This window comes from Barbatula barbatula (genome assembly GCF_947034865.1).
Source record: "Barbatula barbatula genome assembly, chromosome: 15".
In the NCBI taxonomy this organism is placed as follows: Eukaryota; Metazoa; Chordata; class Actinopteri; order Cypriniformes; family Nemacheilidae; genus Barbatula; species Barbatula barbatula.
This window is the reverse complement of record NC_136778.1, coordinates 14413218-14485306: the sequence shown is the minus strand read 5'-3', so window position 1 is coordinate 14485306 and position 72089 is coordinate 14413218. Positions and strand designations below refer to the sequence as shown.

The 72089-nt window shown below is 37.7% G+C and overlaps 3 protein-coding genes across 5 annotated transcripts; 2 read left to right on the top strand and 1 right to left on the bottom strand.

The window, feature by feature from the left end:
* The first annotated feature begins 38401 nt into the window (after positions 1–38401).
* Positions 38402–39757, top strand: c1ql1 (complement C1q like 1). Its single transcript, XM_079475681.1, has 2 exons — positions 38402–38929; positions 39471–39757. The coding sequence occupies exons 1-2, from the start codon at positions 38471–38473 to the stop codon at positions 39648–39650; spliced, it is 639 nt and encodes a 212-aa protein (XP_079331807.1). The 5' UTR covers positions 38402–38470; the 3' UTR covers positions 39651–39757.
* Positions 39758–40400: 643 nt separating this feature from the next.
* dsc2l (desmocollin 2 like) lies at positions 40401–52311 on the bottom strand. Its single transcript, XM_079474357.1, has 16 exons — positions 52008–52311; positions 49764–49866; positions 49207–49397; positions 48998–49111; positions 48756–48911; positions 48494–48638; positions 47806–47960; positions 47513–47647; positions 46609–46794; positions 45922–46169; positions 44759–44901; positions 44072–44293; positions 43261–43497; positions 42349–42464; positions 41955–42239; positions 40401–41800 (listed from the first exon to the last, which is right to left on the bottom strand). Exons 1-16 carry the CDS (start codon positions 52047–52049, stop codon positions 41588–41590), a joined length of 2691 nt encoding a protein of 896 aa, XP_079330483.1. The 5' UTR covers positions 52050–52311; the 3' UTR covers positions 40401–41587.
* Positions 52312–61109: 8798 nt separating this feature from the next.
* On the top strand, positions 61110–71191 carry dsg2.1 (desmoglein 2, tandem duplicate 1). 3 transcript variants are annotated; one of them, XM_079475041.1, is made up of 15 exons: positions 61110–61347; positions 62864–62992; positions 63345–63506; positions 63629–63770; positions 63930–64093; positions 64192–64323; positions 64412–64597; positions 64739–64970; positions 66616–66784; positions 66895–67037; positions 67413–67634; positions 67757–67996; positions 68487–68614; positions 68700–68981; positions 69080–71191. In XM_079475041.1, the coding sequence occupies exons 1-15, from the start codon at positions 61294–61296 to the stop codon at positions 70037–70039; spliced, it is 3345 nt and encodes a 1114-aa protein (XP_079331167.1). In that variant the 5' UTR covers positions 61110–61293; the 3' UTR covers positions 70040–71191. The 3 variants fall into 3 exon arrangements, with proteins under 3 accessions (XP_079331167.1, XP_079331166.1, XP_079331165.1); XM_079475040.1 differs by having other exon boundaries at positions 61147–61347; positions 64739–64988; XM_079475039.1 differs by having other exon boundaries at positions 61147–61347; positions 64739–65042.
* Positions 71192–72089: the final 898 nt, after the last annotated feature.

Sequence of the window (72089 nt, the reverse complement as noted above, 5' to 3'; positions counted from 1 at the left end):
TATTGTTAACCGCCACCCATTCACTTGCATTGGTTTTGTGTCCATACAATAGAAGTGAACGGGGCGCAATGCCGTTCGATTATCAACTTTCTCCAAAATGTATTTCTTTGTGTTCTGCAAGGTAATAAAGACTTGAAACGACAAGAGAGTGAGTAAATGATGACAACATTTTCATTTTGGGTGAAGTATCCCTTTAAGAGAAGCTGCTTCTAGTCTACATTTGGCTTTTTTATGTACAGTTTAAAACATAATTTCGTTCATTCTAAATTATAATGAACTTCATATTCCTGGGACTATTACCTCCAGATATGGTTACAAAAAGCTGTCACAGGGCATCATTTTCTGCAAAGGCACTTCACCAAGTGTAATTTAAAGTTAACAGAAACATTTAAGTGTTTCCCCCCAATCTAGTTGGAAATCTTGTGATTACACAGTCAGTTACGAGGATCTAATTGCATTGAAAGATGCCCGAGAGCGGCAAGAGAAAGAACGATTAGCATATTTGAAAAGTCCGCACATAACTATGCAAATTCCCTTTGAATTTTAGAGGCGACAGACAAGCGAACGTACTGTGCAATTATATCTCATTACCATACAGACCAGCATGCAATGCTCTCCATCCACCTGCCACCCACTATCCAACTCCCACACACACGTATACTCAAACACAACCATTAACACGGACACATGTGAAAGATAGTTTCATCCAAGGTTCCTTTACTTCACAATGAATGGTATTGTAAAATGAAATGCGGTACATTCATGAAATGATGAGAAATCAGTTTTTAAAAGACTGAGTCTGGACCTGCTTTGCATAGAAAAAAAACTGAAAATCCTTTCATGCAAGGTTACTAAAGAACTCCAACCTTGTAATCACCGCCATAGGGTTAAGGCGCACTGTCTTCTTTGCTTCTCTCTCTAGCATTCAAACACACACACACACGCTCTTACACTAACTCACTTCCCCTCGTAGTCGACATCTCAACTCCCAGCAGTCTTCGCTGCATTGACTCACTGTAATCTATTTCTCAGCGGGTCTCTGACACAGTCTGATCAGCTCCACTACTCCACACATCCAGGCTCAGTCCACGGCTCTCAGGAGAACATATGTCTTCTTAAATGACAACAGCACAGCATTGAAATGAAGTTGTTAGGCCAAGTTACTCTGGTCACGGGTACCACCGCTGCCTCAGTCGTTAATCTTAACTTGCAGTTTTTTGGAAGGAGGTGGTGAGAGTGTCATTTTGGTGTCGTACACGGTTCTTTACCACTTATTTTAAATATGATAGCGTACCATGCAAACACAGCTGAATAGCTGAACATAGCTTGCAATGTGTAATTCGGTCATCATTTATTCACCATGTTATCGAAAAAACTTTATACTGTGTTTCTCTTTTTTTTGCTCTGAAACATAAAATAAGATATTATGAGAAATGTCTGGTTGTGCTTGTATAAAACGGAAGTCAATCTTGTTTGGCTACCAACGTGCTTCAAAATATCTTCTTTCGTGTTCATACAGGTTTCAAGGTACTGTAAGTAAATGATGTAAGAATTTTCATTTTCGGTTGAACTATTTTGTTAAGTTTATATGTTCTGCAAAAAGCTACAGTGACATTCATTGACTTCTACTTTGGGACAATACAGTATAAGGGTGAGAAAATTATGACAGAATTGTAATTATTGTTCGTTCAAGGTTAACATTTACGGTTTCCTAAATATATTCTTGGAAAACCAAAACTAAGGACTTCAGTTGGGTCTTTCTCTGTCTCTTACAGTAACTTTTGTCCTCTTGAGCTTCAAAACATTTTATTTTCACAGCTCGGTAAAATGTAATCCTGCTCATTTTCCCGCTGCTGTTGAGAACCCAAAAAAGACTAAGAATAAAGAGGGTCTATTTTTATGACATGCATTTTTCCTCGTAACCCTAAACATGGCTCATTAAAAATTGTTATTTCCCTAGAAACCTTCTTAGAAAAATGTGCAAAAGATGCCTCAAATAAATCTCTCATTTCATAAGATAAATGCTTGCTTGTGCATCTCATTTCTTCCCTAATGTTTGTGTCCTCAATATGCTGCTTTTAAGCACATACCGTCTCTTGCACATTGACACATAACCTACACATAATTACTTCTTTTGTAACAGAGGCTTGTTGTTTACATGTCATTATGAGAGCAGTCAGTAAAAACACTTTATACAACTCTTTTAAAATACAAATAAATACATCATTTTGGACCAAGTCAAGCCATACAATTACAAATAACTCAAATTATATTTGCATGATAATTATGGGTGAAAAGTTAAAACACAGGATCATTGGCAATATGTGATTCTGTCTAAATTAGGCCTACTGCATAACCGGAAACACATTTCTCTATAGAAATCATTGCATCTTTCTGTTGGAATGTCCAGTTTTTCTCCTCAGGTTTATTAAAGGTCACCAAAAGACAAAACCAGCTCATATTTTTTCAGTATTTGTGCACTGTAAAACTTTTTTGCTGCCTTTGCTAACTTACATTTAAAAATGTTGTGGTGGTTGAGTTAGGGTGGCCATACGTCCGGCTTTTGGCCGGACAGTCCGGATTTTAAGCCCCCTGTCCGGCGTCCGGTGCAGCCTCAAGCCGGACACTCATTTGTCCTCCTTTTCGGAGTTGCGCTGAATCGGCCTTAAAAACGTGCTGTAAAACCTTTATTGGGACGCAGCAGCATAGCGTCTGACACCGTAAGATCTCCGGTCAAACAAATGATTGGCTGAAAGAGGTGTCAAATAAATATCTGATATATAATTGGTTAAAAACGTAAACAAGCCTCCAGGACGTGGAGGTGGAGTCCACGTACTGGATACTTCACATCATAACGTTAACATGCCGAAACGTCCGACATCATTTAATCCGGAATGGAAAAAAGACCACGAATTCATAGCAAAAAGCAGTAGAGATGCTTTCCATGGATTTTGCACACTATGTCGCTGTGAGTGGACGTTAGTTGTAAAGGGAAAGCCGCCATTGACAGACATGCCAGCACTGAAAAACATAAAGGTAACCGACGAGCTGCTGGTACGTCTTCCCTTAGGTCTTAATTTCGAGAGGCAACATCACCTCAGGATGACAAAATCTCCGCTGCAGAGCTTTGTAAAGTCTATCATGCAGTCAAGCATCACCAGTCATACAGGAGGGTCTTGAATAAATAAAAATACTGTGAACAAACACTTTTTTGCCTCTTCTGTTACACATAGGTCTACATCAAAATATGTTGTTGATCAAATTGTCTGGCAATGAATAGAGTAGGCTATTTCAGAATCACTGTATCATGAGACCATCGATATGATAGACAAAGTTGTATTATGTTTGCGAGTACACCAGATGCAGTTATTCTTGCCTCACTAAATGCCGCAAAGTGTCCTTTTTGGTGTTATGGAAATGGCCACACTAGGTTGAGTTGATGTAACTCATCAAAATAAGTTGAAATTTATTAACATATTTTGATGAGTTGACATAATGCTACTACATTTAAAAATCAAAATAGTAAGTTAAAGTGTTTTGTATAACCAATTTAATTGAATGTAATACTGTAAGGCATGAAAAAACATGATGTACATGGTATGACTATACACTGTCCTTACAGTTTAATTTTAATAAAACATACCTGACTATAACACAAAAGTATTTTTCTGTATTCATTGTTCCTTTTGCTGTAAACAAGTTGTTGTCTTCTGCCAAACATGCTCAGTTACTGAGAGTAACAACATCAGATTGGTATAATGTATAGTTTTATGTATACATTGCTTAACAAACCTGTCATGATAAATAGAAAAAATGAATATTTTAGGAATCTGACAAAAACTTTGAAGCTTCAAAGCCTTTAAAGTTGTCTGTCAAATAACAAACTTCCATTAAACCTCTCTCAGAAGTCAGAAATAATGTTCAACCATTAAAATTGATTTTCTTTTATGAACTGGAAGTAATTAACTGTACTTGGGCATCTGAATAAATATTTGCTTTACAATTTTTTTCTGTCTTTCTTAAAAATAGGTCAAATCCAAGGATGACAACATCCTATATGTTAGCATTAGAAATACTATTGTAATTTAAGAGCTTTATACTGCTGGGTTAACCATTTCAGAAATAGGCCTATAACAAATGATGTAATAGTTTAATATTAGTTTATGCCAGCTGTGGCGGTCTAACAAATGTCTGTGTACAGTAAATATAAAACCCAAGCACACAACAATATACGTCAGAACTTTTTTATGTGGTGACTTTGATTTACACACAGCATCTCCACAGTGCAACATCAGAAAATATCTTTTGCATGACAACTCAAGCTGTTAATCCAGCATAAAATAACAGGAGAGCCTTTCGATATCTGTATCTCACCGTTGCAACCGAAATGAGGCTGGTGACAAATCTATACAGAGGCAAAACACTGAAAGGCTCAGTTGGGCAGCACATCAGTCAACCGTAAAAGAGCATGCTGTCTTTTCTCTCACGCCTTTGTCTCTTATTCCCTTTGGTGGCGTAACTTTGTACTTGCTTTTTGTTCTCCCCGCTTGCAGTTGGAATAAAACTTTTATGACTTACGTCTGTCTGTTGGTGGATGCCTAAGAGAAGCTGGAGAGAAAGAACTAGGTCACAATTCGGATCAGTTTCGCATAAAACGTTAGAGACGGGACCGAGCGAACTTGCCAGTATTGATGGAGAGAAAAGGTGGAGATCGGGAATGTTGTGCGGTTCACCTGTTTGCAAACAACCTTTTTCCAACCACAATCCTTTTTGATTTAAATGAGCTCCATTAAACAGCCCAGTCATTAGTCAATGAAGGTTATCGACTCCACACGACACAGTTTAAGAGAGGAAGGAATGAAGCACCATGTTGAGTTTCCAAGACATGAAGATTCCAATATTAATATGGCCTTTTCATTAGGACGACAAACACACTTATCTCAGGAGACATCAGCTGGGTAGACATTTCCTTGCAGTCTACTCTATTAGCACCAGCGTGTCACCAGCTGGTCTTTCACAGTTTAAAGGGATCGAGCAGTGTCACAGTAAATTAGCCGCTTGTGGTCTTAATCTGTTCTAGCACGCTGGTGTAGGGTCTGTCTGTATGACCGGTGTGAGAAGATGTGGCCACGTTGGACAGCGTGCATGCTAGGATTGGTCTGGTGTTGCGGTGTAATTGTCCGTCTCTTTTTGTGTGTGATACGGCTAATGTAGCCTCTAGAGTGCCACACGGACGACACGGTTGTGAAGATCGTTGAGAGCGACTGGCAACTCCAATCCGATCGCAAAAAAACTGACTCCGGTACTTCTAGTGTTGCTGTTTTCATCTTTGTAATGCAGTATTTGTGTGTCGGCGTGTGCGTAACCGAGGGGCTTTTGGGAAGAAGGCATTGATGCATTAGCCTAAGGCCCTTTTGCTAATCAGGTTGTGGGTAATATCATTCTGTGACCTTTTCTCTTAATAACACATTTTTTGCACAGCTTAATCCCCAAACCCCCCCTTTCCAGTCGTACCGTATCTCATTCCCTCACGCTCTTTTCTCACCACCCTTCTCTTGCTTTACTTCAAACACAGCTTAATCTTTTGTCTCTGATTGCATTAGTTATGAGAGGAAAGCAGCTCTCTAATTCGAATCGGTATGGGGAGGAGGGGCGCCGATTAAAATTTATTTTGGCCTTGTCAGTGGCATTTAAAGAAGGAAAACTACAACTGCACAAAACATGCCAATGCCCTTAACCCTTAAATGCATAGAGGTCAAAACATTGACAAAGCTATAAACAGCATGTACTGTATGCATGGGTTTTGATGGCTAGTTACACATCAGCCACTCTGGGGAGTGAATCATACATGTCACCTTGAGTTGTTATATGTTAAAAATATGGCTAAAAATCTTGTTTTTCATTCTTGTTTTCCATTCATCACAGCAATAAAACACATAGAAAAAAGAAATGCTGACCAGGCTTGCCAAATCCACGCATTTCAATCCAATTTGACTACTTTTAAACTGGTACGCAGGTTGTTTGACAGATATTCCTTCCTTTGTATTTGGAGCACTTATTATCGATTATTGCTGTTTTCGCCCACATACGCGTCATTCAATGTTTTTACCCAGCACACCTTTACTCCTGCACTCCCAAACAACAACAACGGTCCAATTAAAACAACAAATGCCATATTCATGAGCCTATCGCGCATACCCATAATGGATTATTCAATAATTCATTAGCGATTAAAGTGAGTAATTAGTATTGAGAGGAGTATGATAAAGCAGCGTGTTGAAGGTCAGAGAGGACCTGATGGAAAGCAGCCTCACTCATTGGGAGGCAGTTTGGCATCCACTGAGTCAGTGCACCCGGCTAATGAGAACATAATGTAATCACAATGTGCCTGAAGGTCAACGTGGGGCTTTGAAAAATATTCCTGTTCCTCACTATGAGAAACTAAACTCAAATTCAATATGGCGTAATCTGGGGGCAGTTACACTTCTGTGTTAAAAACGAGGGGAAACGGGCTGAGACAGTCAACGAATTCAAGGGCAAAGATTAAATGTTCATATTTCACTTTGGGAACGTGTTTCCTTCCTTCAAAATTAAAGTTTGAATCGTGTGTTTCAATTTGTGACCCTGACTGTGACAACCAGATTAAAGTCTCATAATCATTTCAACATTTGATTTCAGCTATTCATTTCACTATGATTTCAATCTTTGACTTGGCTTCAATCAGTTCACATTAAAGTTATACAATATATGTGTAAATTATATTTTCATTTATTTACAATAGGCTTTAAGGATAGTTCTGTGTGGAAAATAGTAAAAACGAAAGGACTTTAGTTGAGTTTTCACAGTCAGTGTCGCATGGATTTATCTTTACCAGCTTAAGATGACATGAGACAGATGCAAGAAGCAATTTCTCAGTTCTTTGGACAGTTCAACCAAAAATAACAATTCTATCTTAATTTCCTCATCCTCAAGTTATACATTTCTTTCCTTTTTTTTGAGTGAAAAGTCTTTTTAACTTACCTTTTTTAATTAAATTACTTTTATTGAAGTTGATTTAAAAGGAAAGTTCACCTTAAAATGAAATAATACAAATAATAATACTAATGAAAAACTGTATTAAGATATTCATATTTAGGTAGTTGACTCACCCTCATGTCTTAAAATATGCCTTCCTTTCTTTCATAGAACACAAAATCTGATTTTTATGGAATGCCAAAGCTGCTGATTTCTATACACTAAAAGTGTTTGGTTGGATTACAAATTATAACAAACAAATCATAACAAATCGATCGAATGTTTTGGAATGCACATGTGTTTGTTAAGAAACATAATGGCTGTGACATACCACAATAGAAGAGGCAGTTTGATTTATTAGAATTTCAGTTTACAATGAAAGATAAGCATATAAAATGTGGTTTTACTCAAGAGACATTACCTCATTTCCTAGGAGTGTATTAAAATTGTTTTGTTAAACTGCCAGTCACCAATTTCTGAAGACATTATGGGATAAATGTGATAAACGGTATTTCATGAACAAATTCATCCAATAACACTACCTCTGCTACTATAGCAACCCCACAGATATGTTTGAATTTCCGAAGCTAATCATTGACCGCAAAACGCAATCGGAATGGAATTGTGCTTCAAAATGATATCTATAGGCTAAATATAGATGAATGATTGTGAGTCTACAGTGCATAGAGATGCATTAGAAGATGAGGATGGCAATTATGAGCTAAGAGAGGATTCTGGCTGCAGTTTCTTTCTCTCACAAATGCACGCACACACACACACACACACAAGTTCACAAAAAACATCCCAACACTCCCAGCCTAATTACAAGGCCATGCAATAGCTCTCCTCGGGGAAGATTATATAGCTCTATTTCTGACAGGTAAAAATTAGATACCTAATGGAATGGAAGCTTTCTACCAAGAAGAGGACAGTGGAAAAATGTACTTTTTAATTTAAAAGCCCCTTAAATTAGATTTTAATTTGGAGAGTAGCACGAAGGAGCTAATAGACTAAATCAGCTAGTTTTCACCTCAGTTTATTTCTCTGTGTGTGTGTACAATCATGTGTGGGTGGATGGATGTTTGTACGATTGGTTCGCTTTTCCTCCGTGCTAAAAAATTTATGAAGACTGTTCATTAACAGGCCTAATTACAAAACTTTGAAGTCTCCCTCATCAGCCCTGTCACAGTCTTGAACTTCTGATGGAAGATTTCAGAGGTCTTCTGGAGCAGTGATTCTCAGCTGGTGGGTTGTGACCAAGAAATGGGCGGCAGGTCTGTTCTGATAGGGTCACATTGGCCCTGGGTCTAAATAATGCTAAATGCAAATCATTAAATGCAACCAAACAAAAAGTAGCAAGAACTCCATAAAACAAATAATTGAAGTATACATTGTCACATAATCATTGCTGATGTGTGTGTCAATGGAGCCGGCTGTGTATCATTTAAGGCAACACATTGAAAAATGTTGCTGTGTATGTAATGCTTTGGCGGTAAAAACCCACATTCCACACAAAGAAACGTTTGTTATTGCTAGGAAAAATAAAGTCCATCTTCCATCTGCGTATGTCAATATCAAGACAAAACTCTGATCTTTTTTTATTTCAAAATGAATTTTCATTTATTTATTTTCATATCATTAATTACCCATGCTCAAGAAAAGTTTAATTCATATGCAACGATATAACACTGCTTTGGTTTTGAATCAGGATATACATTTAACTATTACAAGTGAGGCCATTTTTTATGTTCTTTCTTTTGGTCTTTTATCTTATTGTGTTTCAAATGGTCTAAGACTTTCTCTTTACTGTTATACAGTTTACAATAAACAACTGATAAACTATTCAAGCCATAATTCTGTCTAGGAAAAACTGATCCGTCTCGAAATACATACATTTTGTATTTTTAGTGCAGCCCAGCCCTACTTTTTACTTTGTTGAAGCTCAAATCAAATCTCAAATTATGCAGGTGCCAAACATGTTCAGGTTATTTAACATGCTTAGAAAACTATGTACTACAGGTACAAAATTATGGAAGGTAAAAAAGACCTAGACTACATTAAATATGAGTTGAATAAGTTTTGCGACAAAAAGCATGAAATTATTGACATTCAAGTTAAAACTAGAAAGTGAAATTGAGTTTATGGTAATATTAACAAAATGCTAGGCTTGACTTTAGGGACATTTTTTAATCTATTTTTGTGAAAAGTATTTAAAAAAAGTAAAATTATATTTCTTTCTGTAAGCTCATCACGTTGCAATGAGTTCTGAGTATATTTCTGTAACACTGCCCCCTAAGCCCAGCAATGTAAGGACCATGTAATGTATGTATGTTTTACTGAATTAGCCAGTGCGAAAGAAATCTCTTGCTTTCCATCGTGATGTACTCAGATTTAATCACCCTTAAAGGGGTGGTGCAACGGTGTGTCATGCATTCTGACTTCTTTACGATGTTAAACGTGTTGTCTTCTCTTGCTTAACATGGTCAACTTGTCAAAAATTGAGTTGTACGTATTACGTAGTATATCTGTGTTTGTACAGGTTTTGTAAAGTTTTTTTCAAACATGAAAAATCGTACGCAACAACTTTTCTTAGTCCCTTATTGGACAATTCTCCCAGAACAGCAAGCGGCACGTCCATACATCAACCATGGAGAGCAGGAGAAGGAGCATGCGCAAAAGTCACTTTCACTTGTGTTCAGGAGAAAGAAGTTCAGCTGTGTTGTTTGTTCACTGCATTTTGTTGATGACTGTTATACAAACGGTAGATATAACGCTGGATTTGGAGATCTTTTGAAACTGATAGATGGCGCGGCAGTCCCAGCGCTAAAAGATTCTGGACATGAACGGCACCCAGGAAGTGAAACTGATGTCTGTGTTTTCTTGGCAATTTGTGCAAATGTACTTTTGTGACGTCAGAACATCACCCCCCCACACGCATGTTTTCAGAAATAATCGTACAGCTGTAACTTTCTATGACGACATGTGTGAATGAGAGAAGTGTATACTCTGTAATGGTTTTGTGGGATGTGTGCATCCGTTTGCTCTAAGCTCTTGCAATACGCCAAACATTTGCATGGAGACACAAGGTCAATTATTGTACAGATGAAATATGAGAATGAGAAATGTAGCCAATTCTTCCCAAATCAAATAAACACAAACATGTAACCAATCCGTGATATACGGGCCGGCGTCCTGAGGCGCTCAAGAATAGAGCTTGAGAGATACAAAGGCAGTGATGGTGAAACACAAGAGGAGACAAAGACAGAAAGACATGGAGAGCTTGTTCACACAACGCCAAAAGCTGTAAGCCAGCGCAACAGACAGTGATATGGAGGATCTGAAACGATGGCAGCTAAAGCCGCAAAAATGCAAAGGTTAGACTGTGCCAGCAGGGTGTATGTTCACTTTCACAACCGAAACACAATTTCTGACTGTGAAATGGTCGCACGCAGAAACATGCACGTTGTGCAATTTGTGTGAGGAGTTTTACTAATGAAGAACTAAATTAACTAAATGAAGATTTAAAGCAGTTTCAGCTGGTTTGCTGTTCCTTATTGGTTTACTGCACTGACCATACTTTACACACAAATACAATGTAAGTCCATATACACAGTAGAATAAGCAGAGCGAGCGAGCAAGGGAGAGTGAGAAAGAGAAAGACAAACAAAGAGGTCATACTCTGTCCTCTTGTTTCATTAATGCAGTCAGTCAACTGCCGGTGTCATACCCAACCATATCTGAAGTTGTCTGCATTCATCAGACAGATGTGAATCGTGCAACGAAAGAGTTTTTGGCAAGGCGGGCTTCACTGCAGGTCAAACTTTGCGTGGCAAGCAACTCATTGGATCTGACTGCAATCAAGTGAATAATGTATATGGACTCTCTTCCCAATCACAACATCACATTGCATTTGTGAAGCAAACTAATACAACCATCAGACTAAACATATAAACAGTTGCGTACAGAAGTCCTAATGAGAACTGAAATGAACATGAGGTGAACCACCATATTAACCCCCATAAATGCTTTTATTGCTCTGCCGTGGAATATTATTTGTTGATTAGAGGGGAACTACAAATGCACGCCGCATTCATGCTTTCCATCTGGCGTCATAATTAGTCGATGATTCTGGGAGCAGAAAAGGTCTTCCAACCTGAAGTGGAGGTTTGATTAAAGATGCATTATGCAAAGCCAGAAACCATGCATACTTACTTGGGAATCTGATGTTACGTGACTGCCTTAGATGATTCTCGAGTTGAGTCTTGCCCTCCAATTATCTCCGAATGTGTTTTACTGATGGAGGAGGACGGAAACTAAAAGACCATCAGGAGATGACAAAGAACATCAGCCAGAGAATGCACACAAATAACTTTCAGTTTGTCTTTTTTAGACTTTGGCCTTTTGAAGCCACTGAGTCTATGATGGTGAGCGTTTCCAGAGTATCACACGGGTTACATTAAAAGTGTGAAAATGACTAAAAATACTCACTGCTCACAGTATGACAGAGGAGTTAGTTGTTATGTTCCCCCAATGCACAAGCATGCACACAACAACACCACACTGTGCAAGTTATATTAAGGGTTCTCGGTAAAGCTAGTTTCAAAACAGTTAAAGCTGCAGCTTTTAATTTTGCATTTTAGTGCTTTTTTATATTCCTTATGACAATACGTCTTTGCTTGGAACAAAGTTTTATGTTGCTGGAGAAAGAACGTTTTTGCATTCCCTGTGAATCGTAAACATTGGAATTAGTTGAGAAATGCAATCGTCTTTGTGTGTTTCATTCAAAGAAATGCAGCTCATGCCCTCATATGTATTTTAGGGCAGTTTTGACCTTTCCAATATGGCGGTTGGGTTGACGTATTGCAGCATTGGGCAAAAACGGTACATGCTGTGTTTATGATGTTAAAGGGATAGGTTTAGTGCAATACAATTTTGAACTTTTTCACTCTTTTATTATCACACTTCCAAATGTTGAGTCCATATGTGTTTATTGTAACAAAATGCCAATTACGATTTAAAAAATGAACAGCACTGTGTTTATTAATAAAGAGATAGATACTTTTAAGTAATGAAAATTATGTCATCATTTATTCCCTCCTACGTTGTTCCAAACCTGTATAAATGTATTTGTTCTACAGAACACAACTGACTGATATTTGCAAAAATGTTTGTGAACAAAGACTTTGGGGGCATCTCTTACTAATATAGTAGGGAAAAATTACCAGTCAATGGTGCCCCATAACGGTTTGGTTTCCCACATTCTTCAAAATATCTTGTTTTGTGTTTAACGGAACAAATACTTAAAAAATTCTGTCATCATTTACTCACCATCAAGTTTTGAGTAAGCTATCCCTTCAACTAGAATTTCAAGCTGCAAACTGTAACTGTTACTTTACGTGTGTTAACAAACACCTGACATTTCCTAAAAAACCTTACCCGACAACTCAAATTATGAATCATTATTGTCTATTGGGGTAAGGTGAGGTTTATGCTCAATCCTTGATTTTTGTTATATTTTTAACAAAGTTTTTGTTTAAAGAAGTTAGTTATTGCAGATTAAGTATTTCATTAAGAACAACATCGAATCTTTTTATTCATGTCAAACTTCAATCACACATTAGCTTACATTTGTTTATTAGGTTGAAAAACAAACAGGATCAGATTTGAGTCCTTGCCTTAATGCTCTTGTGTGCTCTTTAAGCGCTGACAGACAGAAATAGCTTGAGTATGCAGTCGGGTTAATTAAACTGATAACAACGTCTGCCTCATTACTGAAAAATGCTGTGTCATGCTCCCAATGTCCGCTATTGATCACCGCTACACCGCAACAGATGCGCTCGCACGCATGCACATACACATAGAGACTTTTTCTAAAACATTGATTCATTCTTTTTATCTCCTGCCTACCCTTTATATGCTCTCTCTCTCTCTTTCTTCGACTTCTCTAAAGTGTTTTTAACCTGTAGACCGTTTGCTTTCTGAACAAAGAAATTGGTAAAATATTGCAATATCTTTTTGGTTTGGCTTTCACGCGGCGACTTTTCAAATGTAATAATTTGTTATGCAAGTTGTGTGAGACTAAACTGTCTTTTTATTGTTCAGAATGCAACCATTTAGATTTCAGGATTCTGAGACCTGTAGTTGTTCACTTTTTTTCACTCCAGGTGAAACCACGAATCACGAAAAGATCTTGAACCCAAATGAGGGAGAAAACATAACAGATTCCATTTGAAACAAGCTTGGGTATGAAAACGTCTAAACACAAATTCTCACATTTCACCACTCTCACACTTTTCTTATACTCTCCTTTGTGTGCTCTCCCTCTCTCTTTCGTTTTGACAGCACATTCATCACCTTCTCTATTTTAGGTGCTTTAATTAGCTCTGCACTTAAAGCTGCTGTCATTGTGCCGCCGTGGCACACAGCGCTCGTGTCAAGAGGCGCTCATGCATAGGGCTATACGGAACGTGCGCAAGCGTGTGGAGGTGGCGGGGGGCTTCACCTTTGCCAGCGGGGAGGAGATGAAGTGAAACGTACTTATCAACTCATTCAATGGGCCTCAGTGAATTTGTTAACTTTTCTGCTTGAGAAGAATGAAAAGCAGTGGTTATCACGGTTCTTGAGATGTTCACCTGTTCTCTTTCTTTAACTGGGGCATCATCGATATCATCTTTCACGGAGGTGTCAAGTTGTATGGAGATCATTTGTTTATTTGGCCTAAACATGGTCACACGATCGAAGCTTAAGAATCCCCGCTGAGCCTTTGAGCAGATGAAAGCTTGAAATGTGTAGAATGGAGACAGAGAGAGAGAGAGAGAGAGAGAGAGAGAGAGAGAGAGAGAGAGTGGAGTAGTTTGGGGGGTAATGTTGTTTTGTGAATGGCACACATCCATTTTTGGATTTGTAGATTTTGTGAGGACAGAAACTGTTTACGTCTAAATTAAATACAATCCTTGGTGATTCGATTAAGGTAATCTATAATACCTCGAGAATCTGTTAACATTCCTATTCATCACAGTAGCAGTTGCTTGGCTGGCAAAAAACACCCACACACAGCCACTTGAAGTTTGTCGAAATGTTTACTATTCAGAGGAACCACAGAACTTTCTGAGCCAAGAAAATGATGTCATGAAGATACAGCCTCTACCAGCATGAATGAACAGAACCTGTCAAACCTTGACCACTGATCACAGGTGGTCAGGCCTAGTATAGATATAAATGAGTTTGTGATCAGATCACTAGAGTTGGGCTACTCGGACAGGCGTCCAATGTCTAATGAACTTGGACTTGTCACTGGCTTAGACATTCTGGACTCTTTTAGAATTTTTGCAAGTACAGTCGAGTTCAGACACTGGATAAGTAAAAACGATATCACTTCAATTAAATTGTGTTGTCACAGCCTCGAGCATAGGCAATTGCTGACATTTATGTTAAAAGGCATAGGCATTTCAATCTGATGTGGGTTGGCATCAGGTCGGCATGCACAGAATTTGCTCTAAGCAGGTATTCAGCCTCAGCAGATTAATTTCCCCTTGTAACCAACAAAGTCAAGACGCGATGTAAAAAGAGATTCACTGTGCAATGGAGACAGCTTGTAAAAGAAATAGTGCAAGAACACGTTAAGTGACGGGTTAAATGGGAGCGCATGTGTCTGGTTTTGACCAGCAAATTGTGTATTAATTACACCATAGGGCCATTTATTGCTGCTCAAAAGCAACATCCATTAAGTTTTAAAAAGGATGATAGGTGTAAATAGTTTGTATGTTGTTTAATGTATTAACAAGCATGGAGCTTCCTCTTTCTTAAAGTCTTCTAAAGTATCGGCAGCCGCAAACAATGGTGGACAAATGATTCACACAAGACTCAAATCAGTGATCAAATCTCCGGTTACTGATATCATGAACATGTAACCAATCACATAAACTCATTTGACCAGATAGATCAGCAGTTTGAGGCACAAATATGCAAAGAAAATCGTTGCACTGCTGTCAGCTCTCAGTTTCACTTTCAGGTTTAGCAGCTCTGGAACTGCAGAATACCATTGAGTGGAGGCGGGGCCAATTTGCATTTTAAATATGTCATTTTGATGGTCAATAATTAGTTTTAATTATCGACCACAGGGGACTTTAACTAATATCTAACCCAGAGAGTATTTAAGACATACTGATTAATGGTCTAGGAAACTAGGTAGCTGATTCAGACGCACCCAATGATGTCTCCTACCATCAATTGTGAGATGCATGTTAATACCAGTGTGAACAAGCCCAGAGCACAGATTTCTGTATATAAACAACTCCCCTTTGAGTATTAATGAAAACTACTTACAGTGACCTTTTCAAAATCTATACACACTGTAGTACAGATGACATAAAGCTGCAATTCACAACTTTAAAAAACAATCCATAATTTTCTATAAATCACAATCTATGAATCATAAAATTCCACCTCACTTGATGTACTTACATTACAGAAGTTGTAGTCAAATGACGTCTAACTCACATTTCTTTCAAAACACACATATGACAGAAGGCAGTTTTCAATACTTAATCAAAGAAAGGGGCTTTAAAGATCCACTGAAATCGAAATGAAAGTTTTTTTCCGTTTCTTAATTCCGTCAATTAATTTATATGCTCCTAAACTTTCATCTTGGCAACATAAACAAATGTTACTTCGCATGCACACTTTTCTGACCCCAACTTAACTTCCGATACACATTCACAAACAATAAAGTGCCGTAGATAGAACAAAGGAAAAATGCGCAATGACGTCAAATCGCTTTTTTGCACAGAGTTAATTTTTTTTCAACTTCGGGCACTCAGAGCACTCCGCCTAAAACGTGAGGCGCAGCAGCTGGCAGAAACGCGAGGCATCTAGCAATGCATAAGTATCACACAAAACGCTTCAAAAGAGGTGCGTCTCACAGCAAACACGTGTTCTGTCTGATCAGGCCCTTACTTGGCTAAACTTGCCACATCAATATTTTCAATTTAAACTGCGATACCAAGCTCCACCACTAAATGTCAACGTACCGTTAGGTTTCTTTAAATGCGACCAAACTACAGGACCCATTCAACAAATCGTTTATTTAGTACAATTATTTGACAGTAAATAAAAATACAAATGAATATTAACAAATTAAATAAAATATAAATAGTTATTTAGTTATATTTGTAGACATTAGCCAAACAAAAACACGGAAATTAATAATTTGATATTAATTAATATAAAATTCAAAACTGTGCTCAAATTCCATGACACATGCTAAACTTCAGCCTCTTGTCAAAATTCTAGTCTAATCAAATCCAATCCTGCACCCTTCACAACGAAAGCTGCTGAAACGGTGCCCCATATCAACCACATTTAAAAGCTGCTGAAACGGTGCCCCATATCAACCACATTTAAAAGGGGGCAGGGCCGCTCAATATGTAGTATGAAATTACGTCAACACATCAAAGAATGCTGCTCGTTCCAATGTGATTCACTGCATTTAAATAAGGATACAATCAATACAACAAATGTTTCGTTACACAAACGCTTGGAAACGTGTCTTGTTTTGTAGTGCTTCGATAAAATACACATTAGTAATGCTCCAAAACCTTCTAAAATGCATTTCAGGTTATTAACTCCATATATGGAATAACAAACCATTGAAATTCTATAGCTGTAATATGTTCTTCCATAACAAGCTTCTTGTGCCTCTGTTGTGGCAACTTAGCAAGCTAATTATTCTTGACACAAGAAAATATATTTTCACTACTAAGCAACAAGTACCACATTTACAGTGTGAAACTGTGTCTTTACACACACAAAAAACGTCCAATTGTAAAGCTCCCTCAGGTATTCATTAAAATATTAGGATTACCACGAACGCAGACTTTCATTCTCTATTTTGTTACACTAAATTGCAAACATTTTTCTGAATAACATTAATTTAGTGGCGCAGTTAGAGAAAGCTTTACACACGTGTCAGTTACGGTCTCTGGTGACTAGTGTAATTAGGTCACTGCAGATCGTATGTTAATCTAAACACTGTCGTGAATGTTTACGAGGAAGAGGACATAACATCAAAAGAATTGTGAGAGAGGGACTAATTCATCCAAATGTTGTACACGGGGCAAACAAGGCAAACTTTCCATGTAAGTTAAAGTGTCATATCCTGTGCCACAAGCATCACCGAAAGGCATTTCGACCCCATAAACCCCTGCCCATCATGTTTCAATAGATAAGATGTCAACACATGATAACAAAGATTGTTCATTAAACCATTTCAAGGTGTATTTAACATTGCAAATACCATTGATAATATCTAAAATGCTTATTAAGCTTACCTCTGTCAGACTGATAACAACAAATGATATGTGTTGGGATATGGGTCTGTAATGGTCCTATATTAAAAAAGCAGATAAGAGGTGCATTGTAAAACTCTGTAATTTTGCAGCAGGTTTGCCACTAACTATAGATTGATTAAAATATTATATTTTCAAATTAGTACCGTTTTTAATTTGAAGTTAACTTTACTTTAATCAAAATTAAAACACTTTGACTTTTGAGATTCAAAATGAGCAAGAAGAGACTGGTCTCATTACTGGCATCACAATGAAAAAAATGACATCCTTCCTAAGCCTTTTTGTGTTCTTTTCTGGTAAAAATATTTAAAACGTCTTATGACAAGAGAAGGTCATGACTGAAGTGGCCTTGAGCAAGGCACCTTACCCCTGATTGCTCTGCAGTAATGTGCCACTGTAAAAAACTACTTGAGTCACTTTGGATAAAAGCGTCTGCCAAATGAATAAATGTAAATGTATGCTGCTTAAACTTAGGCTCTTAACATTAAAGCACCACAAAACAATATTTATTGTTTGAATTTGTTACAAATAACCATCTTTGAAAGCTGAGACTTTTTTTCTTCTCTGTCGGTGCATTGTTTTCACTGTAAAAAAGTCTGTAAAAATAATTCAATTTCAAATCATATAAACCTTCTGGACTTGACTCTGACTTGGATGTTAAGGACTTGGACTTGACTCAGATTCGACAAAGGTAGACTTGGACAGATCACGCATGTGGACAACATGTTAAAACATTTCATTAGTTACCAATTGAATTGCTAATCAAAATGAATCACAGACTCAAATGCCAATCAACATGAAAAACTTTTGTCTTATGCTTCTTTGCAAGAAACAACCATCTGTTCTTCACAGTGATTTCAATATAGAGTGACACAGGTCATAGGTTCCATTCAGATTTAAAAAATGCTTTGCATTTTCGATGTCTGTGTTGGTGGAGCCAGGGAGCTGACGGCCTCCATGGCAGTGTCAGAGGGACCAGGAGAGCTGGTGGTGATGGCTGTAGTGGTGCTGGCATCCGCCGTGGAGAGGGAGGCAGTCTTCTTGGCCATGATGAGGAGGCTGGAGACAGCCAAAACGACCACAAAATGGACTTGTTTCTTATTCTCGAGGTCTGAACCTTGGGTACAAGACCTGCCACTTCAGGTCCCCAAAAATGTATGGGAAAATCTGCAACAATGCATGGCAGCGGCAACACAACAATGGCTACTGATAATCTGACGGGCTCATGAGAAGAGAACCCAACAGCCTTGTGAGCAGAGAATCCGACGGGCATCACAGCATGCATGCTTTCTGATGGAGATCGGATGACGATTAAAATAATCCGGAATGGCCTCGCTCACGCAGAAGTGAAAAACATATAATTCAAGGATAGGATTGAGTAACTCAACCAACGGTCTGTCCCGCAATGCCGGGAGCAAAGACTGATGGGAGTCATCATCCAATCCCATCAAAAAGCAAGCGTCAAGTGTGCGGCAAATGACCAAGAAGTCCTCCACGTACCTGTAGTGTATCTCGGGAAACTATGAATTTAACCACAGAACGATATGAATAATTAACAGTGATTAACCATAGTTTTCTTATACACTTTACCTGATGCAGCAGATTCAATAATAGCAACAACTAAATGCACTCGTCCAGCGGGTGATCAGCAGATCATATATTAACTCCAAGAAATATTACCTGACTGGCCTTGGAAAACAATACTCTTACTGTAGAACAGTACCACTTCAGATCTCGTAACGAAATCAAGCAGTTTAAGTGACGTTAAGATGTGATCAATAAACACAGAAACAATTTGCAACAAAAGCAGGTTTATTGACTACATAAAAGGGGATACAAACCAACTAACTAACAAATAACGAACACTAAGCAAACACATGAAGCAGTAAAGAATGAAAGAAATAGACAAAGTAAAGAGTGGCAGTATTACATCAGCTATTCACTTCTGCATAAATCATCAAGGACAATCTCCTTATTTAAAAGGGAAAAGGCTTAAACGCAGCTATTTAGAAATAGATAAAATACTTGCATTGGCTTTTGGGTGTGCTGGGACAAGTTCTGGTGTGGGATGAAAAAAGTCCTGATGGGTTTAAAGCAAGCGGGTGAGGCCGTTGGATTCTTCCTGAGAACTAGATTGGCTGACGAAGGTAGAACGAACTTAGCCGTAGCAAACTGCCAGAACGGCTGTCTCCAGGGGAGAGACAGGTCTCGAGAAGATGAACAAACACAAGCGAGCGAGCGCACTTTCCTCCGTGCACAAATGTTTTAACCCTGAAGGCGTCACGCCCCTCCAAGGTGGACGATCTAATGTAATGAGCTGATTTTGGGGGCGAAAACATGGTTCTTTTGTCTGGATCAATAGTCCATTTGCATTTACGGTCGCCTGGGGGTTAAGGGGCTGTAATAGTCTTAGACTAAGATAAAATGAGTATGGTATGAAATACATTACTGCGCTATACACCATCATTTAAGGAAGGAAAAGGGAAACATTTAGATATGAAACATGACATAGTTATAAGTAACTATAACTATAAATATAGATACGATGAAACATATAAATATAGATACGATGAAACACGTATGCCTTTGAGGTTATAGGTGAGATTGAATAACATGGGGACAAGCATACAATGTGGAGATACATGTATGTACACTTTAGGCCATTCTTTTGTGACTAGAGGAGAGAAAGAGACGTTCTTTGGAAGAATTTGAAGCTCTCTATCTCTGGCACCACATGGCTTTTCTCACCTAGGACACAGCCCAGTCCTCCACCCCAAGAATCCCTTTGAAGCCCAGGGGTGAGTATTGGAATGTGTCCTGGTCAGTGATGAAAGGGTGATAAGATAGGGCGTTGGACAGACTCGTTGATGTCTGTGGAGACCCTGGTGAGGGCTTGTGATGTTTTACGATCCCAGATGGTAACCTTTGTTCAGACCCGACTCTACATATCTAAAGTACCTAAAAGCCAAAGGAATCCACAGAGTCCACAGTCACAGAGAGATCCAAAATGTGTATATATATGCATTTGGATATAATAATACTTCCAAAACATGACAAAAGCTAAACAAATTACAAACCAGTAACAAGGCAGTACAACAGTCCAAACAGTGTGAGTTCTTATAGTTCCATGGTGATGGGGAGATTGATGGCAGGTGGCGTGATGGCGAACGAGAGACAGGTGAGGAAGCGTGTAGGATATCGGGAATTGAAGTCCATGGGAATCACACAGGACAAACAGATAGGGGAATAGACAGGGAGGCAGACAGGACCGTGACAGCAATATTTGTATACCATATTTGTGGTTATTTTACAATGTGTCAACTGCTGGCTTTCTTATAAACAAAATAGTAGGACATACAGTTTTATATGCAATTACCGGTATATATTTCGGCTTTGCAGATTCAGCAGTCTATCACTAAAAATGAATATCAACACTAACCAATCCTTGGTCAGACATACACACATCCTTGAGCTGTTGATGAGATGATTAGAAATAGATTAAAACAGGTTAATGACTATTAACAACTGACATACATCCACAGACCTCTAATTAATGGACAGAATCCTCTCAATGGACAGACATTTAAGCATGATTGACAGATATGTGGAGACTTCAATTTCCATAATTTCATCATTGTCATTTGATGGAAAACAGTGGGGCTTATTAATTTAGCTGCAAACATACATTTTCGTCTCTCAAACCAATTTGGGACACATCGCACATTAGCTGCATTCGGTATCAAATTCAACAACGTACTAGAGATCAATCAGAGAAGATTGAGATATCACACAAGCAGATGCAAACCCTCACATGTACACAAACAGTGATACTTTAGGGCAGAATGCTTGAATTAGTCTGTTGGTGTAATTAATCTCACTGCCATGCTAATTTGGCTGCTGTACTCATTAGCTCGAATAAAGAGCTTGGCTTTTATCAAACAACTCTGTGACATGCAAAAACACGTTTTTAGAGATTCTCTAATTGTTTCGGAAAAACATTGTCAGCATTCATTCCTTAATCTGCGATTTAAGTTCTGCGGACCGCGTCCAGAATGATCGATACATATAGCGATACATATAGAGATATAAAGAAGACTGTAACAATAACTATATTAGCGTCCACACCAACACACAATAATGTTTAGTCTAAGCATTCCTGCTGCAGTTTCTCGGTGGAGTCGCGCAGGTCGATGTCTTTACTCTCTTCGGTCTTCACGCGATGAGGTCTGCACGCGACCACTGCCGCGGTGGGTAGTCGCTTTTAAATACCCGTCTAATCACTTTAATTCAACAGGCCCCGCCCTCAGATGCGCACACAAAGCAAACCAATTTAAACTAGCCCGAGACCGAACTAACTATACTACACGCGGTTTCACCACGTGACAGAGCAGAAGTAAATACAAAGTAAATTTCTCAGTTTAACACAGTACTAAAACTCAACAAGACACACGATTTAAATACACTTACACAATTCTGTACGCTTCTGCTGCTAAATTGCTTCTCCATCACAGTGTTACGGAAAAATATGAAGGCCGTCCGTCATTTTGCCGGATTACAATAAGGGCAATTTGCAACTCCCCATTTTGTCTGTTCCCTTCATTAGACCGTGATCGTAAGCTACTACCATTGCCCTGAATACGACTGCGAAGGGACATGTTTCCCCATTAATTAGCTTACTTATATTGACATAAAAAGTGCACATTAAATAAATAAAATGTATTGAGTCCTCATTTCATAAAATCATCTCAAAAAATCTTTCACAACTTATTGTACTTACGATAAGCATGTATGCATGATCATACAGTGTGTAAAACCCTATAAATCAGTGACTTGTCTCATTGTAGCAGCAGGACTCAATCATGTTGTGGCAGATTCTGCATTTATTCACTGCACATTAATAATCCGTGCAGTGTGGAAGGAGCCAGCAGTTTTCTTGAGGCAGAAACGAGCTGTTTGATGGAACGCTTGGGACACACATGCTGACTACTGCATCTAGGGACTGGAGTGTCTTTGAGGGCAGATGTGCCTTGAGGCCACACAGACCGGGAAAGACAGACTGATTGAATGGAAACACAAATGAGGAAAAGGGCAGCTCTTTCTCCATCACGGAGCCGCTATGGACAGATGCCAAACCCAGAAACAAAGAGGAACTTGGCTTGTATTCGTTGGAAAAGTGAAGTCATTCTACAGTACAATCCTGCTTGTCTTACCAGAAACAGCATGTATAATGTTCACAGACAATAGCACAGGATGTGAAGGAGCTCTGTTCACAGTGCAGAGGTTACAGGGTTGACAGCTCTATGTCGACCGGTTTTATTGTGTTGTTTTTCTTTGCATTGTAATTTAACTGACTCACTCCTCAGAGATTGAAAAGTGATTGACAGGTGACAGAGAGTAAAGAAATTTGTTCTGCATAGCTGTCATTCTGCTCTAAATTAAAGTTATACGATGTCTGTTAGTAAAGACGGGTGGGGGAGCGTGATGACATGGGGCTGGACGGAAACAGACATAGAAAAAAGACACGAGTAGAGTGTGGGGTCAATTCTCTTTTGTGTGAAAACATCCAGCAGACATTTTGTATAAACACTAATTTTATATCCTGAAGAAATAATAGAATAGTTTCATGATTTAAAATTGTGCCCCCTCGTTCCGGGACTGTCACGGGAGAAATAACTGAAATATGGGAGTTTTAGGGGAGAAATATCACAACAGGAGGGTGGTGGGAGATGGGTGTGCAAAATAGGATACTCCGGGCCAAAACAGGAGTCTTGACAGGTATGCTCTGCATGTGCTTAGTTGGGCATTGAAATAATGTGATATATCTTCAAATGATATATCAGGCCACTTCTTACACTGTGTCTAAACTGGATGCGGTGCTATGTCTAACTGTGTCATTCATTGCAGGTGTGGAAAATATTTGTATTCGTGTTTTTAGCCTGCTCACATGACATTGTCCGGCTAATAAAATGGAAGCAGTATGTCACATTGTTTACTTAAAAAAGATCATTTGTGACACTAACCATGTCATCAGGTTTGCACAGGTTTTTAACGGCTTTTGTGAACCAGTGCTAGCTTGAGTGCATGCTATCAATAAGGCAATAATGTAAAATTGTTATTCTGATCAAATGTGACCCTGAACCACAAAGGGTATGGAAATGGAGATTTATATATCATCTGAAAGCTCAATAATATGCTTTCAATTGATGTTTGGTTTGTTAGAATTGGAAAATTTTGGGTTGAGATACAACTATTGGAATATCTGGAATCGGAGGGTGCAAAAAATCGAAATATTGAGAAAATTGCTTTTAAAGTTGTCTATCAGAGGCGCTGTAGCAGGCCGTTGCTAAGAAGCAAAGGTTTTTTTTATTCTGTCTATTGGCTGACTGCGGTAATGACGTTGTGGAGACATCACATACATACAGTGGATACTTGAGTGGGTAATTCCCAAAGGGCGAGCAGCAGCAAGTAACGTTTGTAGACATATTTACGTCCATTTTCGCTGCGGTTTTGATGCATCCACTCACAAAAATTGAATTGTATATATGTACGGTAGGAAACGTACAAAATATACTTAATAAATTGACTTAAATAAGTTTGTGCATAAAAGAAAAATCGATAATATATCCGCGCTACTTATGACATACTTTGTGGTCCAGGATCATATAAATAAATTGCATTCAGTTCCAAAAGTTATAAATAGGTCTTTCTGGACCCACAATATTAGTTAATTAACAAATAATAAAAAAAAGCAGATTTTTTTCTAAACTCCTTAAACACAATAAACTCCACTTGGAACATTTTCAACCTTCGTAAAATGAATTACTTATAAAAGAGGATTAAGCTCTGCCTCTGGGCCCTTTCTGAGTCACAGTGCTTCTCCATCTTGAATACACTGCAAATATAATTACAATCGCATTACAACAAAACTAAGTCACTCAAGTAAAGCAAAAAATGCTTTTAAGCATTGAAAAGCACAGTGTCAGATCACCTAATCAAAGCAGCCGATAAAAGCTGTGAAGCACCTTCATAAGGAATAACAAGTGTAATATGTGTATTAAGAGGTGCTGGCACAATAAAAGATACAATACACAAACATTTTGAATAAAGCTTATCAGAGAGAAATCTAAATATAATATCAAATGAAAAGATTTTCTTTGAAGTAAACAGAATTACAGTAGAGAGAGTTGGAGAACGTCATGATAGAAAGATGATTGATATCCGTATTAAGACGGACAACACAGCAAAGCGTGTATTTTTTTTTAAATGAAAGAGACAAAGCTCAAAAGCATTTATGGGTCTTAAAAAGTGTTTTTCATCTCGATAGATTACACTTTGCTTTGATTCAGCCATCCTGAGGAGAGCACTCTATCACAAACACACAAAAACTTGTGTGCAAAAATGTGTACACGTTCACAACAGGACTGTATTCATCTTTTCATATAAATCAATGGATTATGGGAAAAAGTCAAGACTGATGCATCTGGCCTCGGCAGGGCATCACATTGGCGGGACCAGTGTATTATCTAGTATTATCTAAGTGAGAATAAACAGTATATGGTGTCCGGGTAATGGGGTGCAGGTGCAAAAGTCAATAATGAGGGATCGTGGGAAAAGAACGTCCTGGGGCAAAAACTGGGAAAACCATACTAAGGGACTGACGGAGTCTTACAGTGTCACGATTGGTATTTTTGACTCCAAAGTAAAGTTGGTAATTTGACATCATCATCATTATTATTAGTTATTTATATTATAAATATTATTAACATGTAACTTTTGAAAATGTCTGTTTTACACTTGCGTCTTATACTGTCAGTTGCTTTATTTGCAGAAAATGAGGTGGCATGCGTAGAAAGGTAAACATTCAAGCAATATGCAAGGAAGAGCTAAAGAGAACAAGAATAAGGGACAAGACCAAAGAGATTTGTATAGTGTTCAAAAACCTAACAACTATCCTGAAGGGGCTTTAGGCTATACCAAAGAGAGTCAGAGATGAGAGAGCAAATGATTGACAGATAGCTGCACAGTGACAAGGATCGTGTCTCGGTGTTTGATTCTCCTGTGCTGATGGAGTCTTTACTGAGCAAGATTCCCCTTGTTGTGCCAAGTTTAGACACGAATGACATCAAAAACATCAGACTCCCCTCAGCCGGACTGCTCGACAGACTCAATGGGGCTCTCAGTGGGAGCACAACGTCACCAATTACACACACAAACACAGAGTTTATGCACTTCTAAAGCCCCTCAAAACCCTCTTAATGCTCTTTTTAGTAGGGCTGTGCAAAAATACAGCAAATTTTTGCAAAATAATTTCACAATCGTGTATCGATAGTCCAATCAATTGATAATATTTTTAAATCACGTTTTAACGTCATAAACAGTACACATGGCCATTGCCTCAAGCATGAGCGAGCATGGTGCTCCAGTTTCTAGAGCCAATGCGTGGGTTATAATGGGAATTGTATTGTTTTTAATTGAAACTATAATCGTGGCTGGTATAAGAGGGATTCTATTGTTGTGATGTAAAAAATAGCCTCAGTGGTCCACAGCAAGTTGTATTTTCAGCCTTATTTTCTTTTTACATTTTTATTTTTAAAAGTAGTGCAACATTTCTGTATTTCTTCTTTTATTGATTTGTTGATCATCTTCACCTATTGTGTGTTCAATGAGCCCAAAACATATTGGTTTGCATTAACATACCATTCGGCTCCACTTCAGTTAGATTTCTAGTTTTGTGTTTGGTATGAAAGGTTTTTTACAGACCTTGTATAAAAGGTGTTAGTGCAAATTAATAATAAGTGCTATTCAAACACATCTGACCTCACTGAAGCCTGAAATTGTCTCAATTAAAATCTATTTTACCACAAGTGTGTGTGTGTGTGTGTGTGTGTTTCATGTGTGTTTTCTGTGTATATACACACAGTGTTAAGTGGATAAGTGCTCTCCTTGAGGCAAGCACACAGAGAATGAAGCCATTTTGTTTTTTCTCAAGGCTCTTGTTTGAATAGGTTCCACATTCAAACCATCACATTTATCATTCAATGGACAGTCTGTACAAGGACAGCGCTGTTACTGAAAGTAAAAAAGAAGAGAACCACATATGTAAACACAAACGAAATGGGAGGAAATTCACAAAGTGAATAAGCTATAGAGAGCAAGGGAGACTGAGGTCTTCAGAAGCACTTGAGCCGCAGGTACAAATTACTTTGCTTAGTTGAAACAACACAATGTATTTTTATTATTATTTAGAGCTATGAGTTTTATATATCTTACGTCTTGGCTGAATATATGGCCTTCATTTCAATGGTTCACATGACCCTGTGATTCTTAGGTGCCCTGGTATTATGGTCAAAGCTACTATCTGGAATGTTGTTGTTTCAACCCTCACAGGATCGATGTCCTTGAGGGGGATTGTCATTGTAATAACTTTGTAATAACTTAACACCTATGTTGATTTAAATAAAAGCAACTAACTTACCTTGGGTGTATTGTATGCTTGAACACAAACTGTTTTGATGTGCTGTCCACTATAGAGAGGCGTCTACAGGATTGTTAGCAGCTAGCTGCATTGTTATCATATGTTATGCTGCATCTTCACCACATAAAATATATTGCTCAGTGCAGTGAATAAAGTGGTTTCTACATTTGCTACATAGTATTTGCTACTAAACTTATTAAAGGATTAGCAAGTGAACTAAGTATTAGTAACTTCTCAGTGTAAAAAAATAATCTGGATGAGTATCAAAATATGTTAAAATAACAAAAGTTCCTCAACAAGGAAGTAAACCTAAGGCCAAAGTGTAGCTATAAACTGTTTATATCTATAAAATCATTTAGTCAGGTTAACTCAATAGGAAAGGCTGTTTGTAAGACGTTTTTTGAACGGTGTTAAGTGAAAAATTGTGTCATCATTTTTCACTTTTCTGTCATCAAACTGTGTGTGCCTTGCTTTCATCTGTAAAAGACAAAATATATTTTGAAAAAAATCTGTGGTTTGGTGTCTGTAGCAATGTTCAATAAAAGGAAGGAAGGAGGCGGGAACTGGCGAACGTTAATCATACTTTTAATATAACAAGTAAACAACAAACTTAAAGTAAAATCTGGTTCCGTCCCTGCTGAAAAGACCAGCTCACAGAGTTCCTAACTGGCCCAGGCCGGTTAGTTCTGGTGTGTTTCTATTGTCTAATGAAGCCTTGGGATTTTCATTGCACCTTTGTCAGAACAAAAATATAATTGGAATGCCAGGGGAGCTTAAAGTACTTCTAATCATTGAAGGATAAAGAGACAGCATGCATAAAAAGCTGCAATACGTTTAATCATACATGCTCAGTTGGATAGTTCTGCTGTTCTACATTATTCAGGTTTTGCCCATCATTTAAATATTAAGCAATGATTCTTTCCTCTCTATTCATCTGACACGCTCTTTTATTTTCCGTGGCACTATGTAAATATACAGCCAGTTTCTGCAGAACCTCATGACCCTGCATGCAAATTAGATTGCAGGTGACATCATCACTGAGATAAGTGACCAATGTTTAAAGCAATAGGCATTTGCCGAAAAAAGGTCTCATCACATCCGCTTCAGGTCTATTCCATGCACTTGTAACATGTAGAACTTCCTTTTGGAAAATATATTAAAGATAAATGTAGTCTGTGTGCCTAATATATGCATATTGATACATAATACTTCTTTATTTTCTACATTGTTAAATTTAACAATAGAATAAAACTAGCTAATCACCTCACATTCAATAGATATCAGTGTTATTTCAAAATGCTGTTACTGTTTTCTACAACAAGCTGATGTAACAAGACGTCTTTTCTGTTTTGGTCATGTGACATTCAAAAAATACCCTATTGAACATTTTCGTAAAGTATTTATCTTGTTTGTGTAAGCAGTGTGGTTGCATAGACTGTTAACATGTGTTTCTGGCTGGTAATTGGTAGTAAAAAGCTGGTCTAGCTGTTTGGCAAGAAAGGGTTAGCTTTAAAAAAGTAAACTTTGAGTACTTTATAAACAACCACACTAATCAATAGTATTTGTATTTGTCAGAAATTGAGTGCACTCATTCAATCCCATAATGCATCGTAATAACGAGTGTACAACCAATGTACACTCACAGCTAGTTGCTAGCCATCTATCTTAAGGCTAAATGAATTTCCAAGTTTCGGCAGAAGATGGTGCCATTAGCGCTTCTGGTGCACTAAGTGTCCGAATTGACTCACTTGTTTTCATTCGCTTCTCCAAGTGGACTACATTAGTGAACTAATGTAGGGAATGGTGAATGTGTGTATAGGGGGCTATTTAGGACCAATGATTCTGTCATGATCCTGTCCTTCTTGTCAGCAGTTTCCTAGCTCTGTGGACAGGGTCGTTACAGTATCATGCCTTTTGTCTTTGTTATGTTTTGTGTGAAGACACGTGGCCTTTGCGCCACGTGTCCTCCGGTCGCGTCTCTTAGCCCTGCCCTCTTGTTCTCCGCTCATGCTTGTCCCATTAGTGTTTCCTCCCCCTCACCTGCCCCACATTATCTCCCTGTTAGTTTCTATTCCCTTCACCTGCCTGTCACCTGCCATGTATTATTCCCTTTGTTTATTGTCCCAGGTCGGTTCATTGCATTATCCATGCCTTACCATGTCTTCGTGTTTGGATTCCCTTGTTCCTGTTTGGTGTTTGATTTGGACTTATTATTTATAGTATCCTGGACCTTCATTGTTTTTTCCCCTTGGGGGAAGTTTTCTCTAAGTCTTGTTTTAGTTTGTTGTTTGCCCCATCGTGGGTTTATTATTGAATTAAACTCTGTTTTATTTAACTGCTGCCTGCGTTTGGGTTCTGCTTTCCTCATATCCTGACAGATTCGTACCAGAAGTGCAATGCAAGACATTGACTGAAAAAGGCAGTGACTTTAAAACTATGTCTGCAGTCAGGAAAAGCCGGATCGGATAATGCTTGTGCGTGCAGTGATCACTTTTAAGGTTTAGTTCAAACTCCATATGTTTATGTAACATTAGCTATTTGTAAAGGTAAAGTAATTGCTTTTAGTATTTTTTACTGTTAGTGAACAAAAACACACTAGCAAAGCTTATGACAATGTCACCGCTGACCATGAGGAGACAAAGGGTAACGTTCACATACAAGTTTATTCCATGGGTAACAATCCAAGCAAAGTAATCAACACACAGGTATCCAGAAAGTTGAGGTGAGTAATCCTAAACAGGTATCAAAACAGGTAGATAATCCACAAACAGCTAGACGGGCAGGTAAGTAATCCACAAACAGGTACAAGGGCAGGTACGTAATCCAAGAACAGGTAAACATACAAAAAAATGGTCAAACTACATCACCGGATACAACTACTAACATAAACATCAGCGTAAGATAAAGGAGACCTGACCAGTGGGTGCAGTGGGTGTTTAAAGAGTCCAGAGATGTGAATCAGGTGCGGGTGAAATAAAAGCTGGTTGATGGGTAGCAAACAATTGTGGGGTTTGAAGTCCGGATAATTTGAGCTGAGGCAGGGATGGTGATAAAGTGGGCGGATAAGGTATGACAGGCAGTGCAAGTGAGACTGGATGTTAGCGTTACTGTAGTTTTTGGCGCTGGATAATTCTGAATGTTTTCCAGAAGCCTAAAAGATATGTAATGATCCTTTTTATACAGTGACTGTCAGGAACGCGGAAAGAGAACCCAAGTGCAGGCAGCGAAACAGGGTTTAAACAGGATTTTAATAAATAATAAACAGGAACAAAACAAAAACCCACGAGGAGGTAAACAGGGAACACAATAAACTGAAGACTAACACTTGACAAGAACTACAACTACAAAAACACCTAGACTAACAAAACAAAACACTCACACTGACTTGACTTGACTTGACTTGACTAGATTATCAATGACAAAGACTCCATGGCATGGCAAAAAGCATGAAACATGTACAACGAACGAGCACAAGACAATAGACAAGAGGGTATTATATAGGGAGACTAACAAAGGGGATAACGATAGGCAGGTGTGGGTAATACGACACAGGAGGAGAGCAATACTAGAAACGAGAGGGGCAGGGCCAAATGACGAGACAGGAGAGAACGCATATTATGTCCTGATTGACCATAATATGATCCTCTCCACATAAAACACGTGGGTCTGTCATGATTCTGCCCCTAGACCAGAAAATCAAGACAAGAGCAGGCAGAATCATGACAGTGACACTTATGATTTGCAAGGTACATTTGCAAATGATTAATGGAGTCATTCCTCCGCAATTCTTGGATCGATTGTGTTTTGGAACTGTGCGCTAACTCTGCCGACTAGTCCTCTGCCGAGATTGTCTATGTCACGCCCTCTACATGCTGGAGGCTTTTACACAGCTACTTCCAGAATGCTCTTGCGGCAAGGTGGCAACTTCTCCACAGCCACGACCCGGGGGTTGGGGACCTCTGCTTTAAACATGTTAAGTCTGTCCAACAAATGTTATGATTTTGTCCTAAAATTTTCTATTTTAATAGTGTCTAAACAGTACAGAACAGACTTTCCTTCATTTTGTCCACTGTGCATTTCACTTCCGGCCATCCATCTAAATTTCAGGTGTTCAGGCAGACTGTGACTACTGCATTTCTGCTGTGGCCTCTGTCCCTGGTAACTTCTGAATGATATATCCACACTGCTATGTCATTATAAAGTCTAAAGCTCCTGCCATATCAACCGGCCAAGTGCTCTGATGACGGCTCTATGTAAAGATGTAATGGTGCATAAAAATCTGTAATAAAATGTGTCTCCCCGTCTAATATCAGAAGCAACTCACCACTCTCCATTAGAATAAACTCTTCACATGACACCGTCTGTGAAGACTTTTGGGTATTTTGATTAATCAACTGTGTCCACCACGTTCATTGCTAACACACTGGCCTGAATCTAAGCAATTTTCATCTTATTCATTATGGTATAAAAGTGTAAAAAATCTCACAAATTTGTCACCTTGAAAAAAAGTTATTGTATGATCTCATACTTTTTAGTATGATCTGCTTTGGTGCCAGTGACTGTTATTGTAGGATTGGCAGCGGGGCTTCAAACGTTTTTTTTTGTATAATCTTTTTCTTATGATTCACATTGTACACAATAATTCAAATTATGCCCGTTCCCCCCGCCAGAAGGACACAATCTTATTCATTGCAATCGGAGCTTAGTGACTACCGGCCACACTAGCAAAAGGGACGACAGGGAGTGGTTGTGTCTAGCAACATGACAAAGTTGAAAGCTGTTCAATTTTATGCACACCATCGCTGGCGGTATAAACGGGGCAATAGCTACCTCGTGAAATTGTTACAAAGACTTGTGAGATGAACATTACATTGCTGACTGATTACATATCAGAGGCCGTTTACACAAGACTGTTTTTAACTGAAAACTCAAAACAATTTATGCATTTTGGCTGTCCATTTACACGGAAACAGCGTTTTAGGAGACTTAAAATGCTACTTTTTGAAAACGTATAATTGTGCATGTGTATGTGCCAAGGTACGTCCTGTTTCTTTACACAACAACATCGCCATTCACTGGCCTGGCGTGCATACTACAGTGTTTTATCAGTTTTCCTGGATCCGTGTTAATCCAGACCGTTTTGATAACGCTGTCATGTGTATGCGGAACTTTTCAAAAACACAAAAGAAACCTTTTCAGTTTTTCGTCATGTAATCGTTGCCTCGCAGTAGCAACCTGTGACGTTTGAACTTAAGCCCTTTGACACCAACAAAATTAAGTCTCTCTGCAAAATGACCGCTAAACATAAACAAAACATAGGCTACACAGGAATACATTTATTACATTGACATTTAGTCGTTTAGCAGACTCTTTTATCCAAAGCGACTCACAGAGAGTTCAGGAAGCGACATGTCATACAGGAGCAATAATACAATAGGTGCTAATACAAAGTTACTAGTTTCAACAAAAGCCAGACCAATACCTGTGGAGAGAAAGAGTTAGTGGTTTTCTTTTTGTTCTGTTTATGGTGGTTCTTAGTTGAATACATTTGCTCTTTTTAATGTTTGCTGTATTACAAATCTCTCATTGTGACCATTCAGAACTGCCTTTATTTGACTAATTAATATCACATTAATTTGTGATTTGTGTGGGTTGTTGTAGACTTTGCCTCAGTGAGGTAGGGTAGCGGCCATGGCATTAGCAACGCTGTTACCAGAAACGTAATGGATGTAGTGCTTTGCTAATGGGAGAAAATATTGCACGGCGTAATTCATTTGCAAAAATTTAATTATTGTATTAAGGATGCGTGGTCCCCAACGGCTAGGGCATTGGCCCTGATAAGAGATTTTTCATTAAATTCACTTGTTTACAATGCATTCAATTTGGTCAGGCTATTGTCATGTGGGTGTGGGAGGTGAAGAGCAAATTCTGTCAGAGATGTGGAGGTCACTTATTACAATAACAAATTGTGGAATGATAAACTAAAGTGTTTTTTTTATATTTGGGCTCTGATTCTATGGATGCGTGCATCAAAAAGCAAAGTTGAAGTTATTGGTCTGTGTTTGATGAATTGCTAAAAGCGTACATTTGTCTCTTTGTGTGCACAGTGGTCCTGTATGCATGCAGTCTGAGACCACTTGTGAAATCATACAATTCCGTACTTCTAATTAATTACAAAGTTACGCAATGTTGTATCCAAAAATAAATATCAGTTTTAGATTTTCTCAGTATGTGCTGTTTGTGCTGGCATGGACTCCACAAGCAAACCTTCATGATCCATGTTATCCCAGCATGCTTTGAGAATGTGCCAAACAGCATCTCATTCTATGAAAGCAAGAAACTCAGACTAAGAATGGCGTCCACCCAAAATTTTAAACATTAAAAAGCATTTACTCACCCTCATGTAATTCTAAACATGACTTTCTTTCTTCTGCAGAACACAAAGAAGGTATTTTGAAGAAAGCTGAAAGCCAAACAACATTGGTTCCCGTTGATTTCCATTGTATGAACACAAAACCACAGAAACATTTCTCAATATGTCTTCTTTTTTGTTCTACATAGGAAAGAGTCACATACTGGGTCTGACAGACCTGAGGGTAAATAAATGTCAGAATTTGGAAATGTGGGTTAACCATCCCTTTAACATTACAAATTACAATTACAAATTAGCTAACATTTGATCATCTTACATTTGATTACACAAGTTGGTTACTATATATAATATTGATCAATTTTCTTCTGTTTATATTATATAGGCTTTCCAACGTGACTTGGGCTTCTGGACTCAAACTGTATGTGTGATTGTGTGTGGTCTTTTTAAAGACCAACTGTTCCGTGACGATGTTTGACATTTTTCACTCGCTGATTTTCTGAGCGATGAAATCCGTTCATCTGCTGATTTGTGCTGTCATTTGTCGCTCGAACGAATCTATCAGACACATGCTACAAAATAGAGACAGATTGAGATGGTTTCCCATTTACATGCACACGTGCGTAGAGCAATGCATACACATTTCCAAAGTAGCCCGAGCCAGAGATTTCCCACTGAATCTCCAAGTTCAAGTGTTCATCGGTATTAGTGTTTTGAGTCTTTAATAGAATCTGTTGAAGGCCTGTCCTGGTGCCACTTTTTACAGGAATGTGTGTTTGCGTGTGTTGTTGCCAGTTTAACAGGCATGGGCTGAAGATGGTCCCTCCATCTCTATTTCTCTTTCTGTTGGTGTCTATGGAATGGTGCCATTGACTGTCATTGTGAAAACACACATTCAAGTAAACAGATTCTGCGCTGTGACTTCAAGCTCTTGCGCGCTCTCGCTCTGTCACACACACAAACAAAAGAACAGCCAGGGCGAGTCATACACTCCATGAGATTCTCGAGCAGTGGGGAAGCATCTGATGTAAAGCGGTGTGTGAACAGACGCAGTGGTCCGGCTTCTGCCAACAGTCTGTCCTGATGCCGCACGGAGAGATCCTGCTGCGGTCCTGATGGGACATCAGAGGAAAGCCTCAGCCCTACCTGGGTTTCAGACTGATGTCACATTGATTGATGCCACTTAATAACACATTCAGTCTGTTTGATTTTAATAAATCGCTGTGTTTAAACAGACATCTTAAGTACAGAGTCATTCCAGACTTTTTTAATGCGAGCACTCGATCAAATCAAGTCGAGAGAGAGAGAGAGAGAGAGAGAGAGAGAGAGAGAGCCGGAGGGGGAGGGTTGGGACAAAGGACTAGTGAATAAGCTCAAGTGTGAGAGGAAGAGGACAGATACACAGATACAGCGTGCTTAGTGATTGCAAAAAGTAGGTCTATCTATTGAGTACGCCTCGCAACTTTATCAGGATGTTGGTATAATAATATGACCAAAACATTTATGATAGCTTTATGTTGCATTCAGAGCATTTCAGTTGCATCACTGGTGGTATCTCAGCCTCACTCACAATCAAGTAAATATACCATAGCACGAAGGCAACACAAAACACCAAACGTACTGTTTGTGAAGATAATCTTTACCATTACACCATTGATCTCTCTTTTCCACAGTGGCTCTCTTCAAACGTCAATGTGTTCACAAATGGTTCAGGTCCAGGATGAAATAGGAACAACAGTGCCACCTCGTGGTTGCAGGATAGAAAATACATCTGTACAAATACACACCGGGCTTGATTGAATTTTTAAAAGCAAAGATGGTATGGACATCATTTCTGAGAAACTGGATATTAAGGACATTAGATAACATTTATGCATTTGGGAGATGAAAATAATGCATTCAAGGTAAATCAGTGTTTCTGACACCATAAATTGTAATTTAGTAATACTAAAAAGTTTGTTATAGGCCTATTACTCTTTCCTATTATTTATATCATCCAGATCGAAACATTAAGCTTATGCTTAAACAATGTGTGTTTAATATATGTTTTATGCATATTACCCTTAAAGTCCCAATGAAATAAAAGATTACAATGCCTGTTTTCTTATGAAATAATGCAGAGATTATTGTAAATAGTTTATCAATGTGGGTCATTCTCTTTTTTTTCTCTAAAATCTGTGTACCTGTGTACCATAATCTTTAGTTAAAATCTGAAAATGCACTTCCTTCCTTTAATGATTATCTATCTTAGAGGAAGTTTGTTAGACGGCTTGGGCGGAGCATCCGTTACTCCTCCCCTTCAACTGTCAGCCTGCTGCCATTTAAAAATGCAACGGCTGTTTTTATACATACAATCAAAACACAGAGAAAGATGTAAGCCACACCCACTATTTTTCTCTCCTATTCGAAGTTCCATTTCACTCGGAAATTTGCGTCAAAATACAGAAGAAAAAAACTTCACCGGAAGTTATGTAATTATAAATATATTAAGTTAATATATAGGAAAACATGTTTTCTTTATATTTTAATATATTTTATTTGTATAAGGCTGGCAACATTGTGTCTTGAATAGACATCAACACACAAACCTCAATGAAGGTGACGACCAACAAACATCATTCCTTAAAAATAACTCTAAATACAACAGACAGTGATAACAACAAGCCAACAAAAAGGAAAACAGTAATCTCTTGCAATGCATGCTGGGAATGTTTACATTGCTTGGTCAGATTGGAAAGTTGGGACAACGTTTGACCGTGTTTGTTGGCAATTAATTTGGACTAATCTCTTATTCAGTATACAAAACAATAAATTAACCCTTCTAACTAAAAATTATTTGTTTAAGTTACCATTGTCGAGGAAGTTACATTTTGCAATATGGAGAAACGTGTCGTAATGGTATGGTAATTATGGTATGGCCTATTATATGAGATCCTAGGATCCCATGTGCAGTTTAGGCAAACAGTAGTGTGCAATATATAGAATGGGATTTATGAGGTTATACATATTCTCCTAACACCTGCTCCTTGATGTTGTGTTACACATTAGGATGTATTTAAAAGCTTGGAGCGTATAGCAGCTCAATGTGCTTTGGCCTTCAGGCTGGCTGATACACACACTGCACAAACCAGCAGAGATATAATCTCATTTTGAGCACAACTGATGATGTGCCTTACTGCTGTAACCCAAAAAGGCCTCTCTCACTGTCTTTAACAGAGAGCAACATCTCTCACGGTCTCAAAGCAATAAAGATTTCTGGTAGCATTTCTGTTTTAACAAGGCACATCGCTGCTGCAAAGATGCTTTAGACTTTAGGGGCGGAAAGCACTCATTAAATAAGGCCTTTCATCGATTGAGTTGTTCTTTATTATATAGTCTAAAATGATCTTCTTTTGAGAATAAAATGCTATTTAGCGCGACTCGCAAAAGCTTTATTCCCTTGCTTTCGTAAATCACCAGGATGAAGCCAATATTTCTTTGGTGTGAGGAGCAGCCATTGGAGACATTTTGAATGTTTGCATATGGCAGTAAAAAGAAAATGTTTCTAAATGACGTGTCTCGCTGTGCTAAGCGGAGATAGAGAGGAACGTGATTAAATCAGATTTATAGACAAATCAACACATCCTACTGTGAGATATTAAAGGATCCTCCCGGGAGACTTTTCTATGGATGTATGCATTGGTAAGGTTTATTCTACAATGCAAAACTGGGAAATGTAACATGTACGCAATATATAATATATACACAGCATGTTTATCTGATGCAACACGAGTCAGACAAATGTTTCTTTTAGTAAACGTGGCCACAAATTCTGAGCAAACAGACCTTTTAGCAATCGCTCTACGTTCCCACTGGATGCTATAGTGAATGTTAAAACTACCTTCTTCAAGCTCCTAATGAGATCCTTTGGGACTCCAAAATAGCAGAAAACTTTTCTTCACTAAAGATCTGTTTTGTTAAAGTGATCATGTTTAATTCTTTATTCCTAAAGCACTCTTTAAAGGAACCACTTGAATCGATGGTGTCTAATTAAATCTTTCAGTTGAAAAGAATAGTTATGTATAGGTACAAAGAGGTGGTTTTGTGGTGGGTATTTGTGCCAATGTTTACACATGTGCACACTTCCAAACAATACTGTTTCTCCACCAAATATATAATAGGCAAATATGAGAACTGAAAGGAAATGACCTTGATGATATTCATGTCAGTAGCCTACTGTGTACGGCATTCAGACAGAGCTGAAAAGCTAGATGTTCTCTCATGTTGTGTCTCAAACCTTGTCCAGATAGTTGAAGAATGCAACCTAAAAATCTGAGGTACTATTGACTACCATAAAAGAAAAAAATGGGTTCTGTTGAACACAGAATGTAGGAAAGCAAACCGTTCTTCTGGGTGGTGCCTCAGAAATATCTGAGGTTGCATTCTTCCATAAATTTCTTTGTGTTCAACCAAACTGAAATGTATACAGGTTTGGAACAAGTCATGGGTGAGTAATTCATGATAGAACTTTCATTTTGGGTGAACCATCCCTTTAAAACTTTAAATGAAACCCGGTGATCAGAAGTGAAGCAAGTGAGACCTCTGGTGGTTACGTCTGACTCTGCTGGCCTCTTATTAAAAAAGTCTGAGACCTCATTCATTTATATACAGTACATAATCCAGTTACAGCTATATTGATGTGAGTCGATGTGATTGTTAGATGTGAGTGTGTGTTGGTATATGTGTGTGAATACCTTCACTATAGATCTTGACATTCAAACGCTGTGTGACATTTGGAGAAATTTTATTTTCGGTGACATTTGATGAAAAACGTGGCGAGGGTGCTTATTACGAAGCTGTACGTTTGAGCGCATAGCATTTGCATCCCTAACAAAGTTTTGACGGAATCAGCCTAGGGCACGTGAAACTTCTCTAGCTCTGAACACCTAAAATTATATATTTAGTATTACTTTGTGCTTTAAAAAAGGTACTTTGATAGCTGTAGGTGGCAAAAATGACAATTTTCATTCGATTTATAACAAACCCTGTGAGAACAAGGACATTTTTTTTAAAGAAAGATCCACGGTCTTAGCTTTGTTGCATAACAGTATTTAGACAGGAAGTTATTGTAGTTTTTTGCTGATGGCAATGAAAATTGAATCATGTGAAAGACAATTTCTCAACTTCATCACATGACCTCCTAACTCCACCAATCACAAACTAGAATCTGTGCCTCATAGAAACCCTCTTCCATGTGTGCTGGAACCTCTTCGTTGTTATTTCACCATGACCAAACACTGGTTAGTAGCTCTCTTTGCAGTTTTGTGCTTGACTAAAGCAGGTCTCTTTGGGTCCAGTATTGAAAACCGACTGGGATCCTGCAGGATTGTGTGTGACCCCTCAACTGACCGTAACAATGGCTTGGTGATCCCTCTTGCCTCTTCTGGAGTTGGACCTCCGGGTCCAGCTGGGGCTCCAGGTAAAGCAGGCCCTCCCGGCTTACCTGGACCTATGGGTAAGAGTGCCATAACAAATGGAGGTGTAGCATTTTACGCTTCACTGAAGGATGAATTCGAAAACAATGCAGTGCTGAAATTTACGGATGTGATGACTAATCTGGGAGGTGGTTATGATTCCTCTATTGGGACGTTCACCTGTAAAACACCAGGAGCATACTACTTCATCTTTCACATTGTGAAGTGTGGGCAAAGTCTACGGGTGGACTTGGTTCTTAATGAACAAACGGTAAGTTTGACGCATTAACCGGATTGATTTAACATTGTGTATTCTGCAGCGGAACAAATAAAGAAGAAATACAAAATATTATACGGCAGTATTTTTCAATATGATGTAGTTTGCTATTGGTTTAATTATATAAACATGGATAATTAACATTCAATAATTATTTATTTTGAATTCATAATTACCTTGAGTGAGTTTCTCATGACAACAAAATTTCTGCCAACATGTTTGTTTTTTAAATCTTTATTTATATAAGTTTGTTTTTAAATAAATATTATTCTTCTATTTATTTCTCTTTTACATTCTATTTAAGATAATTTTTTAAAGCTACACTTTAAAAAAAAACTTTAAAAGTTTAATTCACATTTTGTATATATATATAAAACACAACACACCTTCACAACACAACGTTACTTCTCCAGCTGATAAAAATCGTATTCAAAGCATAACATGAAACAGCAACAACTGAACTGAAATTCGTAAATGAGCTGAAATTATTTAAAAAGCAAAAAAACTGAAAATTTGTATTGTTGTTGTATGTTAGGTTGTGGCAACTGCGATAGCTGTGGACATCCTTCGTACTGACACGGCAAGCAACAGTGCAGTCGTGCAGCTGAAAGCTGGAGACCGGGTCTATGTACGTCTGAACAGCAGTGACCTAAGCAAGAAACAATCAACAGACCACTTAAGTACTTTTTCTGGTTACCTGCTGTACGAGACCTGAGAAAGATGAGGTTTTTCCTTATTCAAACTTTATCCTTCCCTTTGAATGAGACTTCTCTGCATTCAGACTGTAGGTCTGTTATTGAATAAAGAATACATTTTCTGGCAGTCTGCCTGACTGAATTTTTTCAGTGAATGTAGAATAATTTCTCCATTCTGTAGAAGGCCAAGACCTTGATCAGATACTTCACAAGGGTTTAACTATAAAAGTGAAGATGGAACACAAAGACATACGCATGCACTCACAAAAGCATGGTCTCACTAAATCAAAACACTGCTGATCAAAAACAAACCCTGAATTACTGATCTTACTTAACCCCTGTGCAAAATATTCAATTGTAAATAAAAGGTCATCTATTTCTACAGCTTTCAAACCTCTCTCTAGAGATCATGCTCCGAACATTCTACCATGCATGTGGTATATCTTGGTTAAAGATGAGGTGTTCTCTGTTTAGATGTTAAGCTGGGATATTCATGAAGGCCGTGGAACCAGTACGGCCTGTATTTATGCGTTTAGCTCCCTGTTGATTTATTTACCTCACATCACGTCGTGTTACGCAAAACCAACAAATATAGTCAGAAGTATTTCATCTCACCCGGGGATGTGGTTAAGCGTGGGGGAAAACAAATAAAGGTTACCACAGTTTCTCTGGGGAGACATTTTCAACAGATTGAGCATGTCAAAAATCCCAAACTACAATTTTTTTTCTCACCAGGCAATTCATATTAACATATACTAGAAGACACATTATCGCTACCTTACTTTTTACTGACTAAACATAAACGTGATTTCATGTCCTGCATTTATAAATCAGTGGGATGAATTTACATCACATTTAAATCCGTATTTTACATTTTACCGTTAACATTCACACCATTTGGATCACAATACATTAAGGTCTGTAAAGAATTTTATTAAAATATTTACAAAACACATCCCTTACTAACTCTGATATCAGAAGTACCCACTACGTGAACGAATAATGTTATTGATACCGTTACAAAAATATCCAACTAAACCAAAATGAAAACAGCAAAAAACAAATATATTCGTATGTTGTTTTTCCCGATTCTTTAACCTTTCTCTACATTAAAAGCATTGTATTCGTGTCCAGGGGTTTACATTTTACATACAAATGATTTGGTTTTGAGAACTGAAATAAACCCATCGCAACTACACAGAATTAAAGTTACAAACAAAACATTAAAAAAGCTACAGTAATACCGCACAGAATAGGAATGAATTCTGAGTCTTTATATCAGTGCCTTCTGAGCTGAAAAATGTTCTGAATTCCACATGTTGGCCATGTGTTTGCATTCATTCGCATCATGTAAATACAGACTCAGTTAATACTTCACACAACTGAGAATTTCATTTGAACAGGGAAGGACTAATGTTTCTTCTCAGCACTGTGAGGAAAGATGTGCAAAGCAGATCCACAGCAAATAATTATAAGCCTTGTTTGCAACATTTTGGTTGTAACACAGTTACACACTCATTCGAAAGGCAACACACACACACACCCTCACTCACTTACTCACTCACTCACTCGCATTTTCATCCAGCATTCCTAAAACTAGCCCATTGGTTTTGACTATCTATATAAAGATAGAAACAAAATATCTAAACAGTACAGGTGACCTTGAAAAGCAACAATGTTAAGATAATATATATTGTTTCCAGATCTTAATTACAGTATAATTATGATTATACAAATATTTTTTTCTCATTTAAAGCATCAATCTAATACTGTTTATTGAAATGTACTGAAAACAATAACAAAATATATTATCTTGCTATATAATCTCAATTTTGCTTCTCAAGTGACATTATCTTTTTGAACAATGTTAAGATATCACGGCAAATAAGCAAACAACATTTTGCATTGGAGTTCAAAGGTCAAGGACATCCAGCATAAAGTACTTCCCCTATCCCAATCATATCTTGGATTTAGTTGTAGTGTAGCAGACGTCAGCCAGTGGTCTAAACTTGGGTCCGAGAGTGTTCAAAAAGTCCATGGTTTCATGGTCACCCAGGTTGCTACAGCATCCTACAGAACCTGCAGGAGAGCCCATCCCTTCATTCCCATAAGTCTTCAGTAGATCCTCTGCATACCGCCCGTCCTCCTCCTCTCCAAAGTAAGCCAGTTTCTGTCACAAAGCAAAGGTCAAAGGTAAGTTCAAATGACGATAACATCAGAACAAAGATAACCGAACCTGTTTACATCCGGTATTGGCATCACAAGTAAACAGAGCTCAATACAGGTATAAACGGTTTGCGTCAAAACATGTCGGTTTTTATCACCTTGTCCAGGTAGATTTTATTCGATTTCCAAGTGTCGAGAGTGTTTACGTTTCCTTGCTTCTGGAACATGGTGTTGGCACCATAGAGACTGCCATTTTGATGTCCAGATAAGTAAAACTTCTCATTCCCAAGCTCCTGAGTGGTGTTGTTGTAGATGCCTCCGCCCCAACCCCGCTGGCTAAAGCGACTCCCAGCCGAACCCACATTCTTAATGTCCGAAGTCAGGCCATTGACCGACCCGTCAAATCTGTCCGCCCCGGTCAGCGTCATGAAAGCTGCCTCTTTCTATAGAGACAAAAGCATTCCGGTGAACTAGGGTCAAATATCTTCACGGTACTGTGCACACTCAGCGATTTACTTAAACATACAGTACTAAAAAACGGATTTCTCTTACCACTTCTTCACCACGAGCCTCAGTGTTGGATTTAAGCAGCATTCCCCCAGTTCCTGTATCATCATTTATGTCAACCTTATCTTTCTTAGTTTTGCACATGAAGATTAGCAACAAACCTGATGGAGCGAGAAAGACAGCAACTTTGTAGAAAGCCATTTTAATATGACATATCTTATATAAATTAACATGTCATTTTTGAATATACACTTCTGTTTAAAAGTTTAGGTTCACTTCAGTGAAGTGTTTCTGTTGTCTGCATAATGTGTGTCTGTATTTGTTTTTGTAAACATTTGCAACAATTTTATTTGATAAAAGAAGAGAAAAGGCAGCAATAAGAGTCCGGCAAAAATGGCATTCCCTCAAAAAGCTGTTTCACGAGTTCGCCCTCGCCCGTAAACAGCTCCTTGTTGGGATAGATGGTAAAGCATGGGAATGAAGGTAATGCGTATTTGGCGTGTTGTGCAGGGAGTGGGCTCCGAGCTCGCCGGATCTATCCGAACCCGGAGCACTCTACCCTGCTCAGGGCAAGTGCTCCGGGCTAGGAACCAGCTCGAGCCCAGAACACAGCAAGGATTTTGCTTTTTATTATTTTTTCTAAGTTACCCTAAACCTTTGTAGTGTAGTGTATATACAAACATCTGAGACCTCATTTAAAATAAATGGTTATATTTTCATTTAAATGTAGTTTTTGCATTTGGTGCCTTAACCTCTCTACAATGTTTGTACAATCATTTGGAATCAATGCCAGCTCGAGAGCAGAAGTTCTGAAATTCTGAATAAAGTTTTCACTAGATTTGCTATTCTATTATTATTATTATTATTATTATTTGTGTTTTAAAATAGAAAAGCGCAGAATAAAGTATTACAACATATATCTGTGTAAACATTAAATATATAAAAGGAGAAACTCACACAACAGCAGCAGCAGCAGGCCAGAGAGGACTAAAGCGAGGATGCCCCAGCTGCCCAGAGAGGATGAGGCACTTCGAGCTCTGCACATTTCCATCCCATCTTCCGCCCTCCCACAGGAACAAACTCGCACATTCACAGTCTGCTCCTTGCCAAGTCCCTGCAGATCTTTTACTAACAGGGGTACAGTGTACAGACCATTGGGCATGTGTACAGCCTGTTCCAGCACCACAGAGGAACCTGCCAACAGAGAAGAGGAAAGGAATGTCAGGAAAAGTAGGCCGCTTAACACTTATCTCTTAAAGGAACAGTACCCCAGAAATAATGCAGAATTTTTTTTTAAAGGAGTAATTCTCCATCAAAATGAACATTCTGTCTTCATTTACTCAACCTCTTGTCATTTCCAACCTGTATGACTTTCTTTTTTTGTGCAGAACACAGCACAGCTTCTATTGTTCACTTCTATTGTAACCAATGAAAGTAAATAGGGGGCTGTTAAAAACTTTCTCTCTTTCTTTTGTAATGACAAGAGGGTGAGTAAATGATGACAGAATAGTCATTTTGAAGGCGAAAGTACTCCTAAAAAAACACTTAAAAATACTTTAATGGTAATAATGCTTGCCTTAAAAGTGTATCTTTGCATTCAAAACCAACACAAGATTTCACCCTTGGTGAAACTAAGAAACTCTAAATTATTTAAAATGGCATGAGTGTGAGTAAATAAGACAGAATGTTTTTTGACTATTCCTTTAAATTTTAAAAAGCTGTTCCTTTTTAAGCTGTTCTAAGAGGCAGCCCCGTCCTCCAGCCTTACTTGTGACATCCTTCAGTTTCCATTTCCCATCATGCTTTTCTCCGAGTTCAAAAATGAAGGGAGTCGAGTAAGGAGACTGATCTTTGTCCACAGCCTCGACTAGAACCGAGCTCAGCGTATCGCTCTGACTGCACATGATCAGCTCCGAACCCGGAATAACAGGCTCGTTGTCATTCACGTCTTCGATCTGGAGTATAACCATTCCCTTTCCGATCTTCTTACCTGAGAAAAGAAACATTACAGTGAGTCTCGTGCGGTTGAATGCCATCGGGTTGGGTGTTACAGACACAACAAAATATCTACACTTCTGAGAAATGTCTTTAACCTGTGAAAGCTCAAGAGAGACAACTGTTTTCCATCTCTTTCTGGAATGTCATTCAACAACATACTGTACTTAAAACATGTAGGATCAAGTAGGGCACGTTGAACATCATCTGATTGATCATCAGCGTTACATCACACTAGACACAAAACCTACATCTACTTCACAGAGACTTTGAGCAAGTTCTAACCAACCACACCCTGTTACAGAGACAAATGGTTCTGGAACACGCACACACCCATTATTAGAACGTAAGCAGGGTGTACTCACAGATACGCAAGCCTTTTTGTGCTTCATAATATTCTAGATATGTGTTGAATGTCTACACTACATCAGGTTTACTGTAATTATGCAGAACTGCTTACTTTCATCCACTGCTTTGATGCTTATGTTGTAAAGATCGTTGGAGACCAAAGGTGATTCGCGGTCTATAGTATTGGCGACTTTCAGTTCTCCAGTGTTCTCAACCACTGTGATCCAGTTTCCAGGGTCGGTCAACTTATAGTACCTAAAACATACAGTGGGCAGAACAGTTAGGATGTTGGAAATGGTTATTAAAATACTCTTTATAGAATTCATGTACTACGGAGAATTTTTTAGGTATTCAAAAAAGCCCCCAAAAATATGATCTCCTATGGCCCATATAGCCAAGCCAATACAGCGATACTAACAGTTTGAAGATTTATAAAATGAGTATTAAATAAAATTAGTTTATTCGTACCTCTATAAAAACTAGTCTAAATTGTACACATCATATATGCTGCCAAGTCATGTGCAGGTGTAACACTACCTTACGTTATCATTTACAATAAAAACTGCACTATTTAAAATAAATAAATACATAAATAGATACAAACATAAAATAAAATCTTAAGATCTCATATGGCCCATATAGCCAAGCCAAAACAGCGGTAATACTAACGGTTTGAAGATTTATTAAATATTAGTTTATTCGTAACTCTATAAAATAGTCTAAATTGTACCCATCATATATGCTGCCAAGTCATGTGCAGGAGTTACACTATCTTAAGGCACTTTTTCTGTTTTTCTGATTCCTAATAACCTTTGTTTGTACAGCATAATGCAAGACTCTTTAATTTCGTGAGGTTAATTCAACCATATCCATTTTGACGTAAAACTAGTCAATTTTATATAATAATTTTTTGGATTTTTATGTACATCCGAGTAAAACGGCTTCTAGAATGTCAAATTTAGGGCGGAGCTCGATTTTGTCTTTCGGGAATTGATGCGAAGTTGGAAGTCACTGGACAGTCAATATAGCCCCACCCATACAGGTATTTTAATCATTGAAAAGATATTAATGATTGATTATAGATTATGAAGGAATCAAAATTAAAAGAATAAATATATAATGACCTGAAATAAATAATCGTTTACAATTATCACTGCACTTTTTAAAATAATAAAATAAATAATAAACCAAGGTGGGAAGTTGGTCTCCTGAAACCTGGTCTAGTTTGACCAAACAGCTTAAACGGCTTTATAACCACATTAAAACAGAACTCACTTTATTCCATTGCTGCTTTTGGTCTCTGGGTCCAAAGCTGTATACGATCCAATAACGGTTCCATTTGGAACGTTCTCCTTGACCTTGAGATGTAGAATGGGGGCGATGAACTCCGGACCCTCATCCTCATCTCCTACAGTGAGCTCCACCGGCACAGACCTCCAGGGAACTGTAGTCCCAACCAATGGAGCTTCATTACGGGCAGTTATCTCAAGCTTCACCACAGGAGTTTTTTCATAATCCAATGGCTTAGAGAATAGAAGGGAACAAAATATGTCAGAACAACGCGAAAAGTAAATCACAAAACTTCATTAGAAGTGACAAAAGCACCAATATATTTAATAGAAATTGTGAAGAGCTGTTAAAATGAAAGTTCTGCATAATATGTGCTCTTTTCCTTGAAGAGGAGATCCAATATTTGCCCTAGTTTTGTAACCGGGTGTGTCTGGTATCAAACTGACAAGCCTTTTCACACACAGCTCTAAGATGGTGAGCTACCTCTGCAATGCAGCTATAAATAATATCAACACAACGGTGTCAAAGTTTTAACAACAGCTCTGCAAACCACTACTCCTCGCAACATGAACACAGCCTACAAGTAAAAAGCAAAATGTGATAATAAAATTGATTTATTTAGCAGAAAAACAGATTAAGTTATAAAAGTTATGAATGTTTTTTATCTTTTACCTTTATGACATACAGAAGCCCTTCGTTGGTTTTAGGGTCTGTCTCCATCCTGAAGTTTCCGCTCTCGTTTCCCTTGGTGACCTCATACAGGGCCTTCCAGCTGGGGGTGTTTATCATGTCCTTATCTTCCACAGGGATCCTAAGAACTAGCACATTTTGCTGGTTCTCTGTCACCTGGCCCTTATACTGTTACAAGAAAGCAAACATTTTATGCTTTAATATGATTCCTGCATCCAAAAGAATGTTGTGGGTTGAGATAAGTACTGTATATATACACTTTTACATTATCCCTAAAACACTGCAAATCGTTGTTTCGTAATCAGGATTATTGCTTTGTTTTTTAGGAACATTTTGTAAACACCTTTCATAAAACGTAAAACGTATTAGACTAAATATTACATTACTAAGGTTTAAAAGAAAGAAAGCTTCTCTAGTGGGTAAAGGGTTTTTTGTTTTAAGCATTATCTTTTAATTTACTTTTCATGGGACCTGCTAAATGTACACTACTATTCAAAAGTTAAATGTCACTTGCTTATTCTTTGTAATATTTTACGGCATCTTAGAAAATTGTTGAGCTCTTTCATGGGTTTTTCTACCTTTTTTCCATAAAGAATTGTTTTTATTTCTAAGAAACCTCCACGTTATGAAAAAAATATGTTGGTTATATTTTTTGTCTGTAAAAATTATTTTATGGTTCTTCTTAACCCTAAACGTTTGACCAGTATTGTATCTTGAAATCAGTCATTTTTGTGTTTTAAAAATAAAAAACTTTCTGTCTAATCTGACAAATTAAAATATGATCAATACAACACAGATCAGAAGATCTAGTTTGAATAAATAAAGTAGATGACTATTTCTGTGTTTCATTTGTTATATTGCTGTAGAGACAATAAACAGATCCTACCAACTTCTCTTTAAAAGTGGGAGGGTTATCATTTATATCTGTGAGAGTAACCACAGCAGTTCCCTTGTTGGAGAGTCCACCTGAAGCGCCGCCCATATCTTTTATCTCAATGCCAACATAGATTTTCTCCTGAGCCTGGAAAAGAGGAACAAACCTTCTGATTTAAAAACATAGCAGAATACAATTCCCACGCTATATACATCTGATCATAAGGTTCAGCAATATGAAAGACATAACAGCCACAACACTAAACACCTGAAAAAATGTACTAGATGTTCTAAAAAAATCTGTACCTCTCTGTCTAGGTTGTTGGATTTAGCAGATAATGCTCCAGTAAAACCATCAATGGTGAACATGTCGGTAGCGTTGAGAAGGGCGTACTTTACTAAGGTATGAGAGGTTTTGGGCTGATCTCTGTCTGTTGTATTTACTCTCCCTATGAAAGTACCTGGAAAACAGAATCAACATTTTTCAACTGTTCATTGAAGTTAAATAAAATAGCAGCCTAAATATTATTTGGAAAAATTGAACTATACAGTAATAAGAAATATTGTCTTAGCAATAAACTGAAAAAGGTTGAGGCACTTAAGTAAAAACTGAAATAAAAATAATTCTAATTTATATTAACAATAACAATAATAAACAAACAAATAATTAAATGAATAAAGCACATAAACTGCCAGAAAATTTAATACAAAAATATGAATAAAACTACAATAAAGCCGGAAACAAAACATTAATATATTAACCTTTAAATATGCTTTAAATAAAAGGTATGTTTTTAAGAAATCAAAAATCTGTGAAAAAAGTCCATTGGTTTAGCCAATTGAACCATGAGGTCAATCTGCTCAACAATAATTAGTTCTTCAGATATTGCTAAAAGCCAAAGGTTAAAGAAAGCATAAAATAAGAAGACAGATTTAAACATAAAAAGTATGTACTTTTCCTTTAAATTTACAGTTTAATTCATTTTTTCTTTACCTGCACTGCAGTGTTCTTGCACGGTGAAGAACAGACTTCCGACAAACTGAGGTGCGTTGTCATTCTTGTCCTCTACATTAACAGTGATGGGGAGAAATAGATCTGTTTCCTGGTGGGTCCGTCTGTCAAACACTTGAGCCTTAAACTACAAAAAAGGGACAAGAGAAAGATTTAGTTGTGTGACGCTTTATATTTCAAACCATTAACTGTTCTATCTCCTTTCCATTGTTCTCTATATAAGGACTGGAATGTAGAGACTCACAATAAACTGTGGATACTGTTCACGGTCAACGGTCCTGGTCACACGGATCATACCAGTTTCCTTGTCCAACGTAAAGAGACCAACAGGGTCAGTAGTAACACCTGGCCCACTGATCTCGTAATACACAGTGTAATTTACTGAAGAGTCAGACATAATCTGGGCAAAGACAAACGGAATCTAGTAAGTAAAAGAGCCAGGCAAAAGAGGAGAAACAGTATTTCCAAAGGATGTTTTAGTCTCACCGTCTCCACATCCTTTGGGAAAGGAGGACTGTCATTTTCAGTAATAACAAAAGGCAAAGGACTCCATCTTCTCTTGGAACGCCTGAGAACCACATCGCCAGATTTCTGTGAGGCCTGCAACCAAAACATATAGAGAGACAATCCTTGAGCTGCTGCTGCAAATCCAACTGGATGAATCTGGGGTTTAGAATCACAGACTACGGTTTTACCTTATCTTTACATTTTAGGATAACATCCACCCTCCAATCAAAACCACTCTCATCTTCCACATGTACAGCAAAGCGCTTTGTGGTGATCACCATAGCACGGAGTGTGATGATGGCGCCATCTGTGTTTACAACGAAGTCAGGGTCGCTCGAAGTGAAGGCCACAGGTCTGAGCACACAACCTTGGAGATTTACTGAGAAGAAAATACAGCGACTTTAAACCCAAGTAAGAAAAATACTGAAATCAGGAATATAACTTTAACTTTGTAAATTAAGTGTTACCCAGGGTATTACAATTCCATAACATCAGGCTAAAGTTAATTATTAACAAGAAATATTAGATAATAATGTTTAAATAGAAAGCTCGTGGACTGACATTGCCATCCACAAGATCTACTTTCTTCAAGTTTATTGGCTGCTGTTAACCATTATCTAACCAAAGTTGCAAGTGTCATTTCATTTTCATTAACCATACCTGGAAAACCTTTCTCTCGATACAAAAAGAAAATGTCAATTTGAGTCACTTAGATAAAATGATTTTGTGAAAGTGCAAATCATACATTGTTCTGTTCCTTTCAAGATATTATAACCGGCAGGTATTCTCTTTGGCACAATAGCATGGACAGGCCTCAGCTCACACGACTCACTGCATGGAAACAGCACCTGAGGGAGAGATTGCAAGTGAAAGTGAATTTATACGAATAGAGAAAGATTTTAAACTAAAATAAAATGTGTCAACAAAATCTGAGGAACTTTTTATCAGAGACGAAGAAGATCTTTGCTGTAAATTAATTTTAAAGTCACCATGCAATCAAATTCTAAGCGTTTTACACAGTGTTGCATTTATCCGGGCACACCAAAACCGCTCAACAATAGCTCTTCACCACATGACGTCAGCAACAAAAAAGAGGTTGGATCATACTGACTGTCCAATGGCCAGGCATTTTTAGCCCTGCCCTGCAGGCCCAACTTACACCAAACCAATCAAAAAGGGATGAGCAAAATAAGACACCGCCCTACATTTTATTCTCATTTCAGAAGCCATTTTTACATCATTTCACATACACGTCATATGGAAAAGAATCTCAACCTCATAATAAGACATTTTCAACGAATTACATTTCTTCCTTAAGTCCAACAGAATTTAGTGGAACAAATATGTCGTGATTACCGAATCTTTAGATACTTGGCATTGAAAAACAAGCAAAACAAATTCTGATGATTAAGACAATGTTTCAGTCAGAACTGATTTATATAACCAGACTTTTTGTTACTGTCTGTATCTATCAACATATTGGCTACAAGCATTTCATCAGTTTACTTGTGGCAAACAACCAGACTATACCTCAACAATAAAAATAAATCATAAAATCATGAATCATAAACTAAATAAATCAATAATATACTAACACAAGCATGAAAAACCCAACTGAATACAAAACCTTTGTTCACTTTCAGGAAAGCTTTGAAAGATTCATATTGTGATATATGAGAATGCTATGCAACAGCATGGTATTGTTAAATATGATGGGTTTCGGTCAACATGAACCTGTTCTTAATCTTATCTCCTAACTAACTGTTTTATTCTGACCAGTGGAGCCCAGACCTAAAAACACAATATCAATAAGTAGAACATGCAAGTCAAATAAAGTTGCCAGGTTTGTGTCCTTAGGTGTCCTTTACTGAAGCTGACCCTGTGGTCTTTAATATTTTTTCAAAACATTACAAGTGCAGGTCCTAAAGTTTAGAAAAATACTCAGGTTTCGGTGGATTCTTAAAAAAACTAAATTCAAATAATGGATCCACTAAAAATGATCAAAAGCATACCAACTTTTATGTGATGTGAGTATTGTGGGCATTATTTATCAATTGTACTCTAAAACAAATATTAGAACAAATATATCGCACTAAAAGTGGTTCTTGTCTCGTAAGCTCTTTTAGTGCTATATAGAACCATATTTCGGTGCTGTAGCGATTCTTCAGCGGTTCTTTGGGATGACTGAGATGCTATATATAAAAAAAATGAGATGAGATTGAGATTTATAGAACCGCTGAATAGCCAAACAGGGTCTTAACACGTTTTTTGTTAAAGGTGTTATATAGCACATTGGTCACCCGGAAGAACCTCTGAAAAACCCCTGAAGCCCCAAGACACGTTCCTATATAGCTCTAAAAGTGGTTCTACTATGACTACGAGCAAAGTATATTACATATTGATATCTTACTTGTCAATCTGTCATCAAAATAAATTCATGAATTCATGCAATTTATTTTCTTTTACATGTGTAACCTCTCTTGTCTGGATGATTTAAAATGTATCTCTGGTAACAACAATAACAAAATGGAAAACACAGCAGACCATTCAAAAGGCCTGAAAAAAAGCTGGAGAATAAAGCAGCTCATCTTCAAATAAACCAAGCATCAGTGTTTCTGATGAACGTGTTCACAACACCCAAACAAATTTTATAATTACACAAATTATAATATACAAATGAATAATATTATTATTAACAAAGAAAATAATAAGCCATTCATAATGTAAGTTCTCATTCATGGCACAGTTAAAAAGTGACCATATAGTGGCCTATATACTAAAGATTATCAATAGAAATCCTTACATGAATCCTTATTTATGAAAATAAACAAATTAACGAATAAATAAACAAATAAAATAATATCATAACAATAACGTAAATAACTGACCAGTGTATCTGAAAGGCAAGATTTTGATCGACAACAAAAAACACAAACATGATTTGCTATTATCATAAAAAAGCATAACAAATGTAACGCAGAAAACTTACCAGAACAGTCAAGCAGACGCAGATAGCAGCGTGTCGATACATCCTAACGTTACTCTGCTTTGGTGAATTAAGAACCTGTAGATTCCAGCACACTGTTTAATCTGGCAGACGTGCTCAAAGTCCTCTGGGTGGTGGCTGGGTGCGGTGGCTTTACTCGAGACCCATTCAACGTTTTAAATAAGGTGGGGCAGATAATAGCGGTTCAGCTTGCTAGTTTATATATATATCAATAGAGCAAAACGCAGAGCTTCGCTTCACCCAAAAGGTTTAACTTTGCTCTCGCTTGCTTTAGCTTTTGGAAGCTTTAGACTCCGCCCCTAACTGCCCCTTAGACTTGTGTCCGTGTGTGTGTCAGAGAAAAAGAGAGAGACGGGAGGAGTTCTAAGCGTGTCATCAATACTTTGCTCTTTTATTGAGATGTCATTTTAATTTGATCATAATCTGTATTTGTGCATGTGTATATTTAATATTCCTGTGCTTTGGCAATATCAAATGTGTTTCATCATGCCAAAAAAGCTCCTTTTATTCTTGAGAGAGAGAGAGAGAGAGAGAGAGACATTTTTTCAGAGCAGACTTTCACCAGGCACCACCTGACTTACTAGACATGATTAATGCATGACACTTTTAATCTCCATCTGTTTGGGTGGAGTGCAGGAGGTATTCATAGGTGTTACACAGACAGTCATCATCAAATTCACACATTCAGAAAATAATAGAGATCTTTTCATGCATTTAATTACCCGTTCAGCCCATTCACACGAGGCAAGAGACAATCAAGAACGTCCCAGCTTGAAAGCACTGGCAGAGTTCTTCATAAGCATGTCTTGAAAACCGACTTTATTCACATGGGATTTTAAGAGATTGCCAGGTCAAGTGATTGTGTGGTTGTGTTCGTCCCAGGCTTTTGGGTTGCACTGCCTGTTACCTGGTGCATTATAGGACTTTAGAGAAAATATGTGACCTTTTGACCTAATGATTCACAGAATTGCAGCTTGGGCAGAAGGAATCGAGGAGGAAGGGGCTTAACAATTAGAAAACCAGGAAGACAGGAAATGTTACCGTTCAACCAGACTCTTACAACAATAAAACCAAACAATGTTAACTGAGTGACTCTCTAGTGAAAAAACACGGACAGAAATAATGTTTATAGAAAAGGGAAAGTCTTAAAAAACACTACAGGTACTTTATGCATTAGCAGAACTAAATGTACTTAACATGTTTGTGTTTTTAATATAACAATTTTATAAAACATTTTGGAGCAACGGTTATAATAGCTCGCATTAGCATGTTATAGCTTTAATAAGCTATGTTTGTTTAAGTAAAAATAATTTAAAATAATATTTTAAGGTATATGTTTCATAGAAATGGACATTATAATTATAACGTTTCTGTCTTGGGGGGATTATCCATTTGTAATTGTTCCTTTATGGTAGTTTTCAGACCGAAAAGCTGATAAGAAAAGAGCTAGAGAGAGAGTGTGAGAGAGATATGGTGAGTAAAAACAATGGACAAAACACATGCAGTGTTTATTCACATAAAAGTTGCATTTCTTGTTGGATTTTTGAGTAAATTATCAGTTTTTAGGGCTCATTTGCTGACACGTGTTGGAATTTAAGAACACGAGGAGCATGTTGCAATATGTTGGTGTTTGTGTGTGTGGAGGAGAGTTGTGGAGGGGTTTGTAGGAATGGAATTTGGCAGAGGGATGTTAGGCTTGAATGTGATTTTGCACGCACCAATTCAGCTTTAAGAACAGCAGATGATCTCTTTAATAAACCTATAGAGACATAAAGTTTTGAGGCTCCAACATGCATTCATGTAAAGTAATTGAAGGGCATATTTACGTAAAAAAAGGTCATTGCTGTTAATAAATGGGCTGTTTTGGGGTATACAATTATTTTTAGTCATCGACTATTATCTATTAATAACAAGTCAATTGCTATAATATTTAATTTTGTTGACAAACTATTGGCACAAGAGAACATTGGCTAATAGTATGCATCCTCCAATAGACCGGTATCACGGTTTCAAGAAACAACTCCATTGAAACAACATTAAAGGAATGCTAGCACATGCAGTCCAGTACTGTACTGTACTTTTTAAACAGAGCTCATGGCCTGAGGGTGTCCTTTCACCAAGGAAACAACTTGAACACAGTTCTTATGACACATGTCCTGAACAGCAGCTGCACCCATCCTCAGGTGAACTATAGGATGTCTTACCTCCTCTAGACACCCCCAACCACATTTCCCCCATTTTTTCTAAGAAGTGTTTCACTTTTTGCCGTAATGCGTCATCTGTACCTTTGTTTATGCCAAGACGTAGCTACAATGTCCTGACACAACACTGCATTATTATGTTGTGTGTCAACCAAGCCCATGTTGTCATATTCGGATTAGCCAGATAAACTAAAATAAGCATGAATATTCATAGGTTTATAGTCACCCAAAAAGCCTTTTGCTATAGTCATCCTCACTGACTATCACTTTAAACACCAATATAATCACATACAATTTAAAGGTCATCATTGACACTCCAAATGTGTTATTCAGAATAAAAAACAACCCCGATTGATCATGACATTTGCTTTATAATGTTGGAAACCCTATGGGTGTGTACCTGCCACACCTGGTCTTGCCTGTGTGATCAATACAAATCACATAAAGGCCTGTCATTATATTAAGACTGAATCATGAGAAATATCTAAGTGTGGAACAGGGTTGGGTAAGACTCTGAATTTTGGATTTGGCACGCTTTCAATTTGGGGGTTAGGTATAGCTCTACAGTTCAATCCGCAATTCTACTTTTTACTACATGCAATGCAGTCGCTGAAATGTAAAGGCGTTCTCAATTTACTTCTAATCAGCACATGAACAAGAGGGAGGTACGCGGAAAGATATACCACTTAAGCGAGTGTGAGATGGGATGTAATAACAAGTACTTGTTGTACATCTGTTATTAATATATGTCCACCACAAACATTCCCGTTGTCTTCTAACCCCCAAAATGAACCACACACCACCAAATCACACCACTCCCAAATAGATCTATAAATCTTCAATGTCACTGCATTATGTGTCCCTCTTTTATTTTATTTGTTCTAATGTTTGTACAAGCACTGATGCACGCATGTAATACTACGCTTGAGAGGTATAGAACTTCATCTGTTCCGCCTTTGTTCAGTTTGTAAACTCAGGTATGTGACTCTCTCTCTCTCCGTCTCATGTTCTTTGCTCCATTTTGGAAACCTCTGTGTGCATGGAATGAAACATAAAAATGAGCTGCATAAGATGCAAAGCAAATGTATTAATATGGCACATTGCATATACAGCATTATTCAAAGAAAGAAGTTCAAGTGATAGTTTACCCAAACATTAAAATTCTGTCATCATTTATTCACATTCATGTCATTTCAAAGCTGTATGACTTTCGAAGATATTTCGAAGAATGTTGTTATCTGGCTACCATTCACTTGTGTGCTGCGGAAGAAAGAAAGCCATAAAGGTTTGAAATGACAAGAGGGTGAGTGAATGATGACAGCATTTTCCTTTTTGGGTGAACTATCACCTCAAGATGCAAAAAAAATATATTTTAGATTAGACACAATTCTGTTTTAAACATTGTGCCTTAGTATTTGCTGGCATTGTTTTAGACGTTACATTAGGATATATCATTATTGAAGTCACATGCCCTCTAGGGGTTACAATTTAGATAGATGACAGGTATGTGACCGATGACGAACGGGTACACGATGCACAATGTCACAATACAAACGTTCATTGTTCTCCTGTCTGCACATCAAACACGTTAACATTTTTTAGTACTCTCTGAGTTTCCGTTCACAGAGTACTTTAAAAACACTTTTACTTTTTTTACTTTTATACTAATAGGCTACAATGTTTTCGGAGACACACTGTTTTGTGCATTTTAGGCTATATCTCTCCCAAGTAGTGACCCAAGAGCACTGATATTTTTTACAACAATGGTACTGTTTGTATCACTCTTCCTGTGTTCAGGGCATTCCAGGAAGTCGGGGTTTGTAACTCAGCACCACACTTTGTTTGTTCCTGTGTTAGATTCTTTATCCATATTCTTTATGCCAAAATAATGGTGGTGGACAGACAAGTCGTAGAGATAGGGATGGACAGTGATGAGAATGATGAGAACGATGAGAATGATGAGGATTATGAGTAATTAAGAAGGGAAGGAAGTGATTATTTCTTATTTTTATGATTGCTTTTTATCTCCTATTTCAATTTCTTTTCTAATTTCCAATTTTCAATTTCTTTTCTTTTATTAGAAGTGATTTTAAGTGATGCTATGTTAAACAGCTTGCACGTGAAAACAAAATAAAAATACGCTAATTGCAAATGATATATCACTAACACATTTGAATATATGTTTAGATTTTTGTAGGGACACATGGTTATTTGTAAGACTGTTGGTCTTAAAGTGGCCATTGTGAGATTCTAGAATCTAGGTTTCTGATCAAACACATTGAGTCTGGGTTCCATTGTGCACCGGCTATAAGTGACCTACAAGGATGATATATGTTTCCTTATAAGGAGGTATTTTATTGTGAGGAAAAGATGGCCTTGACGTGTTCCGAGACTAAGTTACAAAGGACTAATAAATTGTATTAGACAGGAATACTAACAAAGGTGGATTTGAGCCCGGTCTCACGTCCTCTTTTGCATATATATAAACTGAACCCATTTGTAATAAACTTTGACTTTGAGTGAACTGTCCTTCAGTGTCTGTTTCATTCTTGGTCCCCGGGCTCGGTTCTTCTGATTGCTCCATCGACTAGACTCATCAACTCGTAAAAGCTTTATATCTAGACAAAGTAATAATCTTACAAGACTGTTTTGCTGGAAAAGCCTAAACTAAGAAACTGGAACACGTGTCTCCAATTTAAACTTCAATACATGATATTGACTGTAAAATGTATATGTCCTATGCTACTAACAGCACCAAGCGAAATTGAAGTCTGTTTATAGCCCAAATGGGCCGGACAAAACAGCATGGCCCAAACAATGACTGGAGTCTCGTAAAACCTCTAAAACATGCAGTACAATCTGTGAACATGACAGATTGTATTTACAGTAGGCCATGCACTGTATGTTTGCATTGGATCTTATAGAAACCAGGTGAGAGGGCGTAAAATAATAGCAAGTATAATTGCCTGTCTCTAATCATAAAATTCCTCTGTATGAGGAATTTACATGGACAAAATATGAATAAATGCATATGTTAAATGCATTTAATAAATCTATTTTTATGAGTAATAGTCAAACCACATGTATTGAGAAAGTGTGAAACTCAGTTGCCACAACCGTTGACGTCTATGTGCTGGGAAACATTGTTTACGTGGGACTGTCTAGACACGCCTCCCGATCGCCTCGCCTTATCTCACAGCTCAAGTTTCAGTTCGTTGCCATGGAGCTGTTTTCCTTGCAACTGAGCTCTAAAAGAGACACAAAGAGCCAAAGAGACAGTAAAATAAAGTTCTGTCGTTGAATTGAAAGAGGGGAGTCATGTGGAGCAGGAGAAAGAGAATGTGTAAGACTGAGAAAGAATATTAAAGTTTTAAGAATGAGAACAGAATGCAGCTATGAGACTAACTGAGAGAGAAACAGGACAACAGAATCGAGAAAAGCGAAAGATTGTAATTACAGGGATGAAAAGAGAAAGTCATACGTTTGTAGTGAAACACAACTCTGGACGCATGGGTGTGTCAAAGGGCAAATGGTCACACAGAGACAAATAAGCACACCCAGCACAGTAGTATCGGGTCTTCCTTTGATTGTTAAAGTACAACAGGATATTTATTTTTGTTTGCTTAAGTGCTGAGAGTCTATTGTTCTTCTAATATGACATATTTATATAGATATCTAGCATTATTTCTAGCACCAGCAGGTGGCACTGATGTGTATGTATGCATATATGTACGGCAAAGCACTGACTCCGCATTCACTTCCTGCTGTTACCATAAACCAATGTCCTTTAACTCTTTCAATCCCAATGCCGTAACCAAATAAACTAATTGTGACCTGACAGAACCTTAACCTAAACATAAGAAACAACGTCTAGTACACTAACTAGGTGCAATTATTGCAATACTTTCTTATCCGCATTAACCCTAAGCATATACACAAAGAAATAATAATAATGATGTTTAAATAATAATGGTCAGATTTCTAGAGCCAAGCTAAAAGCCTAACGCCAAGTCTAGCCCAAAACCAACCCTAGACCACATTACGCAACCACTTGATGTCATTCCAGTTTCTCTTCCCGAGAATATTGCTTCTGTCCGAAATAGCGCAGTCACACCCACAATTTAGGTGTAATACATTTGTGCCTCTGCGGACCCAAGATTTCAAATGTGCACTTGTATAGCCTCTCTTCGCTGGGGGTTGGACATAAAAAAAAGGGATTCTATAGGACGGGCCGATTGCCAGGTGAGAGTTGCTGACTAGGGCGTTGGCTTGCGACACACCCTGCATGAGCCAGGCAACACTCCTAAATGTTGGTGTGAGTCATACGTCTATTGTTCTTGGGTGACAAGCATAGGCAGGCAACAGCTACAGATACAGACATGTTAGTGTTTATCGTCCAAACGCCAGGGAGTTTCCTGCACGACTGGTTTTTAGTTCATTTTAATTTCTCTCTTAATTCGAAAACAAAATCACCAGGATTCCTAGCATGACCTGGTGAATAAATGTTTGCGCAGAGTTTGCTGTAACTAGTTGGAGGTGTTTACTAATGTTATTCCTGTAATGAGTGTGGAAGCTTTCTACATTCTCTCTTTCACTCTCTCTCTCTCCCCCTCCCTCCCTCCCTTGTTGTTTAGCAGTTCTGTCTGAAACTGAATTTATGGTGGCTCAGACAGTGGAGTGTTCATCTGAATGGAGGTCACATTCAGGATATTCTCTTAATTTATGCAAGCAGTTTGCTTTTAAGGTCGTCTCTATAGGGTCCCTGTAACCATTCTTGAAGAACTTTTAAAGTCTATTGTTCCACTCTATACGCACAGGCTTTTCTTGATAAAAATACACCTGCCTTATTTACATTACAACTTTTTTAGTATTTTGGGAGAACAACACACGCAGCGTATTCACAGTAACAAAAATGTTAAAATAAGAGATTGGCATTTGTATACAAATATACAAACAAAGATATAAAATTGAGATACTAAATAAAATGCTGTACATTTCTACTCACTGTATATCTGTTTCAGAGACATATCACTAAATGAAGTGGGGTTCCAAGGGGTAAATATGTTTAATCCTATTGGCAAATAATAGTCAAAGTCAAAAGTAGATTTGATATAAAAATTATAAAGTTTTTCATTTTCTTAAATAAATAGACATTTATATTTAGATTTATTTATACATGTTTTTATATTACATCAACTTAATGTGTATTTTTAACTGAATTATCATTGATTTGTTTAAAACAATACTTAAGTTGTTGTAACAATGTAATTGGTTTGTGAATGTAATTTAAACGTAAATATTTGTTTTTCTAAAATCTCGATCTAATAGAGTTTGTGCAACATTAAGGATGCCCATTTGACATATACCCTACCATGTGTCCAATGGTGTGACGGCAAAAAATTCCAAAACAGTACAAGGTTTATATTTTATAATAAATATTTATAGCATACGATATATTTATCTTAGTTATCCTATATGAAGTTATTTTTCAAACTGTTTGCTATGTCACAGGACGTGTTTTGTTTGTCAGCAACCCATTTTAGAAACTGGACTGAGGATCTCACTATGAGAACAGCTGGAGACGTATTCATTAATTTAGTTATTATTCATTTAATGTTCTGTTCTTTTGGTTTTTAAAAACGTTTCCGGAACGTTGGGGGGTTTTAAGAAGTTCCCATTGTGCGGAAGAGTATAGCTTTTGCTTAGGATGATGGGAGGTTCATTGAGAGATGTTTTGGGTGTTGCTTTAATCAGAATTTCATTGGAACTGCTGGAGGCAAGATCAGTTCTTGCTTATTATCTGAATACAATGAGTGGAATGTTTTTTTTGTTGGTGTTTTTATTTAACTAGTGTCCATGATTGAGTCGAATTTGAAAGATATAGTCAAAAACTATATTGAACAACTTAATTTGTATTCAACTCAACTGTAATTTGTAGCATTAACGTGATTTTTTACGTATTTGTTGAATAATCATACACTTGATAGAAGATGAGAAGTCATCTGTAGTTTGTTAGTTGAAATAAATTCAAGGTAGGAAGTTGTCATAACTCAAAAATATTGATGCACTCTTTTTCGAGTTATTCGAAAAGGAAAACATGATCGCATGCCCTATTTGTATAGTCACACACCTATCAATTTTTTTTTACAATAGATAGCCAGCCTTAATATTTTATTAGTCATTTAGCTGGGCAAACCTCAAACACTTGTTAAGCTGTCTTAAGTATGACCATCTTTTAGTAATCACATGCTTTTAGGCGCGTGACCTTGATTATGCCATTCATACTAGTATCGTCGATAATAAAATCAGAGAGCATTTACCTTTGACCTTTAATAAACATTAATGCAGCAAATCCAGGATCAGTTCAATATGGTTTCATCACAATTACACATGTACGTCTTTAAGTAAAAGCTCTGATCTTTATTTTGTAGCCTTTAAAATTTCAAAAAGCTCTAGTGTTATTCGTGGGGCTTGAAAATATCAGTATAACAATAATCCTCAAAGTGTGCTTTTACCAGCAGGGCAATACGTATTATCAACACGATGTATAAAAACATACCTTATATCCTTTATAATAATGTTGAACTTGTGATTTGAAACTTTACCCTTACAGATTTTGTTCATAAACGTAGGGCTATGTGTAAATGTGTGCAATGTGCATATTAGAAGAATGCTGTTCATAGACAGAATTGGTCTGCTTACTACTTCGAATGTATCAATAAATCCATTGCCGTTCATTATGATACATATTGTAATTTGCAAATGACTTATTTATCTCTCTCTCTCACACACACACACAACCTCTCACACAAACACACACACACAACACACACAAGCACACCCATCGGGATTTAGATCCTCCTTAAGCCCGCAAGGTAAGGGCGTGGGAGAAATGATGAGGAAGGAGTTAGTCTAAAGCTTTCCGCATCGATCTCATTCTCACTATCGTTTATCATAAAGGATCGCAAACACATCTCGGCTCTTCTGGAAATTATAAAGATTGTATACGCAGGTGGCGAAAGCAGCGGATCTCAGGTGAACAGGAAATACCACGATCTCCTCCGGCCATGGCCCGGCGTACGTCGCCCGCTTTCACTTTCCTGTTTTGCTTCGCATTATCGGTAAGTTTTCATGTTTAATCTTTTCAAGTATCATTTTACTTTATGTAGATCGTTTCTAATGTTAACATTGAACTTTTTGGATTGCTTGATGTGTCTTTTTTTGACATCGCTTTTGTTATGGGTCTGTTGAAATACTGTTGAAACTGCTTATTCGGACACTTGTTCGACACTTGTCTTGTTCAGGAGATAATATCGTTGATTTATTTATTAGTTCGTAAGTTTAACGCGAGTCAAATGTCCGAGGGGAGTCGCCTCAACTGTCCAGCCATCGGTCAGTGCGTTCATTAAAAATCCCTTTTGGTGGCTCACGACATTTTACTGGAAATTTACCGTGGTAACGTTTTGTAAGGGGCATTTCAGAACACAGACTCGGAGAGACAACAGCCGTCAAGCTGGATCTGCATGTTGACTCTATTCTGTACAGAAGTGTTAAAATCCCCACCCCCTGGCATCGCAAGCTCACATTTGTTTATTCACTCGATAATATAAGCTTTCTATCATTTACTCACTCATGTTGCGGTTTGCAAGGAAATTATGTTTGATACGATTTTGTTTTATTCATTTGACTCCACTCGCTGTCATTGTATAAACGCAGTGTCTATATTTCTGCTCTTGTGTTGTATTGAACACACGTCATATAGCCCACTAGAATGCGTGTAGGATGCTGTACGTTGAAGTTTGCATTTAAATAACGATGGAAAATAATTGTAAATCATCTTAGTAAAGAATATAGGCTAATACTTTACTGGATAAAGATTGTGTTCCGGGTACAAAATTTATTCTGCCTTGTGTATTCTTGTTTTGAACGGCATCATATTTGATTTCTTGATTTCATTGTTTTGGTTTTGTTTGTTTATATTCAGTAGATGTTATGTCTGCGTATTTTCATTTCTTTGCTCTCCATTTGACATTGCTCCTGTAAAAGAGAACGGTGTAGCTAAATGTTATAATCTTCACTTCGGTCCAAGTATCTCTAAACCTGTTTGCTGTTTTTTAGTGAGGTTGAATTGGCATTGGTCATAAACTATTTATGTGTGATGTTTGCACTTTAAAAGCAGGTCCGACATTATATGAAAATGCTTAGAATCTTACTTAAATGTAGAAATGAGTTTGACAAAAATGACAAAAATGTTATTTAAACTTAACTAGAATAATACAAATTTTTTCTTGACTTTTCACTTGAGTTTTTTGGTTTCGTGTGCTGAGAGTCACCATGGGGAAAATGAAAACATAGTGGCCTATTGAAAATCAAGAAAATGCAGAAAGGTTTGTGTAAGGGTAAGGTTTAGGGTTGGGTTAGAGATAGAAAATACTATTAAGTTACTGTAAAAACAAAAAGTAATTGAGCGAGTTAAACACTGAACTACACAGGTTTCAAGCTGCTTGAAATGTAAATAATTTTCCACAAATTTAAGAAAATAAATCCTCCCTGTCCTGTTGTGTATGAACGAACTAGGAAAAGTGCCTGCATAAGTCTCTTTTCACAACCTGTTGATACATTTCTGTTTCTCTACAGCATGTGTTTCAAACTAAGGCCGATTCTCAACCCAACGTGGCCCTCCACAGGCAAAAGAGAGAATGGATCATCCCTCCCCAAGTCCTAGAAGAGAATTTTGATTACACCAAGAAAGATTTTATTGCAAAAGTAAGAAAGCCTGTAATGAACATTAACATTTTGTAGTTTACTTTAGATTTAATAACTGTGACCTTATATCTTTAAAATGGTGTCTGATAGAGAATTGCAAGTTTAGTTTTGCTTGTAATTGCTACTTATCATTTATGCGTAATACAGTGTTTACGAAGGCCACAATCTTGCAGAAAATATAATGCATATTGAAAAAGAAATGTAGCCCACAAGTCACAATTAACAGAATAAACGCATAGCAATGGTGCGAGGTCAACATTAAAAACAAAACCATGGCGACGGCCAAAATTGACAGGGCCGGAACAAAATGATCTAAAAGCGTTAACATGTGCTTTTTTTCTGATCAATATAGATTCGCTCAGATAGGGAAGAATTCCAAGGAAGGAATGTGAAATACTCACTGAAGGGTATCGGAGCAGACAAGGAGCCTTTCAATTTATTTGTGGTGAATCCTGAAACTGGATTTGTGAGAATAACAGGAATCCTTGACAGAGAGGATATCGCCCAATTTAATGTAAGTGAAATGGCCATGACGATAAAATAATAATAATGTGCTGTAGCTTTAACAAATGGGCTTATTCACAATAGAAAACCACATTTACCAATTTACAATGAATCCCTCCCTCGCCTCCGCAGCTGTCCGGTGTGGCTACTTTCTCAGATAACACGATTGCAGAGAATGACATTGGACTGAGGATAAAAGTGAAGGACGTGAATGATAATCCTCCTGTGTTTGGCCAAATGGAATTGGGGTCTGTAGATGAGCTGAGCCAAGTAGGTAAGTGACCTGACAGCATCTCCAGCTCTGCTCGAGCAACAGTTCTCAAAGCTACTGCGGTCGTTGCATTTTAAGCTCAATGAGACTTGAAGTTTGTACCTCAATGTTGTACAAGCAATGTAACGTTTATTATATGTCTATCATTGTCAAATTCGACAGGTACTGAAGTGATGAAGATTAAATGCAACGATGCTGATGAGCCCGGAAACCCTAACTCTCAAATCAAGTATGAGATTATTGATCAGGATCCCAAAGGGGAACAGATGTTTACAATTGGCAGTGATGGGATAGTTCGTGTTAGCAATCCGAACCTGGATAGAGAGGTGAGAGGTCACGATCTATATTTTTTCAAGTATATATGACATATTGACAGATAATATAAATTTAAATACATTTTTTGACAATCTGTTTCTCTTCACAGACCATTGACCAGTATGTGCTGTCAGTCAAGGCCTCTGACCTGAACGGAGCTCAAGGTGGCCATTCATCCACAGGAACCATGACCATCAAGATCAACGATGTCAACGATAATGTGCCTGTTTTGGAGGGACCCGTAAGTTCATCGACACTACTCAGGTGTCCGCGGCATGTTGTTGTTGTTGCAAAATCCTTTTGAAGAAATGTTTTTCCTCCATCTGTAGACCGAAGGCAGTATAGAGGAGAATACATATGGGGTGGAGGTGTTGAGATTTAAAGCAAGTGACCTGGATCTTGAGGGGACGGACAACTGGATTGCAATGTGCGACATTGAATCGGGCAATGAGGCGGGATACTTCAGCATTAAAACGGACCCAAAGACCAATGAGGCCATACTGATGCTTGACAAGGTTTGCAATGTTTTTCCAACAGAAAAGGCAAAACAATTTTTTTCATGATCTCTAATGTTCCCTGCTTAAGTCTCACGTTTCTCAGAATTTCCTACCTCCCGTTGACTGAAGAATATATTGTCGGTCTGCTTTTTTTTACAGGCTGTTGATTATGAGGATGTCAAAGACCTTAAGCTTGGCATCAATGTAAAAAACAAGGCTGAATTCCACCCCTCTGTTACTGGTGCAAGTAGTGGATTGAATGTAAACATGGGAGGCGGAGGAGGAGGCGGAGGCGGAGGAGGGGGAGGCGGAGGCGGAGGAGGGGGAGGAGGAGGTGGAGGAGGCGGAGGCGGCGGAGGCGGAGGTGGTGCTTCATTTTTGTCGTCATCTGGTACGAACACTGGAGCAGGTGCTGTTTCAATTGAAGGCGTTTCATTTTTATCATCTCCTGGTAGAAACTCCGGTATGAAGACTAAAGAAAATTATAAGTCGGACAGACTCAGCTAATTTTACTAATTGTACTAACTTTAACAAACTCAAAACTCTCAAATTATATTTATCCTTCAGCGTGAACTTTATAATTTAACATTAATCCAAAATCTATCTTTACACAAAGCAAAAAATAATAATAATTTTGGAATAAACTAACACATAGATCCATCCTGGTATAGTTATGAATAAATTACATTTGTTACAGGCAGCTCGGATGGGTTAATGCAATGTGTTCTGAATAGGTTAAAATAATTTACTGTAGAATGATTTACTTCATTTCATTTGTCAAAGAATATGTTTCTTGTTGGATAACATTGAGCTTAATGTTTTTTAACAATGTTCAATGTTATCGTAAAAAACAACAAACATAGCACTATCAGAAGGCATTATCAATATAATGCCTTCTAAGCAACGTTTGAGATAATTATATTGTATTGACTTGTAAGCAAATGCCGTACTCCTGTACACCATTTGTTTAATAAATGCTTTTATGTAATAAAAAGCAGGGGCGCTGTAAGGGGGTGAATTTAGAAGGATTCTAAGGGCCGAAGCACGTTTAGGGCCCCATGTGAATGGACCTCCCTACTGGAACGCGATTGTGAACAAGGATCCTCGGCCCAGAGTACAGATTAGCCAGGGGGCTCAGAAACCGCAGTGGCGCCTCTGATAAAAAGCATTTATTTTGACATTTACCAGTCACATGCAAAGCATACTGGGAAATGGAAATCACCAGTTACTAAAACTCAACACAAATCAAGCACGCAGTCCTATCTCAAATGAATCAAAGGGATAGTTCACCCCAAAATAAAAATTCTGTCATTATTTTCTCACCTCTGAATTTGTTCCAAGTCAGCATAAATGTCTTTGTTCTGATGAACACAGAGAAAGATATGTGGAAGAAGGCTTGTTACCAAACAAATCTTGCCCCCCATTGACTACCATAGTAGGAAAATGACTTTTATTTTGTTCTGGATGAACACAAAATATGATATTTTGAAGAATGTAGAACAGCAAAAAGTTCTGGGGCGCTTTTGAGTACCATTGGAATTTTTCCTACTATGGTAGTCAATGGGGTCCAAGAACTGTTTGGTTACAAGCATTCATCCAGATATCGTTCTCTGTGTTCAACCGAACAAAGACATTTATACAGATTTGGAACAACTAGAGAGCGAGTAATTCAGATTTTTTTTTAGGGTGATTTGAAAGTTGATTGAACATGTTTTATTCTCATCACTATTTTCATGTCACATTTTATTATTCAACTCGCAAATTAGATTTTTTTATACGTACCAGTGCAAATAACTTATTTTTTAAGTGTAGTGTCATTTAACTGTTAAACCATTTTGTAGTCTTACCTGCTCAATTCTGTCTAGAGCTCTATTTCACATTTGTTACCAAATCTTATGACATGTGGTCGTGTGACATGAAAAACCTCTATGGCCAATCAAAAACGCTACTGTTTCTTTACATTTATTTCTAAGTGTAAAGTGCTATTATCCAAATAATTTGTTAACAAAAGTAAAAAATTATAACATTTATTTCAGCGTACACTGTTAACATAAAAGTGAAAAACCAACCAGAGGGACCCAAGTTCATTCCCGGAATAAAGGCCATTCCTATATCAGAGGATGGCACTGCATTTGACAGGACTAAAATCATTACAAGATACCCTGCCACTGATTCAGACACGGGAAAAGAAGCTACGAATGTAAGGTAAGTAGACACGGAATCATCTTGTCAAAAGATGCTCAAAGCTCAATTGTTTTCACTCTTTATACTTTCAAATTTAGATGGCTTGAACAAACCATGTTATCTTTCTATAGGTATGCTAAAGGATATGACCCAGATAACTGGCTGACAATCGATGAGACAAATGGCGCTATTAGACTAAATAAGGTTCCTGATCGGGAGTCCAAGCATCTAGTTAATGGAACTTATCTGGCTCACATTTTTAGTATTACTCAAGGTACGTTTCATTCCTAAAAGGTTATGAGGAAAAGGAGATTTTGTAATTTTCAATCCTTTTTGGGTTCTGTGTGTTATTTCTGCATTTTAAAAACTGAACAAAAGAAAACTTACTACCCAAATGCGTAATCACAAAATGTATTATTTGGATGCTAAATACTGATTTGACATTCACAACAAATGTTTATTCAATTTCCTGAAAACACTATTTATATATAAAAGCAATTTTAATATAGTAATGCAGTGTAAAATAGTGAAAACAGGCCATTGCAGTTACACAACCTGTCCTGCAGGTGGCAACACATTCACATTAAACAATTGCCACTAATACACTGAATTTGTACACATTTTTTAAATATCATCTCTTCTCTCATAGACATGCCTTCTAAGACGGCAACGGGCACCATTGCCATTCAAGTCGAGGATTTTAATGATCATTGCCCCACTTTGACAAGCAAATTCCAGACGATTTGCACTGAAAAGCAAGTAGTCCTGGTTAGTGCAGTGGACGAGGATGTAGAACCCAATGGAGCTCCTTTTACTTTCAATATTGTCCCAGAACAATCTAAGGGAAAGTGGGTGGCAGAGCATTTGAATGGTATGTGTCCAAGTAGTTGCTGGTCCACGCCTTGACTTTAGAAATTAAAATATGAAAAATTATAGATCTGTTGAACAAGTCACCATTGACACTGCTGTTAAACTTGTTTGTGTTCTCATCAGACACCACTACCATCTTGAGGGTCCACGAGAAGCTGTGGCCAGGCGAGTATGAGGTGACGGTGGAGGTCAAGGACCAGCAGGGACTCGCATGTCCAAAACCAGAGAAGCTGAAGGTGGAGGTGTGCACCTGTACAGCTCAGGGCTCATGTTCCAGAACAGAAAACGTAGCAGCCATGAAGAACTCCAAGTTCGGACCTGCTGGAATCGGGTTCCTCTTTCTTGGTCTCCTCGCTTTGTTGCGTAAGTTACCAAAGTCATTCCGTTTTCACCATCATGTTAAGAAGGGACATGCTTCAATACTTACAATGTATGTTTTTTTTTTCCTTAAAAATAAATAGGCCAATTTTTGCTGCTGCGCTGTACAGATAACTCTTTCCACCACAAATTATTTTTCAACCATCCTGTTTTCACAAAACACCTGAATATTTCTTCTTTATGAAAACCAACCTTATTTAAAATATCATATATAAAACAGGAACAAGATTTGTGTACATTTTGTACAAAAGCAGAGCTTTTAGTTTGGTTTTCAGTTTTACAGTAGTTTAATGTTTAGTTTTTTATGTTAATGTTAATATGAGTAAAATTGTTTTACTTAAGTTAATCTGGCCTATTTGATTTCAATTAGCATAAATGTTTTAATAGTTTTAGTTAACTATAATAACCTTGGTTGTCTAAATAACATTATGTCTAATTGTCGGATGCTGAAATGTTTTGTATTTCTCTTCTACAGTAATACCCCTCCTACTGATGCTCTGTCAATGTGGATCTGGTATCATAGCAGGACCGTTTGCCGAAGTGCCCTACGACACTAAAGAGCATCTCATCTCTTACCATACAGAGGGCCAGGGAGAGGACAGAGTAAGAGCTGATTTCTATCACAGTACCAGAATTTCGATTCAACTGGAAACAATTATGATTAAATAAACCCTCTCTTCTCTGATAGGATGTTCCTGTACTGATTGACGATGAGCATCGTTTGGGCTACTTAAGAGGACAAGATCTTGCTGTAGGTAGTATGAATTGGACGGATGGAAGGATTATAGGTGGAAGAGGAGGGGGGATGGACTACATAGAATCAACTTCTACAATGGGTGCTCACAATGGACTGGAATTGCGAAGCATCAACTCGATAAAAAACATTGGCGCCTGGGGGGAAGGAGAAATAGCCGGAGATTTCGATGGGATGGCCGCGACTGATGAGTTCTTAAATGAGTACTATTCACAGGTTTGTGTGTTTGCATACAGTACGTACACAGCAAACCAATTTATTTATTTGTATATTCACAGGTTCTCTAACTACAGATGTTTTACTCTTTCTTACAGAAAAGCCGAGGGATAGAGGATGGATTTGCTAAGAGCAACATAATGATATACCAGAATGAAGGGACGGGCTCACCTGCTGGCTCCGTAGGCTGCTGTAGTATACTCGAGGACGACAACGATTTGGCGTTTCTCAATGACCTTGGGCCAAAGTTTAACACTCTCGCAGAGATATGCGGAGGTAAAAAGACCACAGTTGAGCACCATGTACCTCTTCCTCCCCCTCCTAAACCAGTGGAACGTGAGAACATTTCCATCAACAGAGCTGAAAACACAGTAAACGTGTCTTCAAATGCTGCCTCCACCACCCGTGTGGAGAGCATGTATGTGGCAGAGAATCGGCCTACTATGATTGCCAGCATGCAGCCCGCTACGACACTCCTTATGCAACAGCAGCCCATGTACTACATGGTGGAGCCTCAGCCGAGCACCCTGCTGGTGGCCGAAAGACCGGCTGTACAGAATATGTACGTGCTGAACAGCGCCGCCATGGGCGAAGAGGTGGTCTTCCAGGGCGGCAACTTGGCGACGGGTCACGGCGAGAGAATGGTGCTCCTGGAGAGCGGCGGATCTACCCAGGCTCTCAACACTGGGATGATACATACAGGAACTCTGTCCGGATCGCAGGTTCTGCTGATGGACGGGGGTGCCCAGAGCGGTCACATCCTTCAAGGGACCCTTCCGAGGGGGGCTATGAGATCTCAGAATGTGATGATCGTGGAAGAAGGACATGGGGGCATGGTTCAGGGGTCCTTGAAAAAAGGCATCTCCACTCACGGAGTATCTCAAGGTGTAGTTTACGGCGGATCAGGGGTCGTTCAGGGGTCCCATCAAAATGCGGCTTTTACTACAGGGTCAATTAATGGTAAGGTGGGATTAAGCGGGTCGAATCTTCGAAATCAAACATTGCAGAATGTCGTTATCCAAGAGAAGAAGGTTGTGACATCAAAAACTACCATGTAACAACGAGACACTGACACGTGTACTATTGTAGCAGTGTTCCAGATTTGAGGTATAATTAGAAAATGTCAGAAAATTATTATTTGTTATGAGTATTTGAGCTCATGCCTGCAATTCATTACATCATCTTGTCATCAAAGCTTAAATTGTCAAAAATATGCAAATTAATGCTTGTTTTTAATGCCCATAAGCTTTCATTTCTGTTTGTGTAGTACATGTACTATACTATATATACAGTATATCAAAATCGATTTTTTTTTGCATATAGATGGGATGTTTTCCGTATGTATGTATGTGTTTGTGTGTTTGCTCACTGCTGTGTGTTCTGTTAAGGTTATTTGCAGAAAAAATATGAAGATTCCGGTAGTCCTGAGGCCATTCCAGGGAAGTTTATGCAAATCAGCCTGAGCCCAAAGCTATTTTAATACCTTATTAAGGACATTAACATAAGTGGAAATCAGTAAAGCGGCACTGGAACAGAAGATCAGTTGGTACTTAGTATCCAGAAAAGTAAAGATACTGTAAATGAAGATTTACGAATCACTTTTGCGATCAAATCAAGTACAGTTAGCACTGGAAAAGTTTTTTATGGTGTTATATGAATTTATATGTTTTCTTGGTCAACACTTGGTGCTTACTGTTATAGTAGGTATAGATGCTTGGGGTGTTCTTTTGCACGACGGTAGCTTTTCATTCAATTCAGAGACCAAACTTCCATTCCAAGCAATAATGCTGATATGTATTAAACAATGTTTTCTAAAAGAATCATCTTTTTTAGTAAATTATATTTTGTTTCATACTGCTTGTAAATAATAGCACATTAGCTACATTGCATTCTGTTTCTTCTAGGAAGTAAATGGCAAAATAATAGAGTTATAGGTGCTGGTCTCTTTTTTTGTAGTTTTGTTAGGCATTGGGCATCAACTTTTCCAACATACAGCAGAGTATAATATGTCTCTAGTTTTTTTAAGAAGCATTATATATGTAACACCCTCCTTTGATAACTTGTACACACCATAGTAAAACAAATCTACTAAAAGGATTTAAATACATTGTAAGCATATGGAGGAGTTTCTTTTTTAAATGTTTGTTTTATAAATGTTTCATATATTTTACTGATTGTGGAAAAGGACAATAAAGCCTGTTTAAAATAATTCTTTGTAAATGTTGCATTACTGCTTATTTGTAGGCAAGTGTCAACCAAACCTGGAATCTCAGAGTCATCAATTCCTGAAACAATAAACTAAATGTTTTCGGAAGTTCTTAATTTTTATCAAAATTAAAACGAATTCCCCCAATATAAATAAATAAATAATAATAAACCTCTATAAACAGTAAATTCAGAAAAACTAAATAATTTTGTAATTAAATCATTTTCGTCTCCATTTGTTCCTCAGCTGTATATGGGTCAGAGACAAAAAAGGTTTAAGCATAAAAAAAATAAGTTGAATACTGCGTTAATTTGTTGTTGTTAAAAAAATGAAAACGTTTTCTGTTTCATTTAATTGCATTTTTGTTTTTTATTCTGAGCAAAAATAAATATCATACATTTTTCCCTGATTTACAAAAGATGCCCACTAAATTGTCATTCAGCGTAACAATCTTGTCAGACATAATTTCAACAAAAATCGATTTGCAAAGTTTATGTCCTAAGTTTGTACATTTTTTTACTAATTTAAAGCAGGATAATATGTAAAAAATAAAATATATAAAAGAATAAGGGAGCAAAATACATGTCAGAATAAGCATGTTGTTTGAATTTGTACATAAATATTGTGTTAAACTGAATGACAATGTAACATTTTTCAACCAAATTTTGACATTTTATTCTCCAAAAACTATGAAACCATTAAAAGGACATTTTACTTACATTTAATGTGTTTTCTATGGACATCTTGACCCACATAAAGATTTAGTTAATACATTGGCCTCTCATAAAGCACGGAGGTAGGTATGAGCAAAAACAACAGTTGTGTTGGCTGGACCGAAGTTGGAAACCACCAGTCAGAAGTCATTTCTTTGCAACTGTAATGCCAAAGCTGAAGATAAGCTA

What these genes read in the sequence shown, in the direction of transcription:
- c1ql1 (XM_079475681.1), top strand. Translation starts at nt 38,471, where the DNA reads ATGACCAAACACTGGTTAGTAGCTCTCTTTGCAGTTTTGTGCTTGACT. An exon ending in TGGTTCTTAATGAACAAACG is followed by an intron (nt 38,930 to 39,470) that starts GTAAGTTTGACG and finishes GTTGTATGTTAG; the next exon opens with GTTGTGGCAACTGCGATAGC.
- dsc2l (XM_079474357.1), bottom strand. Translation starts at nt 52,049, where the DNA reads ATGTATCGACACGCTGCTATCTGCGTCTGCTTGACTGTTCTG. An exon ending in TCCTAAAATGTAAAGATAAG is followed by an intron (nt 49,112 to 49,206) that starts GTAAAACCGTAG and finishes TTTTGGTTGCAG; the next exon opens with GCCTCACAGAAATCTGGCGA. An exon ending in ATAAAATCTACCTGGACAAG is followed by an intron (nt 41,801 to 41,954) that starts GTGATAAAAACC and finishes GCTTTGTGACAG; the next exon opens with AAACTGGCTTACTTTGGAGA.
- dsg2.1 (XM_079475039.1), top strand. Translation starts at nt 61,294, where the DNA reads ATGGCCCGGCGTACGTCGCCCGCTTTCACTTTCCTGTTTTGCTTCGCA. An exon ending in TGTTTTGCTTCGCATTATCG is followed by an intron (nt 61,348 to 62,863) that starts GTAAGTTTTCAT and finishes GTTTCTCTACAG; the next exon opens with CATGTGTTTCAAACTAAGGC. An exon ending in AGGATATCGCCCAATTTAAT is followed by an intron (nt 63,507 to 63,628) that starts GTAAGTGAAATG and finishes TCGCCTCCGCAG; the next exon opens with CTGTCCGGTGTGGCTACTTT.